The 72,089-nt window shown below is 42.5% G+C and overlaps 1 protein-coding gene across 2 annotated transcripts; it reads right to left on the bottom strand.

Annotated features, from left to right (window-relative positions):
• Nucleotides 1–858: 858 nt before the first annotated feature.
• On the bottom strand, nucleotides 859–49,919 carry Tbx20 (T-box transcription factor 20). 2 transcript variants are annotated; one of them, XM_040730200.1, is made up of 8 exons: nucleotides 49,311–49,919; nucleotides 46,180–46,312; nucleotides 45,116–45,280; nucleotides 40,768–40,876; nucleotides 34,408–34,566; nucleotides 25,515–25,591; nucleotides 3,225–3,334; nucleotides 859–1,253 (listed from the first exon to the last, which is right to left on the bottom strand). In XM_040730200.1, exons 1-8 carry the CDS (start codon nucleotides 49,435–49,437, stop codon nucleotides 913–915), a joined length of 1,221 nt encoding a protein of 406 aa, XP_040586134.1. In that variant the 5' UTR covers nucleotides 49,438–49,919; the 3' UTR covers nucleotides 859–912. The 2 variants fall into 2 exon arrangements, with proteins under 2 accessions (XP_040586134.1, XP_005078563.1); XM_005078506.4 differs by having other exon boundaries at nucleotides 46,180–46,429.
• Between the last annotated feature and the right edge of the window lie 22,170 nt (nucleotides 49,920–72,089).

The raw sequence follows: 72,089 nt of genomic DNA on the forward strand, positions 1-72,089 counted from the left end.
CATGGCAGAGAAATTCCCCTCAGAAGAGAACCAACATGCTTTGATTGTAGCCTGTAAAGAAGAAACTCACCAATCACCAAGCATGGGTTATGGAGGGGTCCTCAGTGGTCACACCAGCAGCCTATTGTGAGTGCAGCGCCCCAAAAGCCAACTCTTTGATAATAACAGAGCTCCCTAATTTAAAATAGCATACAGAGGGTTTCCACTACATAACTGCAATGCTTTTGCAAGAAAAGAATCTTTAGGAAAAAGAAAAAGGACTGAAGACAGAGCTTATGGTGTCATGGCCTGTGGATATGGCAGGAACTTGGTAAAGGCATTACCATATATTCATTAACACCACAGGATGCATTAGCACCGACTCTGCCCCTTCCCCCAGCAAACTGACATAAAGGAAACTAAACATGCTTAAGCTACAGCACTACAAACATTTTGTTATTGCTTCCCATTTTCTACTGCGAGAAATGGACTTGAGCATTTGAATATGCTATATAGTATTGCCTTCTAGACGATGCTTTGAACCTGTTGAAAGCAGAAAGAAAACCTATACACAAGGAGTTTATACAATACTGCACCACCACGACTTTTAGCCACTAGGAATAACACACCTTGAGATTCCTTCGCCTTAGATCATTAACCTTTCCAAGTAAACCGATATCCTGTTGGTTGTAGGGGTAGGCTAGCTGAACTTTACACTGATCCTCTCCTGGATTCAACTATAGATGAATCCTGGCCCACGGTGCACTCCCATAGAAGTAGGTTTTACTGTGAGTCCAGCTCTCCTCTTTAATAAGTCCTCTATTTCCTGGAGAGCCCCTGCTCCAATACCCCACATCCCACCCACCCATCCCTCTCCTATATTTCATACCCATTTGCACATCCTGGATCTAGCTCCCCCCACTCTCAGAAGAGTCATACAAATGGTGTCATCACTGCAGAGGAGTGGCGTAGTCCTTGGATGGCTGCATAGGGCCCCTGCTGAAAGTAGTGATGGTATCGAGGCATGTGGAATGAAGGGAATGTGGGACCGCTTCCTTGCATGGAGCTGGCAATGGCAGATGGGGTCAAAGGCATTCCCAGACGGCTATATGGTGGCAGAGAACCCTGTATAGGGTGAGGAATGGGTGTCGCTATGGATGCTGTGCTGGTGCCAAGAGCAGTCAGGGTCTGTGGATGCTGAAACCCAGGAAAACTGGAAGACGATGATACCCAGGAACTGAGAGACAAATTGTCAGATGTTGTAAAGGCTGATCCTGAAAGAAAAGTACTCATTAGACTCAGACTGCTATGTAAATATAATGATGACAAGCTAAAGATGAGTTTGTTTTCTTTCATTGTTGTTTTGAGACAGGGTCTTACTATGTAGACCTGGCTGTCCCACAACTCATTTTATAGACCAGGATGGCCTCAGACTCACTGAAATCTTGCCTGCCTTTGCCTCCCAAGTGCTAGCATTGAAGGCATGTGCCACTATGCCCAGCTTAAGATCAGCTTATTTTCAAAAAATGTTCCACACCAAGAGTAGTTGAGCAACACAATTGGGACTCCTTTTTTTTTTTTTAAGGTTTGGAGAGTTGACTCAGCAGTTGAGAATACCGGCTGCTCGTCCAGGGGACATGTTCAATCACAGTACCCACATGACAGCTTACAATCATTTGTGACTCCAATCCTACAGGAATATGATGCCTTCTTCTGGCCTCTGCAGGCACCAAGCATGTACGTGATACACATACATACATACATATATACATACAGGCAAAGCACTCATATGCCACATACACACACACATATATATGTGTATATGTATATATATATATATGTGCATATACATATATAATATATAAATAATAAATACAAAAAAGAAAGAACTCAAAGTTGGGTGGTTAAAGATGTCAGGGTGGATCTGGGAAGAGTTTGGCAAGGGGTGCTAAATATGATGAAATATGCTTTATGAAATTCTCAAAGAATTAATAAAATTATCAACATTTTAAAAACAGGTAAAAATGCTAGATTATCAATCACAAAGACAAACTGACATGAGGTGTATTAGAGGGCAGATCCAACTCCCCAAATAAGAGGATACCATTGACATCCTACGTGGAAGGAAGAATTGACTAAACAGAAAAACACTCAGCTGATGGCCTGCATATTCCAGAGAAGCCAAGCAGAGGTGCTTTGCCCAAAGAATGATCTCACTTCCTTAAAGAGTTCCAAATATCTGTAGCACCTCTCTAAAGCAAGCTGGATACGTATGTCTCAGCAAAGTCACCTTTTCCCAAAGCCATCATGAGAACCCAAAGAATAAATTCTTCTACACCAGCATTCAGAAGTTGAAACACAAGGGAATGCTGAATTTTGCAACTGAGTGATGGTTGTGGTTTCTATTCCCTGAGTTTTCTTGGTATTTTAGAAACACACACACACACACACACACACACACACACACACACACACAAAATTCTTTCCCCATGTGACTGTCTTAGGCTCCAAGGTGGGCCACTGGCCTCTCCTTCTCTCTGGCTTCCTGTGTGCTATCTTCTCTTCGAACTTTCTGCTCAAGGAAACTTCACTCAGTTCTCTTGTGTTTTGTGTCCCGTGTGCAGTATGTATTAAACAACCTCGCGTGCCATTTCCCCACCCCTTTTTTGAGATATAGTCTCTCAGTATTCTGGAGCCCACTTAGTAGGCCAGGCTGGGAAGCCTGTGAGCTCAGGGATTTGCCTGCCTTTGTTTCCCCAACACAAGGAAATTACAAGTGACCAAGCCATTTCCCCAACCCTTTGTGTAGTTCTTGCTTCAACTATTAGGGCCAGTGATGGCCCTTTGTCCTGATAATCCTCTTTTAAAAATTTCTTCATTTTGAACTTTGATTCTAATAAGATATCCCTAATTTTCAAATAAAGTTGAGACTCAAAAATAGTAAGAAACTGTCCAGAAGTGTGACTGGTGGCTTTTCGGCAGTAAGTCACAGACATGTTCACCTCTACCCTGATTCAAAGGCTCTGGGTTCTGTTGCTAGCAAAACACATCACAGGCAGAATAGCCACTCAAGCAAAATAATGAAGCATACTGGATCAACACTAGAGACTGCCTCTTCTGAAAAGGCTGGAAGTCAGTTATTGGCATGTGTTCCCAGAGGACCAGACATCAGCATCCTGCCTTCATTCCCTATCAAGTGCTCTGGCCTCCCGCAGCCCCATATCTTCAGATGTACATGGCCTTACCTCGATTTGGAGTTGTCTGGCTCTCCTCCCCAAGTACATCCTCTTCTCCATAGGTGCGGATGGGTGAACGGGCATAGGAATGCTTCTGGATCAGGCTCTCTACACTCTCCCTGTTTAACAGAGGGGCACATCACAGTTCACTTCAGAGAGGGGCTTAGGGGTAAGTCACTATTTTCTCAGCCAAAGGGAAAGACAACATTCAAAGCTTGTATGTTCACCCACTACACAGAGACTTCTGGGATGTCTAAGTGCAAATAAATACAACTAGACTGAACCAGAAGACACCGAGCAATGAAATATGGTCACAGGAGGACGGAATTTAATGAAGCAAAAATTTGATGAATAGATTTACCATAGGATGGCAATGAATCTTCTTATTAACTTTGGCAAATAATGATTCAAAAGAGATATGAATTGATTCAAATGTACTGGCTCAGGATATGATAAAATATTGGGAAAAGCTCATAATATCAGTCATAAATGACTTAGTGTTCACTAACAATGCGAAAGCACAGAGCACACGGCAATATGAACAGTTTGGATAATGGACATAGCAGGGCTTTGTTTTGTTAAAACTGAAAATTACAGAAAAGCTGTGAAGGGAAGGTGAGCAGCCATTAAGAAGTTTCTGAGACCCTCAGAAACGCTGGTATACGTTGTCTTTGAAGAGCTGTAACCTGAAGACAACACCAAATAACCAAAGTGCCAAAATGGGTATTTTTTAAATTGTGTGGAATAAGGAGAAACCAAGCACACAACTGCATACTAAAGAAGTAAGAAAGTAAATCAAATGTCACAATAGCTCTTCAATGCAACATTTGACATTCCACATAGATATATCCATACTTGGGAAAATACTATCTAATTAGCAGTGTGTTTGGGGTCCTAAATGTTTACATAATCATGACGGTGTGAGGGATCTTATTTTCAACAGATGATGTGGAGTGCCCAATTCTGCACTTTCTAATGGTTTCTTGATCTCTAATTTAGTGTATCGTCACACCAAAGCTGCAATGCCCTAATTTGCTATTGTTGAATTTAAGTCTTAAGATGAATTTTCACCAGTATCCCCAACTTTTTCTTTTTCAAAATTGTATTGGTCATTCTAGTTCCTTTATTTCCATATAACTTTAGTATTCTGTGATTTACTTTTAAGCTTACTGAAATTTTAATCAGGATTGTGTCTGACATATACATCAGTTTATGGAGAATTGACATTTATAAGAATGAGTCTTTTTCAACCCATAAACAGTACGTCCTTCCATTTATTTATCACTAAAGCTAAATAGATTTAAATATACAGGCCTGACATGTCTGAGCCACATTTATCTCAAAACTTTATAATATTCTACTAAATTCTTTTTTATTTCAATTTCCAATTTTTCATTTATAGTAGGTATAAATGTAATTTTCTTTTGCATGCTGATCTGGTAACTGGCAGTTTCTTGACTCATCTATCTGTTCCTGTAGCTCTTTTAAAGATTTGCATGTTGTGTGCAATCATATTATCTATGATCAGAAGTGATTTCAGTTCTTTGCTTCTGTTCATAATGAATTTTATTTCACTTTTCCACAGTTTACTGCAGCATCCGTAATTACCTGCACAGCTCTAAATAGAAGCAGTCAGATCCACTTAGTGAGTTCTCACACCATGTGCACAACATGAGCCCCTGGAGATTCTTCCATTGGAGTTGGTTTAATGAAACTCCAAAAACTGGTCCCTTCTCATCCCATATTAATGAGAGGATTTTTTAAAGTAAGGAATAGAAATTGTATTTTTATTGTGTTTTGTTTTTTTTTCTCTGTTCAGTGTCTACTAAGATAATCAAACGAGTTGTCTTGTGTTAATCTAGTCAGTTATGTTGGGTGAACTTCTAGCATTAAGCTAACTTTGTATTTCTGAGGCAAACTCTAGTTGGTCATATTAATGTCCTTTCATTGAACTCAATATCCTAGAATTATTTTAAGAATTTTCCCATGCACATTCAAAAAAAGGAATATTAGGCTCTAATTTTCTATTATAATATCTTTCTTCAGTCTTAGTCTTAAGGTAACAATGGTCTCATAGCTTCATTGTTAAATTATCCTTGGTTTCTTTTCCTGTTGCTGTGATAAAATAGCCTACCAAAGCCACCTAAGGGGAAAGGGTTTATTTCAGATCATAGTTTACCATCCACCACAACAGGAAGGAAAAACAGGATGAGCCTGGGGTGGCAGATCATATTGTAGTCACAGTCAAAAAAGAAAGAGACACATTCATGCTGCTCCACTTACACAACCCAGGTTCCCATCCAGGGAATGGTGTCACCTCACCAGAGGTAGAGGGGCTTGCAATTAATGCAATCAAGATAACCATGTTTGCTCCGAGGCCTATCTTCCTAGTGAGTGTAGGTCCCATCATACTAACAGCTAAAACTAACCCTCACATATCCCTTCCCTTCAGTTTTCTAGAAGAGCTTAGGAGTTTGTGCTATTGTACACTCTTTAAATATTTTGTATGTCAATGTGAGGTGCACTCTCACCCTGAACTCTTGGGGAAGGGTCTAGGCCCTGCCCTATATGAAATGACAGACTATGGACACCCCCATGGAGGGCCTCACCCTCCCTGGGGGAATGAAGGGATAACGGGGGGGGATGGGGGGAGGACACAGGAGGAGGGGAGGGAAAGGGAGAGGGACCTCGAACTGACTTGTGAAGCAACCTTGTTTCTTATCTAAATTTAAAATGGAAAATAAAAAAAAATAATATGCTTAAAAAAATATTTTGTATGTCACCAAGGGCACCTTAGCATTTACGGAAATATTAATTACAGATTCACAACTGTCAAATTACATTTCTTCTTGAATGACATTTCATGGGTTTTGTCTCCAAAAAATGTATTACCTCATTTAAATTATTGAAATTATAAGTATGCTGATTATTGTACTATATGATAATATTCCTTTATCACTCCTTGTCTTAACTTCTTGTCTTTTTGCTGTAATCAAACATTCTGACAAAAGCAACTTACAGGAGAAGGGTCTTCCCAGCTCAGTTAATGTAATCAAGACAATCCCCCATAGATATGTATACCATAGACCGGTAGTTCTCAACCTTCCTAATGCTGCAACCCTTTAATACAGTTCCTCATGTTCTGGTGAACCCACAAACATACAAATAATTCATAGCTGTACTTTTCTACTGTTAATGAATCATAATGTAAATATCTGTCTGTGTTTTCTGATGCTCTTAGTGAAATAGTCACTTGATCTCCAAAGGGCGGAAACCCACAAGTTGAGAACTGCTACCGTAGACAACCTGTCCTGGACAATCCTTCATGAAGGTCTTATAGACTAAAGATTAGGCAGACTCAACAGCAGTATTACTCCCCACATGCTTAGTAATGGGGATTGTGTTTTCTTCCTGATCAGTTTGACTGGAGGAATGTCAGTTTTATTAATCTCTGCATTAGTGTCCCACTATTTTTCCTTCATTTTCTTTTCTTGAGACAGGATTTCATGCAACCCACGATGCCCTAGAACTCCCAAACCACCTTCCTCCACTTCCCACATGCTGGGACTTGAGGCTTGTGCCATCATGCCCAGCTAGTTTGGTCTTCTTCTTTTTAAAAAAAAATAATGGGTTTTATTGTGATAAGAGTAAAATAGTGTTCATCAAACTTAAACTAACCACTGAAGAAAAGAAAGGATGAGAAGGAGAGAAGAATGGAAAGAAGAAAGTAGGAGATGAAGGAAGAAGATAGAACACAAGAGGAAAGCATCACGGAGAAAACCAAATCGTGAGCAAATTGTCATTAAAACAGGTTCAATTTACATAAATTAAAATATTAGCTACTTATGGGTTTAAACAATCTTGATATAACCTAACAATCTATAACCAATAAACAGAAGTACTAGATAACATAAACACTATCCTTTCAGGTGCTGAGCTATACTCCAATGCAAGTAGGCAGTAATGGCAATGAACTAAGAACGTGTTGAAAGCCAGCAAGATAACTCAGTCCATAAAGGTGCTTGTCACCAAGCTTTGTGACCTGAGTTTGGTCCCCAAGACCCAAAAATTGGACAAGAAATAGTTTGGTCTTCTTTTAGTGTTGACTTTTTAAACTTGCTGTCTATTACTTTACTTTCAATTCATCTCTCTACGATTTAATGTGTTCCTTGTGGACAGCAATCCAAAGCGAAAGCCTCTGCCTTTTGATGCGGGCACATAGCCTATAAATAGGTGGTGCTCCTAGCTGGCTGCTGCTGGCTTCTTTTGTCTAGTGCTGTTGTTTATTTTTTTTTTATTTTTTGCTCCTGCATTTTCCCAGATGTTCTTTGTCCTTTTCCTCTTTCTCTTAAGGTTACAGCTTCATAGCCCCTCTTTATCTCCTTTTCTTCTGTAGCATTTACAGCTTCCTTCTGTTACTTTACCGATTGTCTTCATGGTTATAGTAAATATTTAGTTTGTCACAATCTACCTTGAGGTGATATTGCACCTTTGAAGGATACCAGAAGAATCTTACCAGTTCCCAGCACTTAAAACCTTGCAGTTAAATATTTAATTACCCCTTCTAGCTTTGTGCCTATTTTTTTTTTCAAGACAATGTTTCCCTGTGTAGCTCTGGAGGCTGTCCTGGTGTCCTGGAACTAGCTCTTGTAGACCAGGCTGATCTCGAACTCACAGAAATCTGTCTGCCTCTGCCCCCAAGTGCTGGGGTTAAAGGCGTGCGACACCACCACCCGGCTCTGTGCCTATCTTTTAAAGCATTGTATGTTTTATAAATTCTGTTCTATACTGTTACATCTTTTAACAATTTTAGTGATATGTCAACTTTTTGTCTATCCATGTCCTTTGCATTTTTGCCAGTCTTCATTTCCTCCTGGAGATCCAGAATGGGACCTAACACAACCACTTCAGCCTGAAGGACATCCGTTAATCTATCTACAGAGTAACCTGAGGATGATGACGTCGTCAGCTTTCACATGTCTGGAAAACAGCCTTCCCTTTCCCTTTGCTTTTTAAGAAGTCATTTTGGTGACTGTTCTAACTCTAGCTGACTGACTTTTGCCCTCAGCTCTTCAAAGACTGCCTTACTCATTGCAACTCACCGTCATCCTTAGCTTTGCTTCTCTGATGTAATGTCTTTAATCCCCTCAGTGCTTCCAATGTTTCCTTTTGTCATTGATTTCCGGTCATTTGATTATGATGTAACTTTCACTTTCTTCATGCTTCTTGAGCTCAACCTTGTTGGGCCTTTTGGATTGTGTGTTTAATTGTTGCTAAATTTGGAAAAAATGCATTTCCTTTCCCATCCTCCAGTGACCTTCGAGTGTCTCCAGTTACAGATAAAGGATGCCTCTTGAAGCTCTTTTTGTTTTCTAAGTTGTCCCTTTGCTGTTTTTCACTTTGGATAATTTCTGTTACTCTGTCTTTAATTTACAAATCTTGTCATCTTCAGTATCTAATCTACCCTTAGTCACACCCAGTCTACATTTGACTTTGTAAAGAGTATCTTTCTCTTTCAGAATTTGATGAGGATCTTTTCTTCCTCTTCCATGTGTCTTTCTGCATGTATGAAATATAGTCATGACAACTATCTGATTATCTGTTGATTATAATATCTACATGACTTTGGCATCAACGTTAGGTAAATAACCCTCATGGTCAGGCATGTTCTTTCATCTGTTTATATACCTGGTCAGTTTCTTTCTGTGCTGATGTTTAGGCCTAGCCACTAGACACTGTGAACAATGTTTCTAGATATTTCACATCCTCATACTCGCGTACATACTCTGAAACTTTGCTCCTGGTTACATTAGTTGGAAATGCATTGCAATTTCTCTTCCAAGGATGTTTCAGATAGGACTGTACCTAACCAAGGGCTATTTTTCCATTCACTAGTGAAACAAAGCCTTCAGAAACTTTGCCCAGTGTCCTGTTGAGCAGTGCTCCCACACACACACCCAAGAAAGACTCCCTAGATCTCTGGATTTCTTTTCCTTAAACTTCACCTCTTCCTCTCTCTCCGGTGTCCTCTGAAGTCTCCTATCATAGGACTCTTCTGCTCTGATTTCTCAAGGGATCCTCCAAGCTCACCTCCCTCATTCCCTTCTGATGTCATGGTCTGAACTCTCAGGAGCAACGCGCCGGGCATCACTTCTCTGTTGCCATTTGCTTTATCCTCAGTGACTACATTGTCTTTTGTTGCTTCAGGCCCGGAGTCATTAAAAAAGTGTTTTCTGTGTTTTGCCTGTTTCTGGCCCTTGTTGCAACAACTTTTCTGGGGGCACTGTTCCCCATGATGCCCTCATAAGAACCTCAAAGCCTGGCAGGGCACCTACATCAACTCAATCTCAGCTTCCAGGGATGGGACACTGGCTTCAGTAACTAGCAAAACTTCCTGGGTAATTCCAACAGGAAGGCACAGTTAGGGATGGAGGGGACATATGTGGAAGGAACTTTTCACCAAGCACTCTTCTTTAAGTTTTGAACTTTTGATGTATGTATTATTTATTCAAAACTAATTGCAAAGTATAAAAAAAGCATGTGACTCTCACAGCTTACCAGTGTCAGAATAGAAAAGAACTGATGTCCAACATTAGCATTTCTGGATCTTATTATAAATGAGTTAATAAAAGTAATAGTCATATTAGCTTTTATATTGACATAAAATCATAAGAAGCTGCAGGTTACATTGGAAGTGCCATAAACTTGAATGCCACTCATTGACCGGAAGAAGGAATCCATGAGGTTGTGGACTTAGCTACAACACTTTCAATCCTTGCTATATTACTTCCCTAACCTCCCTTTGTTTGTAAACTGGGAAGCAAAATATTTGCCTTACAAGTTCAATCATATGTTCAAGTAAATATACATGTGCACATATATATGAATATATATATGGAATCATTACCACGAACAATGTATTATAGAAATTGTGGAGCTATTAGTAAATAAAATATTAAAAAAATCTGTCTCTTAGGAGGAGGATGAAAAGAGAAAGAGAAGGCAAAGAGAAGAGAGGATGCGAGAGAGAGATATTGTGTATATGTGATAGTACAGTATGCCGTCACGAGGGGAAATGATCTCTTTCAGCAAAGCAAAGAACCAGAGGACGTGATGCTAAGTGAGATCTTGGCTATGGAAACACAGTGCTGTGAGCTTTTCATGTGTGGCAGTAAACAGAAAAAATGGGTTCTGATGGAAGTTGGTGATGATTAGAGGGACATTGTTGGTGAGTAGGAACGTAGGATGGGAAGTAAGAAAGAACCGAATTTAATCTGTGTGTGTGGCATTCGTGTGTTGAAATACAACACTGAAGCCAGCTGGCTGAAAAACCCATCATAAAACGACAATCAAAAAAATACACCCAAGCTGGTGTCTTTTAAGTCTGTGCCATTAGTCATGATGTTAATATTTAAAATAGAAATTTAAAAGATTTGGGTCATTATCTGTACATAAGGAAAAGTATTTGCTTAAATAGCATAGAAATACTCCTCCTTTTTGAATAATCATAAAGGGATATAGCAGTATATTTCTAAAGTATGTTCCTTTTACCATGACTTTTATGTGTAAGCATTTATATTCCAAGAGGTGTGTAGTGTTTGCCTCTCCAAAAGTGCCCTTATAGAACATCATTTAACCATATTTACATTCAACAAAAGAAAACTCATTTTCCAAATGACACGATGAATCACTCACTGCCTTGTGAAACATTTTGCTTTTCTATAAAAAGTACATTACATTCATTTTGTCCTTGCTAGATCACTGGTATCATTACTTATGCTATTCCCTGAGAGTAGGGGGAAAAAAGGATTTTATCGAAGTGATTTACTTGTGTCAGGCCTGGAAGTGAACTCAAAGCAATAGCAGTTCTTATATAAAGGATGGCCTAATTGCATTACTGCCTTTTAAGTGATTGAACACAGTGGTGCATATCAGAACCATCTCCTCGGAGATGCTGCAAAGAGTAGACAGGCCTGTGCTGTTTACTTGATAGCGAATCCCTGTTTGCAGCAGAAAGAAAAAGAGCAAAGTCTCTGCTTTGCCTGAGAAGCCATCAGAAGGGGTTCTAAGAGACTCTCCCATGAAGAGTATGGAGTTCAGCTAGTGGGAGGAAAGATTCACATATTACACACTCTGTGATGATCGGTCCTGCTGTCTCATATAGTACGAGAGGCTGTAGTCCCTGTTAGACTCGCCTTGGAGCTACCCGAGCACTACTGTGGATGAACAGTGTCGCATCCAGTGCTAGACTCGTCTAAGCAAAGCATGGCGTCACTGCTTTGGGTGGCCTTCAGTGGGTCGCTTCTGACTGCTCTGTAACTGTCAGTTCTGGGAGCAATTGTTAGAGACACAAGCAGACAGAAGATGGCGGAACAGAGAGGGTGGAGGCAGTGGCTCCATTCTCCCAGCTACAGTGTTCATAAGCACTGAAACCATTCCAATGATTTCTTCAGAGTCTCAGCAAGCAAAACCTGCACACACTGCTGGAAGTGGGAATGGTTTCCTTCCTTCATCCTTGGAACTAAAATGCTTACTTCTCAACACTCAAAACCCCAAATCTTCCCTTTCCCCTCACAGTCTTCTCGGCATGACTGCCCTTCCAAAGATAACCTTTTTGTCAGCACCTGGCAGCTTAAGGCGAGTACATTTGCATGACCCTCTCCTCAACGAGCTCACTGGAAAACAAGACAGGGGACAGTGCCTCTTCCTGGAGACTTTGGCACAATGCCTCTAAGTCACTGGGACACCTTCACAAAACAGAGGGTCCAGCTCAGCCCCAGGGCTTCAGCTGCCCCAGGTGTGACCTGAGCATGTGAGATATTTCTATCTCATATAGATGTCAACATCTGAAGGCTCCACAAGAGGAACCACTGCCCCGGGCAGCCTCCAGGTGTCTCTTTGCCCCAGTGCTTAACCTGAAGCCTGCCTTGGCAGCGGGATTGTGGACACATTATTTCACTATTTATTCTACATCTCCATCTTAACACCTGTACAACGAAGACTTTAATGTGATCTCATTCTTAATGCTATCATTAGATTATGTAAATTAACACAATCTGCATTAGAACTTGACTCAAGGGTGCTCAATACATATGCATAGATTAAAAAAACCAAGTTTGATTTCAAGACTGTATTCTAATAAGCAAATTTATTTTAGATGAAACTGACATTTCTGGTCCCAACAGCTTTCAATGCCTTGCTTTTCCTATAATGTATAAGTTAGAAAGAAAATAAATAAAAGGCAAATGTCATTTCAATTTCATTCTAACTTTCTCTTTTAAAAATAGGCCTGCCTCCCCTCCAAAAACAAACAACAGCAACAACAAAAAAAGGAAACAAAAAAAACTGTGTTCAGGAAGAAAATGTCAAACACATTAAAATCAATCTAATTTATAGGAAACAAAACATTAAATTTTTTCTTTTTCATTAATTTGTTTTTGTCTCATGTTTCATTAAGTCTTTATAAATAACTTCCTGTCACTACATTTTACTAAAGATTTACACACAAACATTGTAAATTATAATGCATTGATCAGTATTTAATAAATTATAAACCATTAATTTTAATTTAAGAACTGAAATATATTATGTAATCCATTTTGGAAAAACAAATAACTCTAAATTCATCTTTTAAAAAGCTTTTAGACTTGATTTTTATTTATTTGACTAAATCCTATTGAGTTTTATTTTCTTTAGTAATATGTATTTCTAGTTTTGTATTATTAATAACTTAAATAAGAAAAGTAACCACTAAAAAATACTTATGATACGTTGTTTTCATTTCCTAAATTTTTTGGTTATGACTAGAAGAAATCTCTTAGACAAAGTTCAAAGAACTCAATCTATAAATAAATCCTGGGAAACTGTGAGGTATACTTTATTGCAGATATGGCAGGCATTTTACCATATGTTTTGCAAAATATAGTTGCAAATATAGCTGAAATACAAATGAAAGAGATCACAAGAAATGTTATTTGCCAGGCTAATGATCTCCCAGCCATGAAAGGTTTCCTCCTTTAAAAAAAATGAAGTGAACGATATTGCCTTGATCCAAATCTAGTCCACTGACTTTCCTTCGAGAGCTAAGGAAGATAAGAGACCTCATTCTGTTGTCTCCTCAGCTAGCAACTGTTAGGTTTGAATTAGTCAGCTCACAGCACACATGGCCTCTTCCGGAGCCCTAAGTGTCAGAGTTCTCCCTTTCTCAGAGCTGGACAGTACTGGAGAGAAAGCACACAAACTCAACAGAGAAGGATGAAGGCAGAGATGGACTAGGGGCACACAGCTGGACTGCAGACAGTCTCAGCTGCAGGGAGAATGACTACATGTCCAAAATGAAATGACTATAATGTCTAAAGAACCTGGGAGGAAGGGGATTGTTTTTAAGGAAATGCTTCTAGTGCAGGACAGCCAGAGAGACTCCTGAGTGAAGCATCCATTCAGTTCTCACACTGAGACCCCTTAAAATGGCTCGCGTCCAGAGAACTGGATGACGTCCACGAATAACCCTCACATTGTATTTCCCCCACAGCTGTCCTGCCCCCTAAACTTGTCAGCCACACTTTCAACAATGCAAAGAACTGAAGTGGAAAATGCACTAGAACTTAGTGTGGGGAGAGTCTTGGACTGTCTTCAAAGAGCAACCCATCCTAGGACACCTTGGTGTATGACGGAATGAGCAGGAAAAGTTCTGGAATTGAGGCTGCCCTCCCCATGTTGTGTCATATCTGTGGGTTAAAGACACAGAGATGCAACAGGCACAGAAACTCTGCACACAGATCAGAGAGAAACGGTAGCAAAGGGGAAGAAGGGGAGGACTTTCTAATTCCTGGATAACATTGAAGTGCTCTTAACATCTGCCTCTGTGCTTTCTTTCACACCAGTTCTTCGAAGGCCCTTCTAGTTCCCAGTACTCGGAAAGGGAGGGGCCATACATGCCCTCCTCCTTGCTGCTCTGCTATACTGGAGTACTTGAGGATGGGCTCTTCCTAAAGAAGAGATGTTCATCTGTCTCATGCTTTTAGAAGATAAACATCCGAGAAAGATCATGCTCACTGTTCTACATCCAAGATCAGATCCATCTGTTGACAGTCTAATGCTGTTTCTTAACATTGCAGACGACATCAAGTGACAGCATCGAGTACCAGTGGCAAGGGTACACAAAAAAAGAGATACTACGAGGTAAAGAAAGCAAGAGAATACACTAAAGAGACAGGTTTAGTTTGTACTGCTCACTCTTGAGGTAGGTGATCTAATCTTTACAGAACAAGAACTCATGCCCTGGGAGCATGGCATTAATCCCTCTTGATGGCCTAGTACTCAGTGGCCTCTCAAAGACACCATCTCCCAACACAGCCACATTGGAGATAAAGTCACACAGCAAACCATATATAGCCATAGCAAAGCTATTTTCCAGTTATTCATAATAAGTGAGGCACAAGATTAGAAAACAGGCAAAAGTAAAACAGTTCTTCAAAATGTTTAAGAGGTCCTGCAGGTGCTCCTCTCCACATTGTCACTTTCTCTTCCCATTCCTGTCATCTTCATCCCTCCTGTCATCTTCACCCCACCCTTTTCCTCTTCTTCCCATTCTTGTCATCTTCTGGTCAGAGCCACAAATGATGAAACAACCCTAGTACCTCTTCACTGCCAATGTGAAAACAAAATAGAGAGGCTGACAGATGTTTGCAGCCATCACTACTTGGACTTCAGAATAAAGCAAGCCCTTTAATTTAACCCAGAAGAAGGGGAAGTCAAACCTGGAGTGGTGGCACATGTCTATATTACCAGCATCCAAAAAGCTGCGTGGGAAGATGGGGTTCAAGGCTATTGTAATGGGATCTTGTCTCAAAAAGCAGGGGTAGGTAACCAGAAAAGGAAAAAGTTACCTGAAGGATGCATGATTTCTTGGTGGGCAGTCACCTTGCTGTCTACATTCTCCAGCCCCTTAAACCCATACCAGATAACTAATGTTTTTTTTTTTCTGAGGGTTCTCTAGTCTCCATCATATGTACTAAACCCTGTGGCTGTAGTGGAGAAAAAGTCATATTCAATGTGTAAACTAAAAACATGACTGTGTTCCAACAAAAATTACTGAATCTCACTGGGCTTGTATCCAAACCTCACATTTAAAAGTTTTATTCAATGTACAAGAGATTTTTAATCATTTTATGAGGCTCTCGGAATGACTTCTAAAGCAACATGGTAATATAAACTTATGTATTTAACTTCTTGCCCTACTTACATGTCTAGAGAAACCCAGAAAATGAAGGCGAATGCCAACTACACACTTGTATATTTCAGTTCCAAATAAGGAATGAGATGAGAAGGTATGCCCATGTGCCATTCACCAGTGCGTAAAGAGGAATGCTACCTGAGAACAACAAGACAGTTCATCTAAACCCTAGATTGAACTAGTGTTGGTGGGAAGCAAGTTCCACACTCCTGAAGAGAGTAAGGGAGGCCAGCAAGGAACTCTGAAGTCACCCTGAGTGGTGCCATACATGACCCAGACCTTGAATATCTCTAGGGGAGGGTGCATGCTCACTGGGAGTGATTGGAGCTGAGCCTATGGTATCCAACTTACTACACAACACAGAATTAGAGTTTCCACATTGCTGAAGTGATAATGAATTAATTATTCTTCTTCAGTCTGTTTGAAGAGATAACCAACCATCACATGATTTTACTCAGAATCCAGCTGATTTCTAATATTAAGAAAATGGTTTATCCTATAGAGTTTGAAAGGGGGGCATTATAAAATATTCAACAATCAAAAGAAGAAAAGTTACTACTAAAATACAGCAAGATTTCTTTTGAAACAGGTTTGCTGCAAGCAACAGGAAGACACAGTTTAAAATCTCTAGCTGGTACTTTGTAATTTCAACATTTTATAAAATTAGATGAGTAAAACAGGAGTTAAGATCCATAAAACGGTAACATTTTGAACTTGTTAAAATGTTTGCAAATAATAAAATGGCAGTTGTCACATTTTATAGACACTAAGTAGAAGCTGTCAACAGAATATTAGATGCTTCAGAAAACAGAATCAACAAACTAATAAATTCACCCCTCGAGTCAGAATAAAGAGTTGAGGAGACAGGAATAGGGCAAAGACTCAGGGATGCTGGGTATGCAAAGCAGGAGTATTAGAAGGTCTAACTAGAGCCATCAGTAGGGGAGAATGAAAAGCAACAACAGAGGGAAGAAATGAGAAGGCCAGGATAATTTTTTCCTGAGCTCCATTAAGACTTCTTATCAACACAAAGCATTAGCTGTATTTACATGCTAACAGAAAGTCTACAGTGGACAGATATCTGGCAGAGTTTGAACTTTAAAATTAAAGAAACACTTCAGAAACATATTCTATAGAATGAAATAGGTAAGCTCCCTATAACTACAAACATAAGTTTGGCATTAGTTTTTATCCCAGTATCTACAAAACCTAGATGACACAGTGTTGTGTAGCAATTTCCCCTGAAAAAAGGTATTTCATCCTGAAGGGAAGTTCATTAAGACACAATGTACTCTAAATCATCCTGCCCTACAGGGAAACTCTATGAAACCCAGGAAGCAGACAACTCAAATACTTCAGGAAGTCCCTGAAACTGACAGGTGCACTGGGATCCTCCTTCCCCAATCTGAGGTAAACTGTAAGAGCTGCTGAGAGATGCTCTCGGATAAGCAAAGCTGCTTAAAAGAGGCAGAGAACAGCCCAGCTGCCTAAAGGGGGACACTGTCCAACCTGTAGAGCTGCCTGAAAGCTGTGTAGTATGCTACAGGCTTCTAGCTTACATGAAACATTACCCATGCTGAGGGGGGCTCTTCATGCTGCAGCTGTCACTGAATCAATTTTGTTCCTATACGTAACCCCTTACTTATTTCTGTAAATAACCCCAGTGAAATTCACTGGTTCACCAAATTGGACTTTGTTTATATCCTTCCTTTGTCACCAGTTTCCTATCTGAGATGAGCAGTTCATGTCTCCCCATGACAGCCTCACATGGCACACACTTAAAAGGAAAACTGAAAGAACTCTGAGATAAAGACTGTGACCTTCATTAAGGTTGCATTCATACATAACAACAGACATACCAGAACTCCTATTATGTCTTGGATTTTAAACGACCCCAAAGGCTGATGTGATAAAGGTTTGTCTTCCCCCTACACAACTACTGTTATTATTGGAAGTTTAATAGTTCACAAGGATCCTGTCTCATGAATGGGTAGTCCGTTGGAGAGTTTCTAGCTGAATGAGTTACTATGGTGAGGCCTCACTGAAAGATGGAGGCTACTAGAGGGCTGTTTTTGAAGGTATATCTTGCCCTCCTCCTTCATGAAAACCATGCGGCATGAAGTGAGGGGCCTCCTCTGCCACACACGCCCACAGCCGTGACATCCTGTTTCACCTCAGACATTATGTGATGTAGCCTGCTGACCATAGTCTGAAATCTCTGAAACTGTGAACTAAAACTCAGTTCCTATCGACATAAGTGCTCTTGGGTATTTCATCACAGAAACATAAATTAATAACACACTACAAGAAGAAGATGATATACATGACCTTCTAGACCCATCCGTTGCATGTTTTCTAGCAACTGAGAGTCAAAAGAACCCAATTTCATTAGCTGGAAAGAGTGTGAATAAATCAGTATGAGAAGAGTTAAGACTAAAAAGATCGTGTTTAATGTGTTATAAAAAACAAGGAAGGCAAAAAAAGGCATAGGGATGAAAATCCGACTCAAGTTATTTAAATAAAAATTACAAGTTGATGAAGGTTAGTACAAGAAAGACTGTTTCTCCCATTTTCTAGAATAGGAAAAATATATAGTTTCACTCTCATCCAAAACAGAAATGTCAATTTCACAATTATTTTATCTTAGAATTTAAAGGTGTTGATCTTGAGTTTAAAAGCAATAGTAAAAAGCAATGTAGTGATGATTAGAGAAGGGAGTTTTACAGAAAGAAGGGTGTACGTCATACTGTAGACAACAGCAGTTTCAGGGTGAGCCTTCCCTGAGGGAAAGCAGTTTACACAGCTCAGCTTGCTCCATTCTGAGCCCAGGTGCTAAGGCTGATGTCTCTGTACCACCATCCACCACCTGCAGTCTAGCACAAGCATGTGGCATAGACTGAACAAACAGCCACACAAGCAAAGATTGCCGCCCGTGATCTTACCGGACTAACTCAGGGACACATAGCACATCAGATCATATCAAAGAAACCGAGTCTGTGAGAGCGCCCTGCACGCGAGACGAACGATATGTCTGCTGATGGGTGGAACACCACATAGTTACCACCCCCTCACTTACTATATGTATCATGAGACCACAGCATAAACTTGTAAGTGCAGGGCTGGAAAGAGGGCTCAGCAGTTGAGAGCATGCGCTGTTTTGCACAGAACCCAGTTTCCATTCCCAGCATCCACATCAGGAGGCTCACAGCCACCACTTTCATGGAATCTGATACCCTCTTCTGACTCTGCAGGTGCCTGCATCCACATGGTGCACAAACATACACCCAGGAACACACACACACACACACACACACACACACACACACACACCTTACCATAAAAATCTTAAAAAGAAAAAACTCTGGATATATACCCAGGCTTTAGTTCAGTGCTATATGCATGCTTGATGCTGCTCACTGGAAACTTCCTGCGCTCTAAAATGACTGTCCTGATGGCCCTTCACCTGACAGCCCTCACCTGACAGTCCTCACCTGACAGTCCTCACCTGACATCTCACCTGACAGTCCTCCCCTGACAGTCCTCACCTGACATCTCACCTGACAGTCCTCCCCTGACAGTCCTCACCTGAGAGTCCTCACCTGACAGTCCTCACCTGACAGTCCACACCTGACAGTCCTCACCTGACAGTCCTCCCCTGAGAGTCCTCACCTGACAGTCCTCCCCTGAGAGTCCTCACCTGACAGTCCTCCCCTGACAGTCCTCCCCTGACAGTCCACACCTGACAGTCCTCACCTGACAGTCCTCACCTGACAGTCCTCACCTAGCAGTCCTCACCTGACAGATATGCCCCCTGAATAGCCTGTGGCTGGATTCAACAACTCTACCTAACCACCACCTCGGTGACTCTTACAACTTTTCCAGCTCTGCCTAAAAAATGGTGGAGCTTGTGACTTTACTGGTGGTAAATCCTGGCTATGGAAGGACAGATAGTCCATCTACATTGCTGGACTACAAAGCTTGCTCAGACAACTTTAGTGCTGACAAACTAAACTGGCTTTGATGCTCAGCTATCACAATCATGTGAATAATGACAGAGTATCAGTATCACTCATCTTTCTTTTCACATCTATACAATAGAGATAAGCTTCCTAGTAAGTGATTGTTTTGAAGAGTAATGGGAATTCAACTTGTCAGTATATAACTCACTGCTTAGCACATATGGAGTGACCTGTTAAGTACTAATAGTGAAGTAAACAGCTGTCCTACACAGGTCACAGACTCTAACAGCTGTCCTACACAGGACAAAGACTCTAACAGCTGTCCTACACAGGACAAAGACTCTAACAGCTGTCCTACACAGGACACAGACTTTAACAACTGTCCTACACAGGACACAGACTCTAAAAGCTGTTCTACACAGGACACAGACTCTAACAGCTGTCCTACACAGGACACAGACTCTAACAACTGTCCTACACAGGACACAGACTCTAAAAGCTGTTCTACACAGGACACAGACTCTAACAGCTGTCCTACACAGGACACAGACTCTAACAGCTGTCCTACACAGGACACAGACTCTAACAGCTGTCCTACATAGGTCGCAGGCTTAACTCAGAGATGCACCCTACGAATCAGCTGTGACAGTCTTACAGAGGTTTAGTTTCTGTATTAAAATGAAAACAAAGACCCTCACACATTTTCGAGATATATCAAATGATATCTTTCAAAGCCACATCATCAACAATGACTTACCAGCAATAATCAAGTGTTAATAATACCAGACTCTTCTGAGTTCTGAAGACATTAGAAACACAATACAATACATCATGCAGACATGAAGACAGTAAGTGTAATGCTGGTAGAAGAGATGGGTGGAGAGCCTAAGTCTTGACAGACTGAAAGAAAGACAAGAGACCAGAGTTTCTAGAGCAAGTGGACGAGAGAGGGACAGATGCACTCACCGGGAGACAGGGTAGAATTCACTGGGCCTTCGGTGAGTCACTAGAGAACTGTGCTCAGGAGTGAGGCAACCTAGCTTCCTGTCACTGATAAAGTCCTTCCGATTGCTGGATTGAAAATAGACAGAAGGGAAGAAAGAGTGGAGGCAAACAGACCAAGTAGAAAGCTAATGTAATAGCCCAGGGGAAAGGGTAGTGACTCCATCTGTGTGGCGGCAAGCAGCACCACAAGTGGTTTCAGTGTGTTCTGAATGATTGGATGACAAGAGTTATCAACTGTTTAGAGGCCGAAAAAGAGGAGTCAGAGTGACCTCCCGGTTGTTTGGCCAGAGCACAGGAAAGAATCAGTCATGGCTGCATCAGTAGCAATGAAGGAAGAGCAGTGTGGAGAGTGGCGGTTGTGTGTTCAGTTTTAGGTATACAAAATCAAAATCTGAAGTGCTTTTAGCATGGAGGGGAACGTAAAAGCAACAGCCAGTTATTAAATGTTTGGATCTGGAGGGAATCAAACAAGCCCTATGGAGTTGGCCTCAACCTGGGACAGACCCCCAAGATGGGTGTGAGGCTCAGAAGGAAAGACACAAGATCTAAGGTCTGTATCACATTACCACACAGAGGAGACAATGAGGATGGAGCAGCAGGAAGGTAGAGACAGAAGAGCCCACGGGCGTAATTAGAAACCAGGAGAGGGACACGAGGAAGCCAAGGAAGGAAATGGACAGATTGCTGGATTTACTGATATGCCAAGCAGGCTGAGGGCTAGAAGCTGGCCTGGCAGCCGATGGGTCACAGGCAACGAGGCAAAAGTTGACTGTGGGGCAGTAGGAGTAAACCTCTACCAGACAGGGCTGAAGAAAGGGAAGGGAAGAATTGAAGAAACTATACACAATCCTAAGAAGCCTTACAAAGCAACAGGAAATTAGGTAATGCAATCAGAAGATGGTTATTTTTGTCTTAAAGAAACGTCAGGGTGTTTGTATGCTAAAGAAAGAAAGGATAGTGCATTGCTACCATGGCTTCTTCTAAAAATCAAAGGGCAATCAAAATAAAAGATTAAAAGAGGGTGCATGAATGATTAGATGAAGCTGAAGCAAATGCCATCAATGAGACAGAGCCCATCTTCAGTTAGCTATAACTTGTGGAACAAACTAAGGATTTTGATGCATTCGATGTTTGTGCCAGCCTGGTAAACTCATCAGGTAAAGGGATATTCCTTTTATATTTAAACTAAACCAGAAAGGAAGTATTATATTTCCACTGAGAAAACTGAATCTGATAGTGATAATGAAGGAAATCTGAACGGACCAAAGAAAGAAAGGCAAAGTCCTACCTGTTATAAATTATTAACACTAAAAGTCTTAAATAAAATACAAATAACTAGTCTGACAATGTATTTCCAAAGCAACATAAAATCCAGATGGGGATTACTCCAGAAGTAAGATGATGGTTCAGCAGACAATATGAGAATAATAAATCATATGATTATGTAAACGCAGAAAAATAATTTTAAATCAACTCAACAGGTTCTAAAGGAACTCTGAATATAAGCTCAATCAGTATTGGCTCAACAGGAACTTCTCATCCAGGCATCGGCGCTCACTGGGCTTGTGTAATAAAGAGCAGCTATAGGAAACAAGCCTGCCGAGGCTCCTCATAGTAAGACACAAGAAGCACTACGAAGGAAGGAAGGAAGGAGAAAAGCACGCCAGAGATTTTGTTTGCCGTCAATGTACTTTAGTCATCGTCATAAAGAAAGAGCCTGTTTTAAATATATAACTATCAAAGATAAAAAATATTATCTCTTTCAGACATTGCAGCAATCTAATTGGAAAATCAACAAACATTAGAATTTATTAAACTAGCTTTTGTTCTCACTACAATGGCAGAATAGAGAAGATATGGGGGTTTGATCATTGTTTATAAGCAGGACCAGTCAGATTTCTAATTTAAAATTCGACATATCACAGCAAACTATATATCATAAAAACTCTTTAGTATAGTATTTTCTAGTGGAATGAAATGTTAGTCACATATGCAATTCTATAATAGTCTAGTGGCTGCATGCATAATCAATAAAATATATATTATTTAATCTGACAACCCAAAATACTTTAACATCTAATGAATAGTTTAAACTGTTAATAAGATCTTTTCATTTTGTTTACTAAGGCTTGAATAAACTTCATATGGATGGGGGGGTCCTTTTACTTTTGTTTGTAAATTCAGGACTGGGATAGTCTCCCTTCAACTTTTTTCTCATTATGAACAATCCAGGGAGAAACTGTATCTCTTTACATGTATTCTTGATTATGCTCATAGGTTAAATAACCACAGATAAAAATTTTGGGTAAAAGCATGTACTTTTATTTATTTTTCTGCTTTAGTGCTATTTTTATGTCAATTTTGTGAGGGAGGGGGAGAACTTAAGTGTTCAACAACAGGAAATGACTTAATAAACTTTATAGTCACGTGATTTAGAAAACAGTATTTTCATATATAAAATTCAAAATACCATTTTTAATGATTTTTGAGCATGATATTCTGTGACATTAAGTACATTCACAATGTCATGCAACCATCATCTCTATCCTTTTCTAGAATGTTCTCAGTGTCACAAAGAGATGGTCCCCATCTCCCTTCTTTCTCCTTCCGGCCCATGCCCTTGGTAGCCTCCATTTTAGTATCTGACTGTATAGACTGCCTAATTAAATATCCTCTGTAAGTGGACAGGTACATGTTCTCAAATATGTTTAACACACAGCCAAGGTTTTTCAAGAAAGATCACCTGAGCATTAAAAAAAAAAGGAAGAGAGATTGACTGCTCATATATTTGTGCCTTGTCAAAAATGGTGGTTATCATTTCATTTTTGCTAACATGATGGGATAAACACTAACTTTCTTTTAGGAGATGGCCTATTTATTTTTTGAGCACATTGTTTTTTATTGTGTTACGCGTCTCTTGTCAACCTATGAAAACCATTTACGTATCATGAGTACCCCACAAAGCCTTTAAGGGAGAATGTTGTGTTTGTATAAAGGCACCCCAAAAGAGAGAGAAAATGGAGAACACCAACAGGCTGGAGGCTGTCCTATGCTACTTACTACACACAACCAGCAATAGCTTTTCCTGGTCTAAAGGGCTAGAAATTCACCTCTATGAGGTCATCTCTTTGGGTTTTCCGGTGTGCCTCATAGCTGGCCACGAGACGTGTGCTTCTACTCCTGGTAAAGACACGAGTTTTCTCCTGCAGACCAGTACTCCGCCTTGCACGAAGCACCCAGCTAGGTAGACCCTGCTACACCCAGACCCAGGACAATCGTGGTGCCTCATGAAGCACACAGCGCTGACAGTTACGAAAAGGCCACACTGAGGTCTAAGCACACAAGTCCTGTCCTGGAGGTATTTTGGTTTGGTTGTCCTACACAGTAAGTTATAAATCTAGAACAGGAAACTTGAAATCATTAAAGTCACATATTTATTACATCATATTCACTTAGGTTAGAAAAATGCAGTATCTGTCATCATGTCATAAAAAAATGTGTTTTCCTCTCAGATCTCTTATGAAGAAAAGCTCCCAGGATTGTTACAGATAGGGCTGTTTTCAATCAGTTACAAGGAACAATTCAATTACTACATGGTTTAGTGCAGTAACTGACTCCAGACTAATTTAATTTCTTTAGGTCTCTAAAGATCAATTGATCTGATTTGTCCCATCCCTAAAGGCTATTTAGGAAAAATTCAGACTTAAATACCTGGAAATGAAATCCAAAACCTTGGCCAGTTTCACACCACTTAGGTCATCTTGCAAACTTTCAGCTAGTCACATCAGAGTGTTCTCTTGGCCTCAGGACCATCGCAAGCCACTTAGCTTCACATACAAGTGAGTGCTCCCACATCAGAACGCTTATTCAATAAGTAGAAAATGTGGCTACATGCATTATCAAATCTGCTGTTCTAAAGGGCAGCCAGGCTGGGCTCCTATCTCATGAGCATGTGTGCAACTACAGGGCTATTTTTACTTCCTAAGATCAGTTCACAGAGACCATTCATTCAAAGTTACTCAGATAGGGTCTAAAGGATTAGATGCAAGGCTCATCTAGGATGAGAGACTCAGAAGAATTTTTGCACTTTAGATTTATAGTATACTTTTATAAATGTCACCATCCACAATTCTCTAACCAATCTACTCTCTGAGACTTGGGCAATAGATGTCCATCCAACAGCCTAAAATTCAGGTTCGTTCCTGACTTCACCACCTCCAACCAATGATCAGACTCTCCAGCAATTAGTCTTTCTCAACTCAAACTCTCTGGATCCCAAAACAGCCTCTATATCCATTCCCTCCAATTATACTACTACTCCATGATCTGCCACGTTGGCAGGTTTAAGAAGAATCAGACAGAAGTTGATTAACCTTTCACTTGAGCTGCCAAGACAGGCTGGGCAGAAGTGCCCATGTCATAGGCAATAAAAAGAAAATCAGAAATGTGTGGCAGTTGACAGGAGAGTCACACAAGAAATTAAGATATAGTAAGTGAGAGGTGGTAGCTATGTGGTGTTCCACCCATCAGCAGAAATATCAGACCTAGTATAAAGATGAAGGATAGAAATTTCGTGTGTATAAAGAGTATAAATAAGCAACTGGGTCAAAATATTCTTGAAAAAATGCATTTCAACATTCATAATAGGCTAGAAGCTACAGCTATCAATCACTCAATGGTCTCAAATGGCAATGAACAACTGTCATTGTGAAGGGGTGAGTTTCACATGCATGATGACTGTTTCCTGTCTTCTTACAGGTCCTCAGACTTGATATTTATTTCTCCTATTAAAGATATCAGTCTACTTTAGCTAGGACCCATTTTCTGATCACAAAACCCAATGTTTCACAGTGGAATACATGTTCATATCAAATACACTTCTTTGCTGGGGAATCAAGCATTTGAGAGATCCAACACCAGCTGCCCTCAAGATGTACGAGCTATACAACGACAAGGTTTGTGGTTGGAAGGGAAGGTGTGGAGACGATGGAAACTACATACTGTGAGACCATGCCTCGTTGGCGTTAAAAGGCACATGTTCTTACAACCCACTCTCTTATCTTATCTGGACAAAAGAGCAAGCAGAAAAAATTTCATTACCTCTCAATGTCAGTGAGCCTGGAGGAGTCCCGGAACCCTTTGGCAAACGGATTGCTGTCTATTTTCAGCTTGGTTATCTGGGAAAGAGAGAATGGGTACAAAACAACCTCATTTCCAAGGTCAAAGAAGCAGAATAGAAGTAGTTTTCTTTTTTCCGTTTCCCACAGAGCCCAGTAATACAGCAATGTCTGTAAGCATCACGAGAAGTGATTTGAGTGAGGGACAAGTTCACAGGTGTACTGAGTCATAGCTGAGGTAGGAAGGTCTGGTGGCCTTCCGGGCAAAGTTGGACATGAAATTAGACTGTGAAGCATTTAAAATGTTAGGGAAAGGCTAGGGCTCAACTGGGGAAGGGAGAACCACCTAGATGGGAGGAACTGTCTAGAATGTGTGTTGTGAGGGAGTGAAGAATGAGGTCTCATCCCAGCTTGGAAGCATCTCCTAACTTTTTGAGCAGGTGAATATATGCTGTAATAAATCAGATTCAATGGCCATTAAAGCCCATGTTAAATACTGTACTAATACTGATACCTTTTACATAAATACAGAATATGAAGCCTTCAGAGTATAAACTTGCTACCATTATCCTTTCCATTTGACTAATTTAGAATCAAAACAGTTAGTCAGCCTTATTTTAATGTCACTTATGTAACTATGCTTATGTAGAAACAATTACTTTCGAGTAAGAATCAGTCTCCAATGTTTAGTGCTTACATTGTGGAATGTACAAATCTTATAGTATTATTATTTACACACCCTGTGCACTATTACTCTGGGGAAAAATATATCATCCTGTGAAGCAAAAAACAAAGGAAGCACTGATGAGAAGAAACTCAGAATACAGATCCCTGTCAGCACTAAAAGGAACCTCACAGAGAAGCAAGCCTGTGTCCTCATCTGACAAGCAGTCACAGTCAGGCACAAGGAATGCAAGGACTCAGGTACAGCTTGTTCCTAACTGAACTGCTAACAAGAAAGCCTTTCAAGAGGGTCTTAACTCGTGAGCTCAAACGTGGAATACAAGTTTGTCTTTGGAGGGAGACACACGCAAAATATTCTGGGCAGGGAAAAGGGAGTTATGGGGTGTGGGGTGTCCCTCCTGTTTTACACTAAAGAGAAAACAATCAAAACTGTTTTATATGGTAACTATAAAATTTATAAAAGTATATTGTTTGTTTATAAAACAGAGTTATAACAAATGCTATTTTAAAAACAAACAAACAAAAAACCGGATCAGGCTGTATCCAAAGTTCAATGCCTGGAGTTTCTCTTTTCACCATGAAGAAAGACACCATTTTCTTTTTTTTAATATTCTCCATGTGAACTACATTTACAAGGCTGCAAAGAGGTTTTTACATCCCTTAACATGCCCTCCATCACCCAAGTGGCTTTCTGCTCTATCTCCAGCACTGGCAGCCCACAGAAGGAGCCTGACTAATATGAGCCTCCAGGGTAACTGCTCAGAACATCCACTGGAGAGCAGCAAACGGATAATGAAGTTCCTTTTCAGAAAAACATGGATATTGCTAAACAGGAAGGGGAAAATGCTGGACAATAAGACCTATTCACAATGAGAAGCAACAACTAAAATGTGCAGAGAGCTGAGTAGCCTCTACCGTATGCACAACCAATGCTTCAGGAAAATCTCTTCTCATGTAAGGCTGCCCCTTCTGAAGGAAGACCTGTCTGTTCAGCCATTCATTCAGTCTTGAACTTGTGTCTTTCTGAATGTCAGCTTTCAAAAAGAATAATACTGTTTATTCGATATAAATTATAAAAATGTTTTATAGCCTAGACAACGAGTATGCTCTAAGATTTTAAGTCCCAACAAGATTTCCAAGTCTTAAAGGAGAAAGATGCTCTTCTTTCGGCTCAGCAACTGTAGTTTAAAATACTCTATGATGCTGAAGTGTCTTAAGGCTCCTGAAATGTTGGGGCAATCATTAGCCAGCACCTATGCAATGAGTGGTCACTTTGGTGCAGGGTAACACCCGGTAGAGAACACTTGCTCTCTGCCTTGGCAAAGCCTGAAACTCTATGGAGCAAGTACAGAGATACACTGTGGCCACAGTGACATGGGTCCATTGCAAGGCAGCAGCATTAAAGGCAACTCAACCCCAAATAAAAATGTTTAACTGTGTGATCAAATAACAAAGACAAATCTTGCTCTAAGTAACACGTACAAAAATTGAAAGGTGACTGGATTTGCCAATAGTTAAAACTGTCTGGAGATAACGGTAGATGGTGTGTCTAACATGGAGGGCAACATCAGAAGTTCTTGAAGCCTTTTCTCTTCAATGTCAACCACAGAAAGCTTTATTCAGTGGCAGATGAACTAAACAAAAAGAAAGACGTGTCTATTCTATGTTATGATGGTTGCTTTGTCCTGGAAAAGATTTTGAAATATTTGCACTTGTTTTTCATATTTCCAAAGGTTAAAGTGGCTTTAAATGAGGTGAGTGAGACTAAAATCCTCCAGTGCCCTGATATAAGTAGAGAAATGGATGTCAATTAATGTGTCCATGATCTAAAATTATTGCCATAACTTTGTGCCCGGAGGTGAATTAAATACAGCACGAGTTTCTTTATTTCTTTGAATTATCTTTCATTATTATAATTATCTACCATTAGTTTTTCAAATGTTACTTTTTATAGCCTTCAGTAGTGCCAATGATTACCTTTTTTCTCCACATCTGGATATAATTTCAAACTTCAGGAAAAAACTGCAATAGGGCATGGCCCTCTGTGTATTTAGACCTACTAATAAAGTGCAGTGATGATTTAATTTAGGACACTAATCAGAAAAAGAATGCAAGACAATTATCTGGCATTTACTCTCTCTATGGATGAGTTTCACTGAACCACTGGTTTTGAGCATTAGAGGAGAAAAGAACTGGATGGGTCTGGGGTTGTGGTTGTACTGTCTTCGGTGAAGACAGCAGCACAGACTTGAGGGCCCACCTTGCGCGGCTCAGCCCAACTCCAGACCCAGCATGCTCCAGACAGGTCTGTTGAGCTTCATGTTAAGAACAAACCACCAAAGTACGACTTAAATGATTTTACAGACTAGGATAAACTGTGTGTTGCTTAAAAACATTCTGTTGTTTTCTTATCTCAAGATAAAACAACACACACATATATACATATATGTGTGTGTGCACAAGCACTCGAGTGTGTGTGTGTGTGTGGTGTTGTTGTTATTGTTGTTCTTTTGAGACAGATCTCTCTACATACCCCTGACTGTTCTGGAACTCACTATGTAGACCTGGCTGGCTTCAAACTCACAGAGATCAGCCTGCCTCTGCCTCCTGAGTGTTGGTACTAAATAAATGTTTATACCACTATGCTCAGCTGTAAAATAATTTTAAATAATAAACTTTTTACACTCTAAGTAACAACAGATCATAAATAGGTAAGACATTAGAATTTGAATTTAGAAGGCAGAAAGTTGCTTCTAAAGGTGTGCTTCGATATCCCTTTGTAAATTTGGGAATAAAGGTAAGAATGGCTGTGAGAATGGATGAGAGCCAGGGGCTAAGTGTGATTGATGACTGACCTGAAGCTATCCCATCAAACTCCAGTACAGGAAGTCTGCAGCCTGCAAAGCTGCCGCCCTGTGTCATCCTTACAAAACCAGAGGCACAGATATTTTTATCACTAAAAAATATTTTTTAAGATTTATTTTTATTTTATGTGTATGTGTGAGTTGATGTTTACCACATGCGTGTGAGTGCCAGCAGGAGCTGGAAGAGGGAGTCTGATCCTTTGGAATTGGAGTTAGAGGTGGTTGAAAATTTCAAGATGTAGCCTGGTGTTGGTGGTGCACGCCTTTAATCCCAGCACTTGGAAGGCAGAGGCAGGCGGATCTCTATGAGTTTGAGGACAGCCTGGTCTACAGAGCTAGTTCCAGGACAGTCAGAGCTGTTACTCAGAGAAACCCTGTCTCAAAAAATCAAAAAAAAAAAAAAAAAAAAAAAAGAAAAATTTCCAGATGTGAATTCTGGGAACCAAGCCCCAGGCCTCTGCAAGAGCAGTGCATGCTCTTGATCTAGAAGCCATCTCTCTACTCCTTCAAATCAGTTTTTAAAAGCAGCAATATTCTTCACTTAGTGAAGAGAAATATTGACAAATAAGAATAGCACTATACACCTTAGAAATCCTGTCATTTGTTGTATGTTCGTGTAAATTAAAAGACTTGTGTCTTCACTATAATTGCAATATCACAGTGTAATACATACGCTAAGCAGAAACTTCATTCTTTGTACCATTCCTATTATCGGTAAGTAAATGCATGCACAATTAGAGGGAAGATTTCTGATGCCACCAGCTGTTCCAGAGAAGGACAACTTTACAGATTGTTATTCTTATCCACTGTCACAGCACTAGGCTCTGGATCCAGCTGGGGCCCCAGCCACAAGGTAAAATTGGCCCTTGGAGACCATTTCTCCAATTATCAGGAAGAGATCTGACCGAAGGCATTTAGAAATGAAACCTGACCTACACTTCAACTCCACAGCAATGATCTGCTGGCTCAAAAACAACACCTGACCTTTAAATCTTAAATTATAAAATAGTTTGTTGAAAGTATAATGTATTTAGCGTTTATCTAATAATATAAAGAAATGCAATCATCCCCTTGCAAAAAGCAGAAGAAGAAATGGGTAAAAAGGTCCCATTTTCATCAATTTTAAATAAAACTACTGGCCTCAATAAGTAAGAAGGTTACACACACACACACACACACACACACACACTTTGGGGAACTTAAATTTGAAAATATCAGACATAAAAAATAACAATCATATAGAAAGTTTAAGACATAGGGAAATGGGTCCAAATGGGAACTTTTAATCCCTCCCTCTTCTGATGTTAGTTCCTCATTCATGAAACATTTTTTTGCTGATGCTATACATAATGTGTATTTCCTTTGCAATGTATTTATCGTATTGTGTTTACTGTAAATTAATACATGCAGTGTGGCAGTGAAAAAGCAGTTGACTCCAGGAGGTCTGGAGGTTAAGGTAATAAGACAGCATGTGACCTACTGAAAATGGTAATTCCTGAAGTGATTTCTAAGAGACCTGTATCAGTTTTATTCACTGAAGCAAATCTATCAGCCATTAGCACAACTGCCCTGCTATACTAAACCACACTTATAGATGGTTTTATGCTAATGATGGCATTAAAGGTGGACTACAGAAATAAACTCCTGGATCTAGTGAGGGAGATGCTTTTATTGTGGGCTCTTCAGGGATGAAATGGTCTATTCAGTCTATTAATCTTTATACTTTATGATGTGATCAAAGCTTGATGGGCTCTTATGACTGAATTTTGAACCCACCTGTACTATCAATTATAGAAATGAACATTAATGAGAGGAGTAATTAGTGTTAGAATCTGTCTTAGCATCTTTACTTATTTTAATATAATAACTTTTCCAAATTCAGCTTTCAGACTATTGACCTGGGAAGTCATTACTTTATTGGCCTTTCAATCCAACCAGAAAGGAGGAGTTAGGACCCAGAAGGTCAAACCTTCTTGACGGGTCTGGCACATATCAAATATGTAGCCTTGAATGAGTGTCCTAACCACTTGGAACTTCAGTTTCATTATCAACAAAATGACACTCACAGGATTTCCACTGGGGATTAACGTCAGAATTAAATAAGATTATTGAGAAAAACGTGGAAGGATTTTTCTGAATTAAAAATAGCCAGCCTGGACCATGAATTTTAGCTGGAGTTTAGTACAGAGGGGAGGAAACGAAATCACAATGGCCATTATTGGTTAATACTAAAATTTAAATGATCTGACCACTGTATAGTGTGAAGGATGTTTCTAACTGGTCTTCTGAGCTGTCATAAAGACAATATGGTCACAACAACAATATTGTCACAGTGGGAGCATGCTTGCTGGAGTGGGCTTCAGCTGATGAGACCAGCATCTTAGTTTGGAATGGCAGAACAGTACAGACAGGGAAACGAGGAGTGGACAGAGTGAAGCAAACTTGGTAAAAGTTGCTTGTGAAATCTGAGTGGAGGGTACAGGTGTTCATTTGACTATTTGTTTATAAGACTTTTTTGTTTGTTTGTTTTGAGACAAGGTTTCTCTGTGGCTTTAGAGGCTGTCCTGAAACTAACTCTTGTAGACCAGGCTGGTCTTGAACTCACAGAGATCTGCCTGCTTCTGCCTCCTGAGTGCTTTTTTTTTTTTTTTTGGACATTGAAGTTTTTCAGTGTAAACAGATTAGTGAAAAAACAATTCCAGAGACAATCACATTAATGCACATGCTACCTATTGACTCAAGTGAGCCTTGTTGGCACTCTTGTTGAGGATAGCAACTCTCATTACATTCACCAACACAGCCCCACATGGCAGAAAAAAAAAGATGAGTACTTTGTGTGGGGGGATAACTTAAAACCCTCTGGGAAAGATGTCAGGGCGTCCATCGGGGCCAGAAGCTGAGATGAAAAGTGTTCTGCCCCCTGAGAAGGGATGCTCAGCTTAGGGGTCTAGGACTCTAACTACCTTGCTTCAAATCCATGATGGACACAGCAAGCACAATCAGTGACCCATTTAACTCATGCCTCTATTTCCCCAGCTGGATATTGCATGATAAAAAATACCGTTTCTCTGATTTAATAATATTCCTGCAAGATTAGATAAGAAAATATCCTTTAAGTGGCACTGTGTGCAATAAATAGCAAGCACCTGAATGCTATCCGTCCTTGTGTAATCTGTGCACTATGGCAGAATGCCTGCTGGTGTTTGTTTAGGATGGTTCCTTCGCCTATTAAAACAAATCTAAGGTATTACATGTGGAAACTTCCCTCCATAATTGTTCGAGTTAGTTTTTAAAAACAAATGTGCAATTGGCTTTTTCTAGCTTTGGTCCTCTTTAAACGTGATTCTGAAAACAGCCCTGAAGTTTCCACAGGACGCGTTTCTATTTCATCCCAAAACATCCGCAAGGTTTCTTAAAGTGCTATGACCTAATGTTGCATCATAAGATTACATACATATTCACTCAATACCAATGAGCTGAATGATTCTCTGAACTTGTGAGACCCACTTTCCATTGCTTTCAAACACAAATGAGCCTGTGGCTTCAAAGGTCCAGATCTTCGGGGCTTTAGGGTGCTGTGGACGTTAGTCTCATCACAATGTTTTTCTTGGATATTCTCTGTTCATTTTGTTCATTCTTTGTTTATTTTGGAGAACATAACAACTATGCATTGATTTTTCTTAGCAAACATGCCAACAAAATCTTAGTTTATTTATTTACAGCGTGTGTGCGTGCGTGCGTGTGTGTGTGTGCGCGCGTGCGTGCGTGCGTGCGTGCGTGTGTGCGTGCGTGTGTGTGTGTGTGTGTGTGTGTGTTCTAGGGATCTGACTCATCAGGTCACAAGTGCCTTGACCTGTTGAGGCATCTCCATGGCACAATCACTGACATTCTAAAATCCAAGTGTGGATAAGTACTCTTGGCATTCCTGAGCAGTCCAACATCACAGTTTCCAAGGCATGTTTGTACACATCAGCACATCTCAGTTCCACTGCAGTCTCCAATGGCGGTCTGGTTGGTTCCTAGCCCTAGCTTACAAGTAAGGGAAATTACAGTGATACTTAAACAAACCTCAAAGTCATACAGAAGTTACAGGCACGTGAGCCTTCTCCATCTACTCCATCCATTCTTAAATCTGTCTTCTGTTTGTTTCCGCTTTCTTTTTTTTTAAGATTTTACTTATTTATATTATGTGTATGAGTGCTCTACCTGTTAGTTACACCTTGATTCCAGAAGAGGGCATCAGATCCCACTACAGATGGTTGTGAGCCACCATCTGGGAATTGAACTCAGGACCTCTGGAATAGCAGCCAGTGCTCTTAACCACTGAGCCATCTCTCCAGCCCCATTCCCACTTCATTTGCTTCCAGCTCTCTCCTGCCTTTCCAGAGGCCCTGAACCTCCTCTGCCTGACCCACCCTTGTTGGATGGTTGGATTCTCACCCAGTGGGCAGCTGCTGATTGTTATCTATTCTGAACTCACGACATACCAACAGCATGACAAGAAGAAGGCAAGCATCCTAACTACTTCCAGCTAATCAAACAAAAGCAAGATGAAGAGCTCCGAACAGCCTCATTGTTAATTAAACTGCAGGTGGGAACACCTTTTACTAAGTACACTCAAAAGAATTCTACTTCCTGCTTTTTTTTTTTTTTTTTGACCACAGGAAAATTCCTGCCTCTTTCTTCCACTCAGCTTCCTTAGCATTTAGCATCACTGTTGCTACAAACCTGTCAGCATTCTGCTGACCAAGAAAGAATAAAACATTAGAGCAAGTGCCTAACAGCATTTGGCCTTCGTAGGACACTGGTAACTATTTACTAAGACTAAATCTTATACATGTAAATAAGACTCAGGTTGGAAATATGGTGTATGACAAAGAGTAGTAGAAGATATAACCTGATGTTGTGAACTGGATATCTTGATATCAATAAAACACCCGACTGAAGCTTATTATTTAAAGAGATATTCACAACCATTGTACTTATCCTAAGTTGTGGTTAGCCTCACAAAGTATCTCAAGGGTTAGTAATTTACACAGTTGTGTGAAGGTGTGTGTTTATCGAAAACAATCGCCCATACTTCTGCAAGGGGAGGAAAAGGTTGCAGGAGAAGCTCCCTGCAGAAGACACACTGGGGTGAATTCAAGTTAGGGAGCAGTCACCAGACAGTCTTCACTGCAGCACAAAGTTCTAGAAGATAACTGATGCCATACATGACCCCCCGGGGGGGACATGCTGCTCTGATGCTGTCATTCAGTCACTCTGAAGGAACTTCTATTTTGAAGGAAAACCCACATGCAAGAACCGAACTTCGAAGGGCCCACTCACCAGCTGGTTCTGGTAGGCTGTGACTGCTGTGAACACTGTCTCTGGAAAGATGAATGTTCTGAATTCTTCAGACTTCAGATTGAGCAGGGAGGCTGTGTGGTCTTTCTTCTTTATGATATGCACCCGCGGCTGGTACTTATGCATTGAATTCAAAATTATCTACAATGAAGAGATGGGAAGTCCTGAGTTTTACATGCTCAACCCATCCAACCTACAACTTCAAGTTCAATGCTAAGACTGGAAAACCAACCCTTTCCCTTCCTCTGTCAAGTCTTTTTCATACAATTATGGAGTCATGTAGGGGAATGACATTTTACCAAAACAACCAAATGTCACAAGAGCCATCTTATAAAGTGATGGTGACAGAAGAGAAGTCATTTCTAGGGAATGTTCTATATATTACATTGTGTGTGTGTGGGGGGGTGTGTTCACGTGCATGCACATACGTGTTTATTCGGGTGTTCCTGTTCGTGTGGGCACATGTGCTTATGCATGTGGAGGCCAGAGGTGAACATTGGGTGTTTTTTTCAGTCTCTTTCTCTGGCCAGAGTCTCTCACTGAACCTGGCTGGTGAGCTCCAGGACCCAAATGTCTCCATCCTACAGCAACCCTGTTGAAACTTGGCTTTTATGTTGGTGCAGGGGATCCAAAAATAGGCTCTCAAGCTTATGTGTCAGGAATGTTACCAACTGAACCACCTCCTCAGACCAAGTTTTATTAATTTTTCAAAAATCAGCCCTTGGGCCAATGAGATATCTCAGTGGGCAAAGATGCTTGCCTCCAAATCTGATGAATTGGGTTTGATTCCTGGGAGCTACATGATGGAAGCAGAGAACAGACTTCTGTAAGTTTTCCTCTGAACTCCATACATGCTCTGTGACTTGAATGCACACATGTACACACACACACACACAAACAAATAAATAAATGTGCACATGTACACACACAAATAAAAGTAAATGTGCACATTCACACACACACAAATAAATAAATGTGCACCTGTGCACACATAAATAAATGTGCATATGTACACACACAAATAAATAAAAGTAAATGTGCACATGTACACACACACATACACATGCGCGCGCGCGCGCCCTCAAATAAATGAATGTATTTGAAGATCTGGAGACACGGCTCAGTGGTTAAGAGCTCTTGTTGCTCTTGCAGTGAACCCAAGTTCTAGTCCCAACAGCCATGTCATGGCTCACAGCCATCCATTAACTTCAGTTCCACAGGACCTGATACCACCATCCATTCTGACTTCCGTATGACCATCAGGCATGCACATGGTGCATGTACATGAAGGCAAAACACTCAAACACATAAAATATTTTGGGAGGATTGGTGTGTTTAGACCATAAAACTCATGTTTAAATTTTCTAAATAGAAAGTAACATTTTGCAGGAGACCAGACTGTTGTTTACAGAAGAAAAAAGTAAAATGATTCAGAAATACAGTATTAGACAGATATGGGTTACAATCCCAAAGTTCCCACTTCATATCTCTTTTATCTTGGCCAAGTGAGCAAACCTCTCCAACCTAGGCAGCCTCAAATGCAAACGTGATGCCAACTTCACAGGGCCATAGTGAGGAGAGAGGCTTTTAATTTTACTTTTATTATTTGTGTGCGCACACATTTGTGCAGGTACCCATGGAGGCCAGAAGAGGGCACTAGATCCCTTTGAGCTGGAGCTACAGGCATTTGAAACCGGCCTGGCAGGGGGCTAAGGTCTGAGCTCAGATTCTTGAGACACAGATACAAGTGTTCTTTAACTACTGAACCTTTGCAACCATCCCTAAAGACTGTAACCCTTGTAAAACACAGGAAATAGGAAGTGTTCAAAAGTAGGAACTTTTTTTGAAAAAAAAAACTTACAATTTTTTGACCATTACCAGTTTTAAAACTAAAATTGAATCAATGCCATGGCCAACTTCCATTCTGTAGCTACCAAAGGTTACAAGTTCTTAGCAATGATAAATATATCTTGGTTAAAAGGGCAGCTAAGAAGGCCAGGTATTGGTGGTGCACGCCTTTAATCCCAGCACTGAGGAGGCAGAGGCAGGCGGATCTCTTTGAGTTTGAAAAAAAAAAGGGGAGGAATTGGCAGCTAAGAAATAGTATTCTCATTTATTCTATAACTAAAATATAAATATCTTGCCACGGTACAAAATGAGCAACAAAACATTTTTGTCCTCGTTTGCTCACTTACGTGTTTGTTTCTAGGCAGGGTTTCACTTCACCCCTAGACAGTTTTCCTTCCTCTGCCTCCTGAGTGCTAGTATTACAGCCATGAGCTTCCACACTTGACTGAGCCCAACTCATTTTTAGGTATAAACTGTTTCCCACACCTCTCTACTGGTAGACAGCTACTTAAATATACAAAACCAGTCTGCCTTTTCTGGAATTGGGGGTTCAGCTGTATCTTCTCTTCAAATACCTTTGAAATCCCCTGGCCTCAGGAAGCACCCTATAAACAGCGCATTGGACTCACTAGGTGATGTTTGCTATGTTGGCATTGACTGAAGGGCCCTTGCTTTCTTGACTAATGTGGATGAATATGTTGCAGGAGGGAGAGTTTCTGCTGAGTGTGTTTACAAACTCTCCACTAGATACTGAGGGTAACTGATACATAGTTGACATCTGCAGCTTTGAGTGGCCCCTCTGTAGATTTAAACAACCTTAAATAGGGCCAGGCATGGTGGTGCATGCCTTTAATCCCAATACTCAAGAGGTGAAGGCAGAGGCAGGTAGATCTCTGTGAGTTTAAGTTCAAAACCACCCTGGTCTAACATAGTGAGTTACAGGACAACCAGGACTACATAGAGAAAACCCTGTCTCAAAAAAAATTACATGAAATAATATAACAATCTTAGATCAGAAATATTGTGCCTACACTGAACATACATACTTTTTTTCTTGCCTTTATTCACTAAATGATTCAAACTAATTACTATTCACACAACGTTTGCATTGAATTAGGTATTACCAGTAGCCTACACACTACTCACAATATAGAGGAATTATATGTCAAGTATCCCATTTTATATAAGTGACTTGGAATGTCTTTGCTGTTTTTCAGGATACTTTAAAACCAATATCCATAGAAATGAGAGAACAAGTTGACCACATAGTCAGTGCCTCTTTCTGCTAATCTCGTGTCATTGAATGGAACTAAATTTTGTACCTGTCACTCCTTTAGGTCTCAAACCAGATGAAAAGCAGCAAAGCTGAAAGAAATCTCCAAATATATTGAAATAAGTTTTGGAAAAGAACATCATTCCTCTGTATGAGATTTAAGCATAGATCTGGAGCCAACTTGAAGTAACAAAATCAAATATTCGTCTCCTAATGTAAAATGTTTTTCAGCATCCCTTATATGTTCAACTAAGAAGATATAAGATCATTGAAATAACATCCCCTCCCCTTACTAGCCCTCCCAGCCTGTTTCCTTTGGTAAGGAGTACAGAACAACCTCAGACTTCAAGGCCTGCTAACTCTGCTCCAGTCCTCATAGAACTAGGAACAACCAACAGAAATGCAAACCCTGTTTTCCTAAGGAAATACTCTCCTGGGAATAATGGATGTTCTTGTCAGAGACTAGAAAGTACATCTGTGAAGGGATGGGGGGGAGAGGGAGGGAGGGAGGGAGAGAGAGAGAAAGAGAGAGTGGGAGGGAGGGGGGAGAGAGAGAGACCGCTCATCAAACTGATTCCGAAGCTGGTTAAATAATGAAGTACCTAAAACTCCTTCTCTCTCAGGTTCAGAAGACACTAATTCTGCTGACAGAGGGTTATACTAAATCATGCAGGTTTTAAGGCTAAAGCAAATGTAAGCAGCCACTGACAACTGAACAATTTGACAAGATCTATTGCCACACAACTGGGCTAGACCTCAGAATTCTTGAAAATCAGCTATCCTTGAAGCTGGTACTAAAATAAACCATTTAAATTCTGGGTAAGCAAGCTACCATTGAAGTCTAAAGTCTTTCTGGAGAATCCCAAATAAATCTCAAATGTTTCACATGTAGAAAATGAAAGAGAAATTTAATTGTACTTTCTATCTGCAAAGATTTCAGTTGGAACCTAAAATATTTTAATATGAATCACATTAAATAGGACTGATGACTGACCTACAAAGAATAGCTCAGATAGTTCATAAATCTTAACCTGACAAAAGATCCACTGAGTAGAAACATCTTCTATTTTTCTTAAATGTCAAATTAGGCCAACACTGAAAAGGTCTATTATCTTTCCACCAGGAGAAACCACAGAAGGTCCTTAGCCTACTTTCAGTGTCTCTCAACGCCACCCACAGCCACAAGACAACCTGGTCACCCTGATGTGGCCGTAGTAAGCAAGGAAGTTCTCCTGGGGCACAAGGATAGGGACGCCAACTCAAAGCATTTGTTTAGTTCTAGATTCAATTCAACTATTCAACTATTTGAAATCTTTTGTTTATTGTCCATTTACAGCATTTTCCTCTATATTTCATAGATGCAATAAAAACTAAGCCTTAAAGTCACAATAACCTTATTTAGTAAAAGCAAATCAGAGAAACTATATAATTATTATACAACTATAATAATAATCCAAGAATTTCTAATCAAAAGAAAGAAACTATGAAATAAATTGTGTTCTTTCCAACAATAAAGGCAAAAACACAGAAATAATCTCTTCAAAAGAAGCATGCAAGTCTGCCTGGAGTTTCTCACATAAAGTCTAAACGAGAATTTGTAGATATATTTCTACCTAAGAGCATTGAATCATAGGGTGTGGGAGCTAGCCCAGTGAGTAAGAGTGCTTGTCCTGAAAGCAGAGGGTCCTAAGTTCATTCCCCAGATCCATGTAAAAGTTTGGCACAGCTGTGTATACCTGCAACACCAGCACTAGGGAACAGGAAGAGGATCTGAGGAGCTCATGGGCAAGCTAGCCTGACTGAGCCAGCAAGCTTTGGATGGGGAGAAAGCCTGTCTTAATATAGTAAGGTGAAGAGAGGCAGAGGAAGACACCAGGTGCCCTTGTCTGTCCTTGGCATGTATGGCCTTGGCATGTATGGCATGGGCACACATGCCTACAGACATATGTGAGCTCATACACATGCACATGTGTACACATGCATGTAGAGGTGAGCCCAAAAGGGGCGTGGACAGCATTGTGGGCTCACCCCTACACATGCACATACACACTCTTGCATGCAGGCACACAGGGGAACACAAACATTCAATCACATCAAAGACAATGCCCTAACAAGAAACTTAGCAAATGGCAAGGGCTTTTTTGTCAATTGTTATTTGATCTATCAACTACTGATAGACACTCCGAACTGTAATTTCCCTTTTCCCCACAACCAACAGCTCTTTTTCCCCATATTGCAATGAACTCTTTACTGACACTAAATGAAATGTGTTTTTGTTTGGTTTGCTTTGCTTTTTGAGACAGGTACTTTGTTGGGATGTGTTATTTGGACCAGGTTAACCTCTTCCTGACTCTACCTCCCCTGAAGCGATTACAGGTGAGCACCATGCCCTCTGATTTGTTTATAATTGCAATTATTGTCTGTCATAACACTTATACTGCTCTCCCCAAAAGGGACTGGAGTCCTGGAGGAGAAGAGGAATGGAAGCTCCTGCTGGGAGACTCTCTGGGTTCCTTTTAGGGAGAAAAGAGGAGAACTTGACTTGTATTACAGTTTGATTGTATCTGGTGCTGAGCTGGGTCCCTGGAACTTCCAGGCCTTGTCTATGACATTAGCAGCTGTAAGGGCTCTAAGCTCCCTCCCAAACACCCTTCCTCTGAGGAACACACCTGAGAGTGTTTTCCTCCTGGCTTTCAGATTGCCTTGCTGTATTCCAAAGGGATATGTGAACGCCAAAGATTAACTGAGTCAGAGCTTGCTCTGGACTGTAGGCTTGCCCTTTAATGGATGCTATAGTCTTCCCCCAGTCTGTACAGCAACATACAATGTGAGTCACAGCCTTGCAGGCTTATTTATTAATATACTAACATACATAAGATGCTTAACCCAAAAATTCATGTGTTGGCCTCCCCAAATGCACATTTTCTTTGTTTTGTTGGAAAAAAATGTGGTAAGGTGTTTGCAAACACGTTGGGAGATCCTTGGCACAGAAGATCCCAGAGCTCGTTGTACCACAGTGCCACGTGGCATCCTAATGAATGACTTTAACAAAAGCAGTCAAGGTCCCCTGGAGAACATACGTGTGCTCTCATACAATGACTCAGAGACTGACAGCAAGAAGTTCAGGGTCTGGGGAAGGTAGAGGGAGGGGAGAAACGATATTTCATATAATATGTCCATTGCATCTCGGGGAGCCTGGGGATCCAAGGCTCTGTACTTACATGGCCATGCTGATCAAGTTCATTGTTGGTGAGTTTCACCTTTTCAAATGACACCATCTGTTTCAGGAGCTGCTCGCCAGTAAAGGGGGAGTCTGGATGCACATACAGCCTAAGAAGAGTATTAGAGAGCTTTACTGAGGTGTGTTTTAAGACTGTCTTGAACTAAGAATATCGGCATTCAGAAGGCTGAGGCAGAAGGATTTAGAGTTTGAAACTAGCCTGGGCTACATCGTGAGATCCTGGATCAAAACACAACAGGATCCACATTTATATTCTAAACGTTCTGATTTTAAAGGAACATGTAAACATCATGTAAGGGCACATTTCATTTGTCCCAAGTACCTTGAATTTATTAACCAGCAATGCTGAGATAACTCCAAAGCATCTAACATACTTCTTCATGTCCCAGAGATCTTAGAAGTAATGAATATGCTTCCTATCATGTGCTGAACAAGCCATTTTTCAAGATTGAGTTGTTTCTGCCTTCCTTTTTCTTTCTTCCTTCTAGTCTACTGGTCTATATTTATCAAATACACGGTCTTACTAATAGAGACATTTAAAAAATTGTCACAGTAATGTTTAAGTTTCTAATATAGGCACTACTGTTTAAGTGATGAAAAAACAATTTAAATGAGGAAATAACTTTAGAGAATCAACTCATTTAAACTTAAAAGTGACTGTTTAATTTGCTAATACAAGACTGGCTAATTTCCAATACAGGAAGCAGCCAGTGTCTTCTCGCCTATGGATCAGAAATGGGAGCTTACTGTCCTACCTACTCCACCACACAGTCTCATTGCCATCTGCTTGTGTACTGCTAAAGGGGAGTTTTAACAATGTAAATGAACCTCTGGCTATTAAATTAATTCATTTATAAAAAGCTTAAGCAAAAAAAAAAAAGCTCTGGCAAGAAAAATCTATTGCTTATTGATTAGTGGCAATGTGGAAGGAATACACACTCACTGTAAAAGAAAGGCCAGCTATTCTTTCACCTCTAAGAACAATACTTTGTAAATTTTAGCCCTGCTGTCTTCCTCACAAATTCTTTCAAAATCAAAGAGAGATGACCAAATGGATGGATGAGTGAGAAGGAAGATGAAATCCTCTTTTTCGTAAGACAAATTACTTCCTTTTCCCTTTCTTTTGTCTTCTTTTTCTGTGCTTCTTTCATTTCTGTTTTTGTGCAGGGAATTGGCCTTTGGGCTTGATGCATGCGCTGAGCTCTTTTTTTGTTTGTTTGTTTTTTTGTTTTTACGAGACAGGGTTTCTCTGTATTGTTTTGGAGGCTGTCTGTCCAGCCCAGCCTCGAACTCACAGAGATCCGCCTGCCTCTGCCTCCCGAGTGCTGGGATTAAAGGCATGCGCCACCACCGCCCAGCGAACGCCCTGAGCTCTTGGTGTATCAAGGAACTATATCAGCAGCCCCGACAAATTCCTTTACTCACACGTCAACTTATTTATGTATGCATTTTACATACCACCCTTACAACTAGAATTTATAAATAGTTTTGCTGGAGAAAGCAGGGAAAAAGGCCACAGAACAAACATTACTGGCAATATTTGGTTAAAGAATGGGAAGTCTGTGCCACGGTCTACCATTCAGAAAAACCTAGATGGGAAGACTCTAGACCCTTGTATGAAGCAGGTCAGGGGTGGAGCACAGCGAGGCTGACTGCACCAGAGCCCCACCCCTACCCACGGGGGAACTGTGCAAGCCTCAGAAGCTTGTTTCTTTCATTGTTTTCCCCGAAGGTGCTCATAAATGCCTTATAAATAATAATATCCTTTGATAGTTCGAAAGCAACAGCATATCAAGTTTTCTCTCTCGAAAGGTATAACTTTATAAATACTAGTATTTTATTGATCAGTATCACATCTCCCAATTTACTAAAAGATCTAGAAATTGATGACATGTCCTCCCCTTATCATATTCACTATATGTAATCACATTAGCATAGATATGAACTTATTTAAGCATAAATTACAGTAGTGGTATGGAAATGTAGCATTACTTTTGTTCATGAATAATGCTGTGCCTGTTACAACTAGCAGATGATATTATAAAATATTGTATTTCCTGATTAGAAATCACTGACTTCAGTCTGAGAAAAAAAAAGCTTCTTAGATTTAGAAGCTTCTTAGAAACTGACTTTCTACCATTGGTTCAATGTATTCTAATTTCCCTAGTTCCTTCCTCTACGGAGGGGGAAGATCTAAGAAACTATTTTCCACAATAATAATAACAACCACAAATTTTTACGAATAATCTGAAATGTCTCCACTTCATGGTTTTATCTAATATTAGTTTAAATAAGTCAAAGCAGGATACATGAAACAACATACAGGAACCTCCTCTTCCCTCGTCCCCCTCCTCCCGACCTAAAATTCCAGCCATAGCTTACACATGCTTCAGTTAAGATAGCACACTGGTAGGCACTTTTCTTCCTCTAACCAGAACAGATTAGAAACATAAACAAGCATGTCATATTTATGAAGTCCCGCTGGCCTGAAGCGTTTGGCCATACCTTCAGAGAGTGATACATAAAAGACAAAGAAAAAGAAAGGCTAGAGAAAGCAAAACATGAATGTGTGCTGAGAAAAATGGTTAGGAATCTGCTCAACTCCCTTCTCTTTTCTCCCTGAGATCCCTGTTAAAAAGAAAGCAGAAAGCGTGCATTTGTGAGCCCAGTCATAATGCAAGCAATCTGCAGGCTGCAGCAGGAGGAGAGTTTGAGGACAGCCTGAACTACATCATAAGACCCTGTCCAAAAAAAAGTTTTTAACTGAATTGGCCTTTCCGAAAAACGCCAATTCCGTTAATTTTAATATGTAATATAAAGTGTTGCTTTTTTTTTCACTTAGAAGGACAACTTGCCATTTACAAGTATTAGTCCTAATTGTTTAATATGCTGACTTGGAAGGCCGTTTTCCTGGTCTGAGTGTCAGTATCTGTTTCCTGGTGCCTTGCTTGAACAGGCCCAACAATGTGATCTCTGCTGGTGAGGCGGATACTCCTTCAGGACTGTCCACCACCGCACTGTCTGCTGAGTCTGTGGGGTCTGTGGCTGCAGACTAGGTGCTTACCAAGAACCAGCCACACCTTCAACGACCTTACATCTGCACGCTGAAATGAGGGTTAGGCTTCGATCTAACTAAAATTAATTAACAAAAATTAGTCATGAAACGTGGAGTTTCTTATTCAAAACAATGAAGTCAGCAAATCCTATTTGTTTTATATTAACATCTGCAGACAGACTCCTGTAATTTCAGCTAATATGCAGTATGCCTCTTGAATGCTCATGGGAAAGGTTCATAGGGACTTTTAAAAACAGTATTCACAAAGGTAACTGAGGAAACAAGCTGCATTGTCTGCAATTTATTATCTTTATTTAAGGTAAAAAAGAGTATTAACATAACTGTGGAGAGGCAGGAAGAAATTGCTGTCCTCACCTAAACGTGTGAGTCTTCTGTGGTTCAAAACCAACAAGTTTTACCCAAATGACGCTAATTATATGCAGATATAGTCACACTGTTAACAAATGGCTAAAAATGCCATAAGTATATTCTGCACATAGGGCAACTAGCAACACATTTATTCTTACTCTAAACACCCTATCAGAAATATTATACATATATCTCCAAAAGGTCACATTTCTAACAAATATTCAAACTGAAATTTCACAAATATCTGGGATTAATTTTGGGAAGTAAAATTAAAGGCAATGCTTTCTCTGTGCACTAACTTCACCCTTCTTGAAAACTAACCGACAAGTTTTGTATTCAGTCCTGCCTGCGGTATCCGGCTTGGAAATTTCTCATGCCAGAGCCCGGTGCTTAAAAACAACTTGCTTAAGAATGGGCAGGCAAAACCAGCAGGCACAGCTGATCTGAACAAGGGAGAGCTCTTGGACCCTAGACGGACAGCTGGGAGGCCAGCATGGGACTGATCCAGACCCCCTGAGTGTGAGAGTCCGTGAGGAGGCCTGGGCAACCTATGGGGCCCTGGGCCATAGATCAGTATTTATTCCTGGCATACAAACGGACTTCGTGTGTCCATAACACAAAGAGGGATGCTCTCTCAGCCTGGACTCTTAGAGGAGTGCCTGGGCCCTGCCCTGAGCAAAATGACAGACTCTGGAATCCCCTATGTGGAAGGAAGTGGGGATAGGGTGGGAGGCTGGGGGTGGGGGTGGGGGGTGAGGGAGGAGAGGAGGGAGAGGGAACTGGGATTGACATGTAAAGCAAGCTATTTAAAATTAAAGTAATTAAAAAAACAACTTGCTTAAAATTCACATAAATCGGAATGGTTAATACTACTTTAATCTGCAAGAAGTTCAAAGTCACGAACCTGGCTGGCAAGGGAGGGTCAGCCTTGCCGGCCACCAGCCATGAGGACCGGTGGTAGGCATAGCGATACCTCTTGTTGTCCACCGGGACGATGTCCATCAGAACTATGTACTTGGCCTCAGGATCCACCCCAGAAAATGACACGCGGATGGTCGGGAACATCCTCCTGGAGCGGGGGGGGGGGGGGAGAGCGAGAGAGCGAGAGAGAGAGAGAGAGAGAGAGAGAGAGAGAGAGAGAGAGAGAGAGAGAGAGAGAGAGAGAGGCAGGATTTACTCTTTGTAAAGAGCGGACCCGAATTAGGGAGAAAGGAAGAAATTTTGAACCGCCCTCTGAGTAGTCCCCAATTTCCTCTTTGGTTGTTGTTGGTTTTGTTTATTTGTTTGTTTGTTCTGTTTTGCTTATGAACTCTCGGAGATGTGCCTACAGAGACAGGACTTGCCCCTGTCTCTTTTACAGGGGCCCCTACTGGTAGGTAAAAATTTTGAGCTTGTTTTTTCTCCCAAATAACCAGCGATGACTCAGTTGCACAGTCCATCAAAACTCCCGGGCATTCCTGAGGGAGAGGATGTGTGGAAATGGCTTCGGACACCCAACAGGAATTGCCCAGAGTCTGGCTCTCCGGAGCAGCCCGGCTCCCGCGCCAAGGGCCACTGCTGGGGCCTCCTCCCTACCCGGAGTTCCATCCGTCTTCCGCCCCGGCTTTCAGCTGAGATTTTATTGGAGACCCGAGGCTTCCGCAGACTGAATATAACCGGCAGCCTCTCTCTCCCCCTCCTGTAGTTCTAAGCCTAGCTCCCGCCAACCCGGCCGTGCTCCGAACCTAAGATGCCTGGGTGACAGCAAAGACCGCGCTGCGCGGCAAGGTCCCACATCTCCTGGTGTGGTGTCTTGCAGCCAGACCCTGAGATTTCAGGACTTCCAGTTCCACGACTGTTTCCAGGGTGGGAAGCGGAGGTCTCTGAGCTCAGCCACGGCTCTGACCCCCGCCCTGCAGTTCCCACCCCAGGCCCCCAGGAGCGCAGTGTAAACCCTTTGCTCAGTCCCCTTCCGCCCACGTCAGTTACCTTCCCGACTTCGTGATGATCATCTCCGTGCCCAGTTCATGGAATTTGTCCCAGAGCTCCTTCGTTTCCAGGCTGCAGGCGATTTTAGCCATCTCCTCACTGGGGATGATGGGGGTGGTGGGGATCAGTGGCTCTGTGCATAGAGAGGATGAGGAAGGGCTGCCGCTCCCGCTGCCGAACTCCGAGTGAGCATCCAGACTGGTGAGCTCACCCAGGGGCTGGGCGCAGGACGACTTCTCCACGAATTGTTCTGGAGGCAGTGAGAAAGGAAGGGTGACTGCAGACACTAGTTAACACTGTAGCAAGGAGCTGGGCAGAGTACCCAAAACAAGGTACTTGGGTTTGACGCCACTGAACTCCAAAACTCCAGCAGAAAAGCATGATCCATCACAGGGCAAAATGTACCTGGGCCATCCGTGGGGGGAGGCTAAACGAATCAAACGAGCAGGATCCATCTAGAACCAGGGCCTTACCGACATGGTTGAAGCTACTATAGGAATAAAATATGAGTGAAGAACCAGAAAAGTTGTGATCTTGGGGGATAAAATCTAAATATTACTACAACCATCCCAAAGTCTAGGCTTTGCAGCTATGGAGGGTGGCACTAGAAAGATGTCATCATCCAGCCTGCTAAGTCACAGGGGTGGGCTCTAAGACTTGTTTGTTTGTTTGCTTGCTTGCTTGCTCGCTTCAAGACAGAGACAGATTACTGGAGAGATAATGTATGCAGCAGTTTTTCCTCCAAATAGCCCCAGAAGTGAGGGAAACAACTTCAACCCCAGTCTAGCAGGAAATTAAAGAGAGTGTTTTGCAACCTATCCGTGGTTTGTAATATCGATGCCTGTAAACCAGATGTTCTCCTGTATAGCTGATAAGACTGAACCTCTAAGGTAACTTTGGTGGAATACAGGGGGAAGTTTTCAAAATCTGGCCAATTATCTTTCATTTCTTAAAAAAATTTAAAAAAAATGAATGAAACTACCTGCATCTGCAGTGCGGAGCTAACCCCACAGCCAAGCCAGTATGTTCTAACTGCTCTCAAGATACACCAACCAGTTCTATCTGCATGCATGTGTGCTTGCGTTTCTTGTGAAATGCTTTCTTAGTCCTCGGGCTTCTTGCTGTGAGGCTAATAGAAAATAGGGTTTTTCCCTTTCTTCCCATACAGTGATAATCCAGCTCACAGGGGTGTTTTAAATGAAGGACAATCAATTAAATGTCTTGTAGGTTGTTTCCAAATCAAAGGAAATCGCACAGTGCCAACATCTCTTTTTCTTGAAATATCGTTGGAAGGAAATCCACACCACATATTTACAGGGAATCTAAAAGCAACCCGAAGTTCTCCTATGTGCCAGCAACTGACAGGTAAGCTCTCTGGGTGCCACCTGGCCTGAGCCTCACAGAAGTGGATAAGGGAGACAAGAAAACGAGTTGTTAATTGAGTAGAATTGATACACTGGAGTGGTGGAGCATGGGCACATTGGAAAGTCATCCCTTACAGTTTTGTTTCATTTTTCATTGAAAACATCCCACAGTCTCTCAACAGAACCTTTAGGGGTTTCTGTTGCCACGCCTTCAGTTTAGTTATTTACTGTGCTCTGTTGGACTGGTGAATGGCTAAGAAAGAAATGGACAAGAGCTGTTCTCCAAACAGGTGAACAAACTCCATGGGGAGACTGGAGGGAATCGTTGGGGAAGGTTGTTGAGAGCTGGGATTGGTTTAGCATTTAGAATTTGTAACTTTGATTGAAGGGGGATTTTCTTAGAAAAATTAAAAGACCAATATAGACCCGATAGTGGTGGGGCAGGCAAGCTTCCCAACCCATGCTCAAGTCCGTCAAGAATTGTGACCTGAGATCTTCTTTTCCTACTGGGTGCCAAAATGAGACAGAGGTGTTCAAAAAGAATCCCCCTAAGTAGGAAGGATAATGACACCAATACCACATCTCAGCAGTCCAGTTTTGAAATTAGCAGCCAATGCTATGTCCAAATCGTGAGGATTTGGCGGCTAGCTCACTTGCTTTCACAGGTTTTGACTTAGATGGAAGTTGAGGAGAGCCGGGCAGAAAGCGGCTCAGAGGGCAGAGCCCAGGTTCCTACACTGCTTCCTGGGACCCTGCACTTCCTCCTTGGTTTCAAGTTGTTTTGCATTTTAGTTCTCCCCTGTCCCAGTGTAAGTGTCTTATTTTTCCAAGCCCCTCAAGTTTTCTCTTCTGCTGTTAACTTGGGTGTGATGTGTATTAGAGTTGGGAAAATACAGAGAAAAGAAAGGAAAATTAGTGACATTTTTTAAAGTCGCCTTAAGTTAGCTATTTAATTTATGTCAGTATTTTAAGAATAGAGGTGATTTGGTGATTTCTGAAGACCCTAGAACGAATGACAACTCCTTCTGTATGGGTTGTAAGGGAATCTTCAGAACCCTTATCTCGGGCATTCATTTTCATATTTCATAAAACTCAAGTGTGCTCAAGAGAACCTCACGTCTCCTCTCCTTAATCTGATCCTAGTGTCCTCTATAAAGAAAACAGTTTTTGCAAAAGCGGTGTGAGTAAACGCGAGGGATTTGGGGAGGCTTTCTGCTAACCGCGACTGGCAAGTGTAAATGAAGTTACTAGTAAGCCTGGAGCTTCTTTGGAGAAAGTGGTTGCTGAATGGAAGACAGGCTTATTTTACAGTCCTTTGTAGAGATGTTAAGGCTGCTGCGGTGGAAAAATTAAAGTGGTTTCTTGTAAAGTCACTTAGTGTCTTTGAATCCAAACGCAAGCAAGCTGAGGTGTTCTGTGCACGGTGAATCCCGCGTCTTAAAGGAAACTTATTTGCCCTTGAGTTTATTTTCATTCGAATTTGCACAACACGAATGCTATCTACGTGACCTCAGGATTTCAGGAAACTGGGGAGAGTGACTACAAACACAAGCTGGATTCCCACGACCTTTAGTTGACGGTGAATCCCCCAAAGAAAACTTGGGAGGAGAAGAAACAAACCTCCCTCCCGGAACCTCGATAGTCTGAGACTTAGAAGCAGATCTGCTCAGGAGAAAAGGCCACCCTTGCTGCCCACGGAGCAAACCGCCTGTAGCCAGGGGACGTAGTGAAGCACGGCCCGAGAACGGCTTAGCAACCCCGACTTACCCAGGGGTTTGATGGTATTTTCTGCTGCCTCCTTCTCCTTGGGGCCGCCACTGGACATGAGAGCGGCGATTGAGAAGGCATTGGCTCGAGAGGAGAGCTGTGGCTTGGGCGATGCCGTAAACTCCATGGTCCCCAGCGTGTGGTCCTGGTCAGGGACCGGGCCTGCCAAAGCGCAGTCCAGCTTCTCCCAAGGGAGACAAAGACCCGAAAGGAGGCTCAAAGTTTCCGATTGCAGTCAAAGTGGAACCGGGGACTCCTGAAGAGTCCGTTCCCACGTCCCCAGGGCTCCACGATGGCCTCTCTAGTCCCCTAGAGCAAAGCCGGGCAGCCACAGAGACTTCGAACCAGCGGGAAAGCAGGATGGGGATAAGCCACGAACTCAAAACTGTGTGCAAGCCACAGGGTACGCCAAACATTAAATGCGCAAAATGCGGGGTGCCCAGCACCCACGCCGAACCACCCCTGCTGGGGACCGAGGAGTGGCCCAAGCCACCGGGACCTGGTGACCCGCAGTGGTACTCTCGAGGGTGCGGAAAACAGGGAGCCTGGTCTCCACTGTGCAGAGCGCAGCAAGGCGCGACCTACACTGCGCCTGGGCGCCGGCTGCCCCGCTCCTTAATTTGCTGGAGGTGGCCGTCCGTGCCCACACCAGCCAGTCAGCGTGGTCTCACGTCACCGCTTCCTGGCTGTGCGGCGTGGGGCGGGGCCAAGCGGCGCCTGGAGAAAGCGCCTGGGGCGCGTCGCCCTCCTGCCTCCGCGCTCCGGGAGGAGAGCTGGGCCACCCCTCACGGTAAATACAACCACCAACAGAGTGACGCAGCAGCCTCTGCCACCTCGGCCGGATCTCTCAGATTCCGCGGGAAGACTGCACACGATGTCTGGAGTGGCACTTTCACTGTCGCCCAGAACCAGGGATGCTCGCTTTGGCGCAGTATCCGACGCCACCCGAGGAAGCCCCACCGACTTTTGCTATTCCACTCTTTGCTACTGGCGTACAAAAATTCTCGAATAGCGGAGAATAGTCGAGCAAATTCAGCATCGCTGAGCGGCATTAACCTGGTGACGCAGCACAGTCCCCATGCTAGGGTCTCTACTTGAAGGTCCCCAAGTGACAAACACATTCACAGAGAGCTGGGAAGGAATATCCCCGGGAAAGAAACGCTGAGTTGTAGGGATCCTTTAGGAAGGATGCTTTTCGGCGAACTTGGGCTTCTGCTACGCGCTGATTTCTTCTAGGTTGGGTTTTTCTGAAGAGGCATTGTGAAAAGTAGAGCAGCGGCCCTCAGCAAAGACCGGGACAGGGCAGGGAGCCCTGCGGGGACCATGCAACGACGCTCAGTAGGAGAGTGTGTCCTTTCCAGCGTTCTGGCTTCAGGGACACGGAACCATCTGTCTTGCAGACCAGGCTAGGGCCAGGACTTCCCACGGCCTTGTGGAGGGAGTTCTGTTGGTCTTGCTCAGTCTAAATAACTCAAATTCTCCAAATTCGCAGGGTAATCCGCTTCACTAGCAGCCATGTAAACTCTAGAGAACACACACACTCTCAAGCTATACTTGTAAATATTTGCTCTCCTTTCCAGCCAGTTGGTCTGGCGATTAGGAACCTCTTGGTAGGTCTTAAGGTACGGGAAAAGAAAGAAAGAAAGAACGAAAACAAAACAATCCCACAACATACTCCTGTCTCCTACTGCATACTCTTCACAGCTCCAGAAACAAAGTTACAGAGGAACGAGAAAACCAAAATAACTATTAAGAACATCCCCATCCCGTGTGGACAAAATGTTAGCATCTGCGGACGTTCTGATTTAGGCTGCCCGGGCATCCTGTCAGGATTCCTCATTTCAGTGTCTCTGTCCAAACGTTAAGTGTCCATGTTAGAGAAATTCAAAATTAGTCAAATGGCAGAATGTTCATGCTAGGTGCTCGTTTACTCCTTGTCTGGGTCACCCCTCACTTTTAAAATATCAAAGGTGACAAATTGGCAGACCTCCTCTCCTCCGGGCTAGAAAGAGCCTGAAGCTCCAGGGCACACTCCAGTCCAGGTCCAGTCAGACCCAGGCTCTCCAGCTGTGACTGCGGAGGAAAGATTTCCTACGAGGGCTGAGGCCAGATGGCAGTAAGCTTTGAAGATGCATGCAGGGAGAGATGTGTGTCCCTGTGTGCAATGTATTTTTGATATTTTTATTATTTACTTATTTGTTTGTGCTGTATGTGAGTAAGTAGCACATGTGTGCATGCAAGTAGAAGCCAGAAGAGAGTATCAGATCCCCCGAAGCCGGAATTACAGGCTGTTGTAAACCCTCCTTGTGGGTTCTGGGAGTGAACTCTTCCAGGTCCTCTGGAAGAGCAGCCAACACTTTTAGCTGCTGAGCCATCTCTCCTGGCCTTATACACAATATCCTAATCAAGGTAACATTTTCTTTTTATTGTAAGGTCACAAGGTCTTGCTTCTTGTCTGAATTTTTAAAGTTTGTCAAGGAAATAGATTTCTCTCAAGTTGGGTTTTTATTTGAGAGAGAAAAAAAGGTTACTATAGACTTTGTTACAATTCTTCAACTAATGCAGTGGGTTTTGTTTGCTGTGTCTAGTTTTCAATTATAAAACGTCCTATTTCACCTTATATAAGGGGAAGTACTGTCCTTATCACTTATATCAGTTAGATTATGTTATGAGTTAGATTACATTTGGAGTGGCACCCTGAGAGACACTTTTCAAAGAAACTGATGGAGCACTGGAAAGCTGGATTGCCGAACTCACTGCCCACATTCTCACAAGTGCCGACTTAGCCGGGTTCTAGGAGCTTTGTGGGCAGGAAATCGCTCAAAAGCAGGAGGGGAAGGAGAAGGCAAACTAGAGGAATTGAAATGAACACTTAAACAAACGCAGGGGCCAGAGGTGAGTCACTTGGGTGTCCCTAAGCTATGCGTCTTGTTGGTGCTGAAACCATCGCCACAGAGAATGAGACATTGCCGCAGGGTTATTGTCCTGGTAAACCGCTCCTCCTCTTAATTCGCCGCCTTTGCAAATCAATGTGTTGTTATAAGATAGGGAGTCTGTGCTGGCAGAAAACTGTTGCCAAAGGGTAATTCAAACTCAGGAAGCTGAGAGTAACTAGTTCTGAGGTCCCTTCAAACCCCTCCGGGAGCAAGGGTTAACACATAAAACCACCCATGGAGCTAGAACAAAGCAATCCCATTAACACTTCCCCCGACCCTGCCCAGGCTGATGACAGGCTGTGTGTTCAGGCTGCTTTCAGATACTGGAAAAGGCATTGGACTTGAAGAAAGCTTTGAGTCATGACTTTTAACATGGGTTTGCGCTGGCGTTTTGTATGCTTCCCAAACCTTTGAAAGCTTCAGTTTCACCATCTACTTTAAAATGGGACTAATACTGATATGTGATAGATGGCTTTGTGAGTTAATAAAATCCGCAGTGTGTGTTGGGTGAGTAACTTCGATTACTCTACATAAGCAAAACAAAGCAGCGTTTTAATTATTTGATTTTGAGCTGCATACTTTTAATCGCGGAGACACCAGATACTTCTGGGATATACGCAGAAGATTGGGACCACATAAAGGCGCTGAGACTACCACAGACAGTTGAACTTCAGAGCTGAGAGAGACATCTAAGGTTTTGATATTGTCTAGAAGGACTGGACAATGCCCCCTTAATGTAAGACACTAATTTTAGAAAATTCTCTTTTGCAGCCTCTAGAACTCGAGAACTTAGTCAACCTCCAAAATTTTTCAGGGAGTAACCGGAGACCCGCATTCTGCCAAGGTCCCGGACTTAACGAATGCTGTCTGAATACTTAGTCGGGAGCTGCTGGGACAGATTCTGCGTAGGTCTAGCTGACAATCCGCAGGCAGAGGGCAAAAGCTGAGCCTGGGCGTTGGGCCAGGTACGAAGCAGAGGGCGCCACTTAGCAGCTGGGGTTGGGAGGCAGAAGCCAAGGGCGATAGGGACATCCGCAAACAGACAACTACTTCCGAAAATGGCCCGAAGTCTAGTCCGGATCCTCCTTCCAGTTCTTCCGGATAGACTCTGTAAAATCGACAGTAAAAGACCACCGCGCCTTTAGATCAATTAATTTGGTTTACAGATGCCACAAACAGTGTGGCGCGTTCCTTAAAAGGCTTTGGAGGCGCTTTCCCTGGGACACAGGAGCATTTGCCCGGTGCTGGGTAGAGAACGCGTTGTCCCGCAGCTGCGGAGGAGAGGTCCCAGCCTGCATGCTCTCAGGGCCTGGGTTGGTGCCCAAGCACACTGTCAGCTTAGATATCTGCGAACTCGTTTGGTTCATAAGAAGTAAGAACGTGGGTCGCAGCCAAAACCGCAGGACACGGCCCTGAACATTCAGAACTGCAGGGGACCCTAGTTGCCCTAAGCCTCCAGCTCCGGGCGACTTTGCCCAGTTCCCTTTCTAAGGCCCAAGCAGAGCCAGCCTGTGCCGGGAGACTGTGTGAGCGCGGTTCACCTGGGATCTCACATTTCTGTTCAACACAGACTGGAATGAGATGGCTGTGGCATGGACATTAGGCAGTTGGTGTCCTTCTCCAGGGTCCACGTGATCTGGAGATGAGGCTGCAGTCAGGGACGTTTATTTAACCTCAGCTGCAGGTCTGAGGAAGCCAGCAGCCAAGGAGGGTGCAGCCTATCTGGCCACACCCTGTCCTCAGGGGGCCAGCCCTCTTCTTGACCTGAGTATCTACCTGGTCCCATCCCTCAGTGAGGCCTGGCAAACTCACATTCACTCCATTCCCTGAATCTTGATGTCGTCCCCTCCTTTTTTTTTTTTTTTTTACGAAGTACATCCCCTGCAGACCCAAGCCATTTAAAATGCAAGAATCTCAAACATTTTGGTTTTTAAAATCACATTAAAGTATTTGCTTGATTGCTGAGGTTTAGGATACTTTTAAATCTGGGAGTCTTACCTGGTCCCAGGCTTGTCCCTGGAAGGTTAAGAATTTCATTTCATCGAACTGACATTGATAACTAGTGCAACCAGGATTCGATGCAGATGTGCAGTTTCGAAGAGTCGCACCTGCAATTACAGCATTCATTCTTAGAGCCATCCCGTGTCTGGTGGAGAACAGACACAAGCTGCAGCCGCAATGGCCTTCGGCGAAGGTCCCGTTAGACAAATTCTCTCACGGTGCCGGAGGATGCTCATAGGGCCTATGTGGATGACTGTCTCAATTGGCTAGAGGTCTTTCCAGAGCTGAGGTTTCTTTGGCGTTTTAAAATAAACAAGTTCCAAGTACATATGGAAACGGCACCCACAGCTGCCTTACTGTGCCCCTTCCCCGCCTAGTAGGGCCAGTTAGGGAGGTGTAACCCCATTAAACTCAAAGCAGTCTTGCCTGGTTCGGATGGTTCCTTTTGCTGCCACAACTGTGCAATGCCCCTTCTGGTGACTGCAGGAGCAGCTCCCACGTTTGTGACAGCGCTGGGCAGGAGCTGTTTGACTGCAATAGATCCTCATCTTTATCTGGAGGTTAGGGATGTTAAGGTGAAGACCTGGCAGAAATTAGCCTCCAAGGTATCTTCCACTAACTTTAGCAAGATATGGGAGAAGTCACTGTTTGAAGTGCCTCCCTCCACCACAACCCCCAGCAGTTAACAAAATTCACCCATTAAGGTTTGGGTACCAATTCCCAAATGTCAACTGGTTTCAGACAGCCTGAAGCAAACAGAAGGGAGCAAAAACCTATGAATCTAGTGAACAAAAACTGCACAGTATCTGTTCATTCGTTCTGGTTACGGTGCCAAGCTTAAGGATCCAAATCCTAAAGTCTTGCTTTGCGCAACTCAATATAGGACACACATAATAAGCACACGGATACAACATACAGAAATTGGAGGGAAGAGTTAAGAAAATTAAGAGGGGACTTAGAGAATTCAGCCTCTAAGTGGCCACTCATTCACTCCAGGCCAGAAACTGGCTTGTGTGGCTGTTTGCATATGCTCACTGTGCTTAAACTTGGAGACTTTTTTTCTTTTTTTAAAGCATCCATACGGAAAATAGGTATGGCATTTGCATCAAAGTTTTGCTAAGAGAACTCCACAGGGTTGCAAGCTGCTTAACTTTGAATACACAATAGGACAAATAAGCAACTTTCAAGCCCTTGCACAGGAAGAGGTTGGGGTCACTGGGCTTTGTTTCTACATCTGTAACTATGGAGACTGACAAGACATCCACATCAGCTATTAAATGAAGCCACGCCTGTCTGAGTGAAAGCAGAGGTCTTCATAGGCATTCCTGCTGGCCAATGTGCCTTGTTTTTTACATTTAGAAACTGTCTAATTATATAATCAAAAATTGTGTTCAAGAGCTAAGGTGCTTGAGAAACAGCCTGCTCTCTGGCATCTGTGTCCTAACTCTGGAACTTTGTGAGGGAGAGAAAGACATCGGTCTAAAGCGGAGGAGGGCAGCTTCCTGCAGAAACCAAGATGTTGCTGAATGTCTCAAGACCCACAGCCTCATCGCTGGATTGTCACCAATTAACTCACACTTCGGGGTTGTTTCTACCTTTTAGTTTTCCATGGACCCCGAAAAAACATCCATTCATTGCAGGCTTAGTATTGCTAGGCTTTGCAACTGTTAAGCAAGTCATTTGCCCAAGGCACCTGAGGAGTTTCAAGGTGTAACAGGATGCACCCCTGGTCCATGTGACCAGTCTGTTAGCTCCCCGGTGGTAACCTCCAGCCTACATCAATTTCCACTACTAGCTGCCCAGGTTCGTGGAACAAACGATTCCTGGGGCACTAAATAGTCTTAGAGTCCAGAAGCCACGTGTGTCTGTCTGTGTTAAGAAACTTAACACAGCAGCAGCCTCCAAGCTTTTGTAATTTTCTTGTAGTTACTACCTAGCAATCTTCAGGTACCAGCACCGCCCAAACAACAAAGGCTAGTTTGTCTGTGGTGACATTTGTCTTCATGCAGAGGGTCTTTACAACCAAGTGCTCTGCCTGAACTTGGCAACCTTTCTTCAATTTCCCAGAGTCTCCTTATACCCCTAAATTTGTGAGGCACACTACCAAGCCTGTCTGCTTGGTCCGTTTTGGTCGTTCGACCCTGGGCCACTGTATTGATCTAGGCCTTATTTTCCCTGGTTTTGAAAGGAGGGGGCAGGTGTTCTATAACCCGGACCGTATGGAAAGCAGGATTCCAGTGATCTGGAGTGGGCAGGGCTTGAACAGCGCCGGGCACCGACTGAGCTGTGTCTGAATTGAGCAGGAGCACTGACTAGTTGGTGCAGTGATTGGCAGGCCGCACACACCTGCTTTTTTTTAAGCAGGGTGTGGACACCTAGAGCCACCTCTCTGTTCTGGGGTGCCTTGGTCCCCTCCTCTCCTTCCCCAGCATCTGCTTCTGGTCCCAAACCAGACCGCAAAGAGGCCGATCCAGCCCATAACCTAGGGGCTGGTGACACGATGACGGAGCTCTCCAAGACACTCCCAGGCCAGCGTTTCTTTTCGGGGGTCTCTACAACCCTCTCTTGGGGCCTGTGCCTGGTTCACCTCTGCCCCATGGCCTTTCCTCCAGGCCCAAAGGCCGGGAACTGCGCCTTAGGCTGCAGCTGCGATGGCCCTGGGGCTAGGAGGCAGACGCCGAGGTGGAGCCTCTGCCACCGCTGGTCCCTGCTTGGCCGGCGCGCGGGGACCGGGCGCTGGCGGCAGCGGGTCCTTCCCATGGCTGCTCCGCCATTTAATCAGGGCTATTATCAGACTGGGCTTGCAGGATGGCGCCGGCCAGCTTTACCCCCATTATCACAGGGCGGGGTGGGGGTTGGGCCGGGGCCGCAGCTGCACTGCTTCTGGGGTATTGTGAGAAAGGGCCACACATCGGTCTGGCAGGGTGGGTCGCCCGCTGCTACCCAGCCTTTTACAGGCCCATGTTTTATTAGAATTTGATTCCTTAGCTCTTCGTCTGACTTCCTAGATCTATACCGTGTAGGTCACTCAGGAACTATTCTGAATCTCAGTTTCCTCATCGGAAAAAATGGGTCTCGAGAGATGTTTCGCTCCAGCTTGTAAAGATGAAGTAAGATGACACTCCCGCAATATTTAAGTTTTCCGTGGAAGGGCTGGTACATACACCAGGCGGCATTGCTACTGTTGCCTTACAATCTGGCACCTTGAAAAGAATCCCCCCCCACACCCGCTTCTCCCGCCCCATAGTCCTGACCAGTCTGTAGTTTAAGGCGATCCTTGTGCCTCAGGCTTCCAAATACTGGACTACAAGTTTAAACCATGGGGGGGGGGGGGAGGCGTTCAGAACTTGGAACTTGGTGTTTTAAAAGACTCCATTCTCTCTCTCTCTCTCTCTCTCTCTCTCTCTCTCTCTCTCTCTCTCTCTCTCTCTCTCTCTCCCCCCATACACACACACACACACACACACACACACACACACACACACACGCACACGCGCGCGCGCGCGCACACACACACACACACACACACACACACATTTAAACATGAGGACAGGGAATAGAGGTTGAATGTTTCAAGGAAGTTGGGCACTTGGGGGTCACTGTTGGCTGTGTTCAAGTTACACCAGCCTCACTGGGACCTGGGTGACCTTGGCAGATCCCTACATCTCTCAGTGCCTCATTGGTCACAACTGTAAAGTGAATGGAGATCTAGCCTCCATGTCACACGATTAAGATTAGACCTTGGGCACATTAGATGAGCCTAACCCTGGAAGGCTGAACAGAAAATACATCCGGGCATTTACTGTTTGCTACTAGCAAAATGGTTTTACAAGCCACAGATTTCAAACTTTAAACAGACCTTCATACACCTACACCAATTATTTTCCCCCTGATCCGAAAGGGTGTCTATGGGGAAAGGATTCCTGTACTGGCTTAGAGAGAGGGACATGTGAGTCACCCAGCACTCTCATCTTCACATTTCTTGCATATCTTATTAAAAACACAGCCCAGCATAGAGATCTGTCACCATTATTACCAGACTGTCTGCTTGAAACCTCCCCTGAGCACTCACTGCAAGCCTGAAATTATCAGCATTGTTTCTAATCAGCAAAGTGTAATTAGCAAAGCAGGGCTAATTAGTAAAGTGGCCTTCTAAGTAGCGAATGTTTGTGAATCGTTCTTAAGTGGGATGTGCTGGGCGCACAGCCCAGTCCCACAGCCTGCCTGGGATTCCTTCCTCCTGAGTGGAGAGCTTCAGTCTGGAGTGGCTCTAGATCTCCTGTTTCCCCCAAAGCCTAATTACGACTATGGTTTTAAGCTGACTATCCTTTTGCCACATAAAACAGCCATCTATAATGACGGCTTTCAAGTGCTTAAATGTACCAAGAAGCAACACAAGCACCTTGCCCGCCTGTGTTACCTAATTTAATTCCTCCCATTTAGCTGGGCACATGAAAGCAGGGATATGAAACTCCTGCACTTCACTCAGCTGCTGGTGGCAGTGCATGGGCTTGAACTCAGGTCTGCTCAAGCTCTTAGCCTCCAGCACTGTTACCCTAGTTCTCCTGGACTCTAGAAAGGCTTTGAAGTGGGTGGTAAGGAACAGAGACAGCAGAGAACAACATGGAGGTGCTGGATCTCTGCAGCTTCTTCCCTGGAAGTCACAATGGCTGAGTCTGTTCTGAAGGCCTGCGTTAGTGTGCCACCCTCACCTCCACCACTGGCCTTGAGCTGCCATTAACTCCCTCCTACAATGGGACCGCATGCTTCTTGCATTGTTCACTTGCCATGCCATCTAAGTATCATTTGCTGGGATCTAATGTATGGTAAAGCCCATGTAGAGGTGGTGTGTGTGTCTGTTTTTGTATGTGTGTGTGTGTGTGCGCACGTGCGCTACATATAATTTCACTTTGAAATAAATTTTACTCTATTGTAAATATAATAATCTACAGGGCTTTGGTTTTTAACAAACCAGATTATTCAGAAATATTAAAAATAGTTTGATAGAAATTGTTTATTATTTATTTTAGGCATTCTGAAAAAAAGCCACATTAGATCTCCATATGCAATTCAAGGTCTTCAAGAATGTGAAGTTTTCAGATATTTTGTGTATTTCTTAGATCCACCCAGAGCTGATGGACTCAGGGCCCCTAGGATACTCTTATTTCCCAGCTTACTCCAAAAGGTTGGCTTTGAGACATGGCATACCTGCTGTTTGATTTGGAGGAGGGGATTACTGAGACTGCATAAAGGCCTTTATGCAACTTGAGTAAAATAAAAGTTATGTTAAATTCCCCCTACACACACACACACACACACACACACACACACACACACACACACCCAGAAGACTGATAGAGGTGTCTGCTCACTAAAGAGAAATGATTAGAAGAGTCCAGATGCTTGGAAAAGCCAAACTCTACCTTCCCTCCCCTCCTAGGGGTGGCTCATCTACAGGAGTAGTCCAGGGACAGTTCCAGGTGCAATGTGATCCAGGGCTTAAAGGAGAACCTCTCCTTGTTGGCTTCTTGATGTTGGTGCTATTTCCAGGCAAACTTTCCTCCAGGGCCACATGATGCCTTCAATAGGTCTCAGGACCACATCTTATTTATTTATTTATTTATTTATTTATTTATTTATTTATTTATTTATGTTTTGCATCTGTTGGGAAAGTCTTTCTTCTTCATTAGACCTGCAGGGAAAGGAGTTCAGGGAAATTTCTCTTTATAGCTCATTGACTCTGATTTGGGATCAGTGCTCCATTTCCAGAATATAAACAGAGGAAGGCTTCTAAATCCATGTGATGGAGACGAGGGTGGAGGTGAATTCAATAAGGAGAAGTGAGATTACTACTGATAAGGTATGGGACAATAGTCATGGGGAGGCCATCACTAATAGTCCACAAGAATAAGTCATTCACCTACATATGCAGTTATTTTCTAGCCTTTGAAAAGACTGGAACTATAACTTATAAGCACGTTAGCCTATTCAAAAATCCCCACAATGATTCTACATGTTAGTCAGTGAAGACTGGCTACCAGTGGATCCAGTCTCCAAAGCTTACTTCCTGGAAGCCCCTTAACAGGTCCTATATCTGGGGAGCCAGGCTATGGAGGCTGATTGCAGATAAGATGGGGAGGTAGCAAGAACGTGAAACATCAGCTAGAGGCAGAGGCAGGCAGATCTCTGTGAGTCTGAGGCCAGCCTGGCCTACAGAGTGAGTTCCAGGACAGCCAGGACTACACAGAGAAACCCTGTATCAAAAACAAAAACCAAACAAAGAATACGAAACATCTGTGCTCAAAAGGGATTTTAAGCCTGGCTGGAAGGTGCAGCTTATAACCCAATGCTGGAGAAGCTGAGGCAATAGGATTGCAAATTGGAGGCCAGCCTGGGTTACAGAGCATGACTATCAAAACAAACAAACAAACAAACAAAAAGAGTCAGGTGAAATTCCACATTTTAGGGGAGTTGAGACTCTGAAAGGTCTCACCTATAAGCTACACTTGAGTTTGTGAAATCTAACTTTAAGTATTCATTCTTCTGTTCCTCTTTCCAGGAGACCTGCACAGTTTTCCCTGCGGCATATGGCAGAATGCAGGCTGCGTCCGACGTTGTCTGCTTTTGTACACTCAAGGGACTAAAAATGGTTTAACACATGCATGGAAGAGCCTCCTGTCCCTGTTCCTTTTTTCAGATGCCAGTGACTCAAACATGCCTCACTTACTCCACCTTTGTTTTCAGTCACATGAGCCAGGACTGTGGGGACTCTTTATTGGATTGTTAAGATTTGTTTTTACTATTTTTAAAGATTTTAATAATAGTAATAATATAATAATAATTAGGTTTTTTTTGAGACAGATTCTCAGTGTTACAGCTCTGGCTATCCTGGAATTAGCTTTGTAGACCAGGCTCGCCTCGAATTCACTGAGATCCACCTGTCTCAGCCCCCCAGTGTTGGGATTAAAAGCATGTGCCATCACCCACCAATGGTGGCTTTATTATTCTTACCCCTAAAGGGATGGCTCCTGCTGGCCACAAGCCACTCACTTATAGGCTACACATAAGGAACGGAACTACTAATTTCTTATCAAGTGAAGTTCTTATTGTTTTAGATTAGATTCTGATGGTCATTTTATTTTCATTTAGATTAGTGGACTTCCTTAGAGAAAGAAAATCAAGTTGTTGAAACTTAGCTGTGATCTCTTGTTGTTGTTGTTTTTAAAGAAAACTGTGGCATGAATTCTCTTTGGTCTTAATAATAAAACTCAGAGTCAGTTATCAGGGGGTGAAAGCTGAAGGATCAGAGAAGCAGAGTGGTCAGTCACTAGAGTTCTCACCTCTACCGATGCTCAGACCACAGGGGTGATCCTGTCCTCAGACTGCATCCTCGGACTGCTTCCATCTTTCTGAAACCTCAGACTGCCCAACTCCAGGAATCCTCAGACTGAATGCCCTGAGCTCCTGTCTCCTCCTGCCTTTTATTCCTCTTTCTGCCTAGCCATATCACTCCTGTCTCACCTCCCTAGTGCTGGGATTAAAGGCTTGCAAGAGCAAGTGCTGGGATCACCTTTGTGTGAGCTCTGTTTCTCTATTAGACAGATTCAATCTCATGTAGCCTAGGGTGGCCTTGAACTCACAAAGATTTGTCTGCCTCTGTCTCCAGAGTGCTGGGATTAAAGGTGTGTGCCACCACTGCCAGGCTTCTATGGCTAACTATTGGCTTATCTCTGCACTCTGATCTTTAGGCGAGTTTTATTTGTTATAGCCTAAACAGAATATAACCACAGAAAACTATGTTGAATGCTCTTAAATTATTAAACTCTTATTTGACCAAGTTATAGTGATATAGAAAAATCAACATTCCACTGCATACACGCGCACACATACACACACACACACACAGACATGCTGAGGTGTGCTCTGGGAGTACAGAGAGCTCCCACTTCTTGACTTATGCTTACTGTAATGCAGAGTGATTAGCCTCTTGGCTTAAAAGGCTATAGAGTAAAAGAAACCCGGAAATGAAACCCTGCTAGATCTCTTAGAATAAGTCATGTGGCTGGCCTAAAGAGGCTGGTCCTTTTTAAAGGGGAGATCACACACTTTAGCTACGGCATTGAATGCAGTCAATTATAAATTCTATTTTTCATTGGTGATTTTTACACCAGTGCAAAGAACCACCTTAGGTTCTCCAAGGAGTGTTGTTATGAAACAAAAACCAGATGAATTTGGCATCTGTTTACCTTTCAAAGTTAATAAACAAAGTGACAGGGGAACTGGGAGTAGAGATCTGAAACTCACCACGCCAACTCCACTGAGTTCACTCCCAGTCTAGTCTTTCCCATCCGTAAGAGGAAAAGAAAAACATCTGCCCAGTTTCCTTGAGATATTCTTTAAAATGTCTCATGGTACAGTTAATAGTAACTTTGTGAAGGCCAAAGAAAATCATGAATGTGAATTTCCCCTTTAAAAATGAAAAATCTCACAAAAGGTATGTAGAAGACTCAAAGTATTCAAATAGACTTCCAGAAACATTAATTGACAACATTGACAGGAATATTTTAGCAATAAATCATTATCTTTTTTTCTTTCACTCTTCTGGACCCATGTTTCTTGACATAATTGTGTGTGTATTGTGTCTGATATATATATATATACACATATATATGTATGTTGTGTGTGTGCATTGTGTGTTATGTGTATGTGTGGTGTGTGTGTATTGTGTGTGGTATGGTGTGTGTTATGTGTGTTTATGTTGTGTGTGTGTATTGTGTGTATGAGTATATGTGTATGGTGTGTGTGTGAGTGTATTGTGTGTTTATTGAACGTGTTGTGTGTTTATTGTGTGTGTTGTATATGTGTGGTGTGTGTATTTTGTGTGTGTGATGCGTGCTGCATCATGTTACATAATAATGTAAGAAAGATTTGGAGGTTGACCTTTCCTTGTGATGACTAATCAGTGTTTGAGTTCACCAGCCTCACTGGTCCCTGTTGAACTCACTTCAGGATATGACATCCTTGTGTAGCTCCCTCCCTGCCTTCTTATATTGGACCAGATGGCCAAAACAATACAGCAGGGGAGATATCTCTCTTTTAAGATTGTTGTAAAATATGCAGTTTCAACCCCCCTTCCTTCTCCTTCCTTCTATCCTTCCCTCTCTTTCCTTTTCTCCCTTTCAATTCATCTCCCTCCCTCTATTCTCTTTTCTCTCTCTGGAGGAAGTAGTGTACTATGCTATGAGCAGCCTTGTGTAGTTTATCTAGCTACCAACTGAAATTTCCTGCCAATGGCAAACAGTGGCCATTTTAGTTTCAAAAAGGAAAACTATGTAACTAAGCTTCCAAGTGAGTTCTATTCTTGCCTACTCAAGCTTTTAGATATTTCAATCCTGCCAGTCAATTCAACTGTAACTTCATGAGGGATCTGAGACTAGAGCCAGAGAATCCTGACTCACGGACACATTGTGAAATAGTAAATATTTAGTATTTCGAACTGCTAAAATTGTCATAATTTGCTATGTAGCAATAGATGAATTACACAGTTTCTCACAGGGAGAGGAAGTCATCACACACGATAAATTCTGTTACCTAGAAAGATCTCCATCTGTCAGGTACACACTCCTCACTTCTCAGCGCGGCTCTGGTAGGCATATGAGAGACAAACATCAGTGTGCAGTTTCTGAGTCTAAAGGTATGCATTGATACTGATGTTGCTCTTAATGAAACACTCAGGTGAGAATTAAAGTTGACCAAAGCCCCCTGGAATGTCAACATGGTCAGGAACCTTAGCGCACAGTATTATGAGAGTAAGCAGGCGAGTTGACAGGGCCAGCCAGACTGGGAAGGTGTTCTGTTGCTACTCCCAAGTGAAAGACAGGTTTGAGGACTGACACAGAAGGAAAAACACTTTTTAAAATCACGTTACACAAAAGTATCAGGGATTTGTTAAATGTCTCCAGTTCCATCTAGAGGTTTGCTGAGGCTGTACATTCAACTTTTATCAGCCCAGAACAATTTATTAGTCTGATTAGCAATTTTTAATAAATACTTGTAGCAATAAGACCTGCTTTCCTGTCTGTTCAAGGAGTTTGGTTTTGTCCAGTTGATAGCCATGTAGTCATGTCTGTCCTTGACTGTAAATGATGAAGAACCTTAGGCTTCTGTTGAGATAGTTGAGTTGCCTGGTGGCTGATGTGCCTTGAATTGGGACATAAATTACTGGTCCTGGAGGCTGGAGGGATGGCTCAGTCAATATAGTGCTTGCTTTGCAAGAATGAGGACCTGATTTTGGATCTCCAGGACTCGGAAGGTGAGGTGTGGTGTGCCTGTAGCCTCAGCACGGAAGATGCAGAGACAGGAGGACCTCAATCTTGCTAGCAAGCCAGGCTGGCCGAATTCATAAGCTCTAAGTTCAGTGGCAGACCTTGTCTCAAAAGAATAATAAGAGCAATAGAACAATCAAGGTAGACTTCCTATGTTGACCTTTGGATTCCACACACAGGCACACACACACACACACACACACACAAGTATGGACATACAGACACACAACGCAATATATCATACACACACAAAACCTACTGATCTTAGAATTTCAATTTTGTTAGCTTTTCAGAATCATTAAGAATCACTGACCCGGCACTGGAGAGATGGCTCAGAGGTTAAGAGCACTGGGTGCTATTCCAAAGTTCCTGAGTTCAATTCCCAGCAACCACATGGTGGTTCACAGCCATCTGTGATGAGATCTGGTGCCCTCTTCTGGCCTGGAGGCATACATGCAGACAGACTAATATATACACAATAGATAAAATCTTTAAAGAAAAATCACTGGCCCATTCTATAGTGTTAGAAATCTTCATCCCTCCTGTAAAAGTTGGATGCAGCAGCTTTTAACTAGTGATTAACTCCACAATAGTTACAAGTTGTTTTTTGTTTTATTTTTGTCTGTCTGTCTGTTTGTTTTGTTTACTTATTTTTCAAGACAGGGTTTCTCTGTGTAGTCCTGGTCACTTTGGAACTCCCTCTGTAGACCACGCTGGCCTCAAAGAGATTCTCCTGTCTCTCCTTCCCGAGTGCGGGGATTAAAGGTGTGCACCACCACCTGCTACAGGATTTTTGTTTTGTTTATTAAAGTCATCCTGCTGCTCTTAAATGCTGTGTATCCTCATGATTCCATTTCCTGCTATCAATAAGTTTTACACTATGGTTAGCATCTGTTTTCCTTCATGCAAGATATAAACCTCAGAAGACAGTATTATTGCAAATGCCATAAAATATGCATTTTTCAAATATGCCTTTTAGTGCTCTTGTCTCTGCCCTAAAGTTCTAGTCTCTCGTCTCACATGAAGAGACCCATTTAGCAACTCTTGTGGTTAAGACCTGATGAGAAGTGATTCTCTCAGCTTTGCTTGAAAACTCTCCCTTTTGTTTTGAAACAGAACTTGTTTTTAGACTTACAGAAAAATTGCTAACATGATTTCTCAGATACATCACACCACACTGTGGGCTAGAGAGGTGGCTTCGTGGTTAGGAATGCTATGCTGGTTTGTTTCTTGTCAACTTCACATGATCTTGAATTCTCTGGGAAGACAGAGCATCAGTTGAGAAAACGCCTGCATCAGATTGGCCAGTAGGCAAATCTGCAGGGCATTTTCTTGATTAATGATTGATGTGGAAGGAGCAGGCCCATTGTGGGTAGAGCTGCCTCTGGATTTTAAAAAGCAAAACTAACAACAAGAAAGGCAGAGTGAGCCGTGGAGATAAAGCCAATCAACAGCCTTCCTTCTGTTTAAGTTCCTACCTCTAGGTTCCTGCCTTGAGCCCCTGACCTGACTTCCCCTTATGATGCAAGCTGCAAGCTGAAACTAACCCTTACAAGTTACTTTTGGTAGTGAGGTCTCATCACAACTACAGTGTGGTGGTTAGAATGATATTGACCCCCCATAGGGTCATATATTTATATGTTTAATCCCCATTGATAATCTGTTAGGGAAGGATCAGGAGGTGTGCCCTTGTTGGAGGAGGTATGTCACTGGGGTGGGCTTTGAGGTTGCAGAAGCCCATACAAGGTATAGTCTCTTTCTCTCCCTCCTTCTTCTCCTCTCTCTCTCTCTGTCTCTCTGTCTCTCTGTCTCTGTCTCTGTCTCTGTCTGTCTCTGTCTCTGTCTCTGTCTCTGTCTCTGTCTCTGTCTCTCTCTCTCTCTCTCTCTCTCTCTCTCTCTCTCTCTCTCTCTCTCTCTCCCTGCTTGTGGATTAGGATTTTGCTCTCAGCTACTTCTCCAGCAACATGCCTGACATGCTCCCTGACATGATGACAGTAGACTAATGTGGTGATATTTTGTCTATGATTTAACAAATAAAGTTTGCCTGAATATCAGAGTGCAAACTAGCCACGCTAGTAAGCCATAGAGGTCAGGCAATGGTGGCACACACCTTTAATCTCAGTCTGAGGCAGTAGTCTGAGGATGCAGTCAGTCTGAGGATGCAGTCAGTCTGAGGATGCAGTCTGAGGATGCAGTCAGTCTTTGGATGCAGTCAGTCTTTGGATGCAGTCAGACTGAGGATGCAGTCTTTGGATGCAGTCAGTCTGAGGATGCAGTCTGAGGATGCAATCAGACTGAGGATGCAGTCTGAGGATGCAGTCAATCTGGGGATGCAGTCAGTCTGAGCATTGGTAGAGGTAAGAACTCTCTAGTGACTGGCCACTTTGTTTCTCTGATCTTCAGCTTTCACCCCCTGATAGCTGACTCTGAATTTTCATTATTAATACTGATTAGAATTTGTGCTACCGACTAACCCTCTGAAATTGTAATCAAACCCTCAATTAAATGCTTTCTTTTTGCCTTGGTCATGGCGTCTCTTCACAGCAATAGGATAGTGACTGAGACAACCAGAATCCTGAAACAGGAATTGGTACCAGATTTATTTGGGCATTGCTGTGACAGACCTGACCATGCTGATTGGAGGAAGATTAGGGAAGTATTTGGAACTCTGAGCTGGAAAAGCTGTCTAATGTTCAGAGATTAACATGCTATTGTATTGACAATAAAAGCAAAGCATCAGACAGACATCTATTAAATGTTCATATCAAACAGGTAAAAAGACATTCTACTGTCATCCTCCTGATGCTTGGAGAAGCCCTATTCCTACCTTATATACTTAGACAAACATCTTGTTTGTAAGATTCTATTTGAGGTGGGCCAAATGATGTTTGGATACCAGAAGTCCCTCTTATAATATTAATCAACAGCTTTGCTTTTTAACACATGTGTAGGCATATTCAGGGTGAGCAAAGAGGTAAACTAATGACCAGCTAATCAATAGAAGAGTTTATGGGGCTGGAGAAGTGGCTCAGAGGTTAAGAGCACTGGTTGCTCTTTCAGATGTCCTGAGTTCAATTCCCAGCAACCACATGGTGGCTCACAACCATCTATAGTGGGATCCAATGCCCTCTTGTGGCATGAAGTCATATATTCAGGCAGAGCACTCATATACATAATCTAAAAAAAGAGAAGCGTTCTTTATACCTCAATCACTGCCAGGCAGTATTGACAGTAAGATCTCTCTTGCTATCCATATTTTGTATGCCACTCTTTCTTCATATAACAGTCCTGGCTGTCCTGGAACTTGCTCAGTAGTCCAGACTGGCCTAGAACTCACAGAGATCCACTTGTCTCTGCTTCCTGAGTGCTGGGATTAAAGGCATGTGCCACCACCACCCAGCTTAAGAATGATTTTAACAGAAAATATACAAAATAACACCTTTTAATATAAGTTTAAAGGACATTAGAGAAGTTCTTGTCACATATATACATTCCACCCCTCATACTCTGAGTGTGAATTCCTAATGAGTTCTTCAACTGCTAACGTACCCCACATGCAAGGATGTTTTCAAGTGTATCACCCCAGAGAAAGGCAATCCTGAGGGACAAAAGTTGGCAACCACAGGAGCTCAGCCTTCTAAGGAAGAGAGATAATAGAGGAGGAGCAACTTAATAGGGATAGAGCATTTCAAACCTACCAAGGGTGGCCAACAGTGACAATACTCAAGGAGTAATTAGATTTGTAGAGTAGGGAGTTAACTAGTGACTTTCCAGAGAACGTTTGATTAGAGTCTCGGGGCTGACACCAGATTGCTGGAGAGCACATAAGGCCCAGTGGCTAGCAATCAAATGGGAGTGGCAGGTGTGAAGCTTATCTTTGAGAAGTTCTATCCAAGCATGGGTCACCCTCCCAGGCCACAAGAAGGGAATCAGGGCTGAAATGCAGACAGTCATGCAGATACCTCAGAGCTTCAATCAAATGCTCCTTTGAGAGCCCCTGCTTACACACAGTTGGGTGACAGTCTGTCAGCACCTTTAGTAACAACCTCTCTGGTTGCACAGCCCACCTGTCACTAAATAATGGGCAGTGTCATGAACAAGCTTCCTGATGCACGGCTCTCATCTTTTGTAGCATGATTATGTTTCGCCATCCCTCTCTTATTCTTTCTTCCTAACACAAACATAAAATGAAGATCTGAAGTTGTCCCACAGAACAGACTTCATCTTTGGGAGGCCAGAGGTGAGGTGAGCATGAGAGGAAATGGTTCCAGCCAGACGTCACAGATTAGAGAAATGGGGAGGTATTATTGGTTTATTGTCTGAGAGAACTTCCCATAGATCTCGAAAACCAGTAAAGAACTTGCAGCACAGTTAACTAACCTGGGGCAAATGATGAAGTGAGTTTGCGTACTAGAAGGCTTTATCCAGCTGGTAAGCGGAGGGAGGCCAGAGGAAACCGGGCTTGTGTTCTGCCTTTCATTTGCCAAGCCACAGGATGATGCATACATCTTTGCTTAATAATTAAATGAGAAAAAAGTGTGCTTGTGGTTTCAGTAAAGACTGACATTTTATGCAAGGTTGGCTGGAACTCCAAATTGGAAAATAAGAGACTAGAATTATACTAATGGTCATGTAGTCACAGTGTCCTTGGGTGGAGAACCACCTGCAGAGAGAAATATGACTTGTCCAAAAGCCAAATCTGAAAATGCACTTATATACAGTGGAAGGTGGGGACATCCTGCTGTGAGATTCAGGCAAGATACATACTGGTTGGTCCAAGGTGGTGGGCAGGCAGGGGTGGGAATAATTGTTTCTTCAGCACCCAGAGCTACCTGTTGTGGAATATTACTTTAACTAGGCAAAGATGTGTTACACTTGTGTAGGCTGCATTTGTTTAATTATGTAAAGATGTGTTACTGTTTCACCTTGCCTGCCTATGGCACCTGATTGGTCTAATAAAAGGCTGAATGACCGATAACTAGGCAGAGGAGGGGTAGACAGGGCTGGCAAGCAGACAGAACAAGTAGGAGGAGGAATCTAGGCTCAAGAGGAGTAGAGAGAGAAGCAAATGAGGGAGAAGGTGAGGGAGACGCTTGGGGCCCAGACAGACAGATGTGGAAAGAGCAGTGAGAAGCTAACATGCAGAGTGAACGAAAGGTAAAAAGCCCCGAGGCAAAACATAGATGAAGAGAAGCAGGTTAACACAAGTGATAAGAGCTGGCGGACAAGCATGAGACCGAGCATTCATAACTAATAATATGTCTCCGTGTCCTGACTTGGGGCCTGGCGGTCCGAGAAAGCCTGCTGCAGCTGCCTCATCAAGGTACTGCGCCAGTGTCCTTCCTAATCTTTTCTGATGACAGGCCTAGTGACCTTTGGTGGCACTTGGACTTTTTAAGGTGACAGAAAGAATCACGAAGCTCAGAAGCCAAACAATCCAGTCCCCAGGATTAGCAACCCATGTCTAGCCTTCATAATGAATTCTTCATCTTGCTCAATGTCTCATTAACACGAGACAAAGTATAAAACCCCAAGAGTCAGAGTGCAGGGGTTTCTTCTTGGACCATTTCTGTAACATAATTAAAACACTCACTCTCCAGCTCAAGCAGCCAAAAAGGAATCCAATCTCAGAGGAATATTTCAAGAGTCAGCAAGGGACACTCATGGTATTAGTATGTACCTACCTGTCCCCAATTCCCCTTCCATAATGCGTCAGGGAGCAAAGGTTCCCTATGAGATCTGACAAGCATGGGCTGTTGAGGAAGTGGAGGGGAAGCTCTCTGTTCATATGACTAATTAGACAGGCTTCATGCTGGCTTGCTCTTTTTTGATGCTGGTCCTAGTCCTAATTGTCAGTTTGCTCCCTGGAAAAGTATGGTTGAGTTCAAATGCTTATGTAGCCTGGTTTTTCTTAGCACTCTGAGCTGAAACTGATGCAAGCTGACAGTGAACAGACGGAAAAGAGACTCATTGCACTCAACAAAGCGTTTCAAGTTCCCTAAGCAAGCTTAGAACCAGAAGCAGCTACAGAGGGCGGAATTTACCCCTTGATGTGCCTCGCATGGGCCAGGAGCTGCATCCAGGAGATGGTAGACCTCTGCAATGGGCAGCCAAGAGGCCAGACATGCTGATTAGAGGCCAGGGTGGATGTGTGAACCGCCCTCAGCCTATGTATTGGGGAAAATGCTTAGAAACAGACTGTGAGGTTGGTGCAAGAGTGGTTGGACTTCCTTACCTGACTCTTAATCACTATGCCTTTTGCAATGTGGCCTTGCTGCTATTCCCAGTATGTCCTCAACCAAGTCCAGGCAGGTATTTTGACTTGTATGAACTGGTAAAAAGCACTGCACAGGATTTAATGTTCATTCCAAGCCAACAACATGAACATTCAGAGACCCCATCTTGGTCTGATGGGTCAAAAGTGAATACTCAAGTCAGCAGTATTCATTGACAGTCTTCCTGTGTACAACACTGCCTCTTTGCTTTTCCTTTAATCCTTGGACTCCATTTCAGGTACTGTTAACAGGTGGGTGGGTTCCGATAGGTGGCTCCTGAACAGGGGACCTGAAAATTAGGAAGTCTGTAAAGGACACAGCTAGAACTGGGGGCCTAGAATACAGCAGAAAAGTTAAAAAGGTTATGGGAGCAGATGAGAATGGAGTTTGGTGGCTGCTGAATTGATTGATATGGATGGTAGATGTTGAGCATGAGCAGCCATGGAGAGAAGTATTGGACATGCATTCTTGATCCTCCCATATTACATCTGGCTGTGTGGGAAGGAGGTGAGGCTGTTGTCCTGGTCAACAACACATGGATGCTGGGACATCCAGACACTAGACACCTGAAGAGGCAAAGTAGATGGTATTTAGTTATACAGGAACAGGTGCTGGTATGCCCATCTGTTTGGCTATAAGCATAGAGAAACCTGGGTGTCTAAATGATGTGCTTGGCAGTCACTTGGAGAGATGTGGATGTTGACACTATCATCTGTATTATCTCAATGGGTTATTGAATACAGGGACACCACCTGAAAATGTCTCTCCCTATGACGTGGACTGTAGCTATGTTACTAACTCTTTACCATGGTGGAGGTAAGCTATTGAAACACCCAAAAGGTTCATCATCTCAGGATCCAAGTATATTCTTGACTAGTTAGGAAATGAAGGAGGTGTTAGAGTGATTTCTTGCCAATGGAAAAAGGGATTGACAGCAGAACTCTGATATACAGATTCATGAGCACCTCAAATGTATATTTGGAAGCTTGAAGCTGCTATGGGAGAAGTGTGGTCATCAGGACTGGTGAAGGGAAGGATTTAACGTGTCATGTTTTAATTGTAATCTTACCAATTGTGTTTCCTAAGGGCAAGTTGGTACCAAGGTAATGGTACTCAAGAAGATACAAAGTTGAAGCTTGAACAAAAAATAGATGCTCCATATGATGTAGTGAGATATTTAGGGGGCAAGACACAAGGTTTAAGATCAGATCACATTTAGAGTGTCATGCAGGATTGCAATGG

The sequence above is a fragment of the Mesocricetus auratus genome, unplaced genomic scaffold (assembly GCF_017639785.1).
Source record: "Mesocricetus auratus isolate SY011 unplaced genomic scaffold, BCM_Maur_2.0 Super-Scaffold_100022, whole genome shotgun sequence".
In the NCBI taxonomy this organism is placed as follows: domain Eukaryota; kingdom Metazoa; phylum Chordata; class Mammalia; order Rodentia; family Cricetidae; genus Mesocricetus; species Mesocricetus auratus.

Excerpts from the sequence above, each read along its gene's own strand:
- Tbx20 (XM_005078506.4), bottom strand. The coding sequence starts at position 49,437 with ATGGAGTTTACGGCATCGCCCAAGCCACAGCTCTCCTCTCGAGCCAAT. Across the intron at positions 45,281-46,179 it reads ATCATCACGAAGTCGGGAAG|GAGGATGTTCCCGACCATCC; the intron begins GTAACTGACGTG and ends CCCCCGCTCCAG. Across the intron at positions 40,877-45,115 it reads GACCCTCCCTTGCCAGCCAG|GCTGTATGTGCATCCAGACT; the intron begins GTTCGTGACTTT and ends TACTCTTCTTAG.